This window comes from Salvelinus namaycush, chromosome 11 (assembly GCF_016432855.1).
Source record: "Salvelinus namaycush isolate Seneca chromosome 11, SaNama_1.0, whole genome shotgun sequence".
NCBI lineage: Eukaryota > Metazoa > Chordata > Actinopteri > Salmoniformes > Salmonidae > Salvelinus > Salvelinus namaycush.
This window is the reverse complement of record NC_052317.1, coordinates 10,445,925-10,506,872: the sequence shown is the minus strand read 5'-3', so window position 1 is coordinate 10,506,872 and position 60,948 is coordinate 10,445,925. Positions and strand designations below refer to the sequence as shown.

General features: G+C 42.8%; 2 protein-coding genes across 5 annotated transcripts; one reads left to right on the top strand and one right to left on the bottom strand.

The window, feature by feature from the left end:
- Window positions 1-1,717: 1,717 nt before the first annotated feature.
- LOC120055795 (dipeptidyl peptidase 9-like) lies at window positions 1,718-29,611 on the top strand. Of its 4 annotated transcripts, none has more exons than XM_039003766.1 (21): window positions 1,718-1,845; window positions 4,400-4,490; window positions 4,883-5,121; window positions 5,279-5,391; window positions 8,896-9,069; window positions 13,981-14,149; window positions 14,282-14,392; window positions 14,631-14,759; window positions 14,922-14,983; window positions 15,140-15,240; window positions 16,996-17,173; window positions 18,295-18,454; window positions 18,777-18,856; window positions 19,118-19,270; window positions 20,248-20,383; window positions 24,566-24,711; window positions 25,143-25,289; window positions 25,780-25,932; window positions 27,029-27,171; window positions 27,846-27,957; window positions 28,594-29,611. In XM_039003766.1, exons 2-21 carry the CDS (start codon window positions 4,435-4,437, stop codon window positions 28,684-28,686), a joined length of 2,655 nt encoding a protein of 884 aa, XP_038859694.1. In that variant the 5' UTR covers window positions 1,718-1,845; window positions 4,400-4,434; the 3' UTR covers window positions 28,687-29,611. The 4 variants fall into 4 exon arrangements, with proteins under 4 accessions (XP_038859694.1, XP_038859692.1, XP_038859693.1 ...); XM_039003764.1 differs by having other exon boundaries at window positions 14,610-14,759; XM_039003765.1 differs by having other exon boundaries at window positions 13,978-14,149.
- A 3,728-nt stretch (window positions 29,612-33,339) lies between these two features.
- On the bottom strand, window positions 33,340-41,101 carry LOC120055794 (angiopoietin-related protein 4-like). Its single transcript, XM_039003762.1, has 7 exons — window positions 40,465-41,101; window positions 39,248-39,358; window positions 39,070-39,160; window positions 35,840-35,953; window positions 35,488-35,583; window positions 34,737-35,015; window positions 33,340-34,596 (listed from the first exon to the last, which is right to left on the bottom strand). The coding sequence occupies exons 1-7, from the start codon at window positions 40,975-40,977 to the stop codon at window positions 34,412-34,414; spliced, it is 1,389 nt and encodes a 462-aa protein (XP_038859690.1). The 5' UTR covers window positions 40,978-41,101; the 3' UTR covers window positions 33,340-34,411.
- Between the last annotated feature and the right edge of the window lie 19,847 nt (window positions 41,102-60,948).

Genomic DNA, 60,948 nt, shown 5'->3' with positions numbered 1-60,948 from the left:
TCTATGGCAAGACTTGAAAATGGCTGTCTAGCAATTATCAACAACCGACTTGACAGAGCTTGAATAATTTTAAAAAGAATAATGTGCAAATATTGTTCAATACAGGTGTGCAAAGCTCTTAGAGACTTTCCCAGACAGACTCACAGCTGTAATCGATGCCAATGGTGATTCTAACATGTATTGACTCAGGGGTGTGAATACTTATGTTAATGAGATATTTCTGTATTTCATTTCCAATCAATTCTGCAAAAATGTCTTAAAAACATGTTTTCACTTTGTGATTATGGATTATTGTGTTTAGATGGGTGTGAAGACAGCATTTCCATTTTCAATTCAGGCTGTAACACTACAAAATGTGGAATAAGTCAAGGAGTATGAATATTTTCTGAAGGCACTGTATATGCTTAATAATTTAACTATATTTAAATATAAATATGTTATTTATTTTATATAGTGGTTGGCACCAATATCGATAATTTGATATGATATCGATACCGTTTGATATCAATATGAGCAAGGCATGTCGTGATATTGGTTTATTCTTCCTGTTAACCTACACTATTCTGTAAAAAAGCATACACAACTGTTCCTGCATGCGCAAAGCCCTCTCACAGACCCTCTCACAGACCCTCTCACAGACCTTCTAACAGGCTGCTAATGTACTTAATTGTCTGCTGATGGGCCATCAATTGTGGATGGGGCTTCCCATTCTATTAAACTGGTTAAGTAGGTTTATACCACCAGAACACAGCTGGCCCAACTGGCAATCCACAAGCAGTTGTCTGGACGCCACTGAAACAAATGAATGTATCCTAGATACTTTTAAATGGACACATTTTATTAAATTGGTGACTGAAGTGACTGTGTACCTATAGCCTGATTGATATTCATTATGTTAAAATTGTTAATAAATTCTTTTTTTGTTTTGACTGAAAACGTTATCTTATTGTGCTTGTTTTTTGAGTGTTGATAGTTTAGTATGTATATAGGCAATTACTTCAGGAACATGAATACCACCAGGTCATTGGAAGGTGCTTTTCTGCAGACCGTACTGAGTACTCCCAACCACACTTTTACCTCTGCACATAGAATAGTTTATTTCTCTATAAGCCAATATGTAATTTATAGGCTTATAGTGTATTGCATTGGGACCAATAGAATGGGTGGAGTAGAAGGTGTTGCTGGGCATAAAGACCTCAGTCCCCCATGAAATAACACCACATACAGATTCTACAGACGCTACTAAGTACTCCCCACCCCACTTTTACATCTGCACAAATAATTATTTTCCTGTAGTGTTATATTTGTACCGTATGGTATCCAGACACCCATTTTAATCTGTTTGACCACAGTAAAAGGCCAGCAACACTCCGTATTATTCAGAGCCCTATGAAATGACACCATATATACATTCCACAGACCCTACTGAGTATTCCTTACAATAATTTTACTGCTGCCCCAGAATAGTGTTTGCTCTATAAGCCAATATGTATACAGTGATTCTCATTGGGGGCATTTAAAACCCAAATTTAATGCAAATGTCTTAAATATGAACAAATCTGAATCATTGTTAATGTTGAGACAATTATTTTTCATATATCATGAAAAAATACAATTTATTGACACTTATTCAGGTTATTCTACTTTTACATGGGGACTTTTATTTTTAACATTTTCGAATTTCCGTAACCCGGAAGTACTTCTTTAGTGTTGCTGACGAGACGCTATTCACTTTATTACACATTCTGGGCCATGGACGCAACCTTTAGCACTAGTAATATTTGTTTTTTAATAGCTAGCTAATAAAGCCAAGGATAGTTGGGGAAATAAGTAGTAGCCGGATTGGTAAGTATTCGCTTCTAAACTCGTTTCCGACAGGAGGATGTAGCTAGAGTGACAGGCTTGCTATGGAACCAGCTAACTCATAGCTGGTAAACCCGAGAACTGTCATGAGAGAGCTGTCATGTTACAATGTTTCCTGCCTAGCTAGGAAACGTTGCGGTATTATGTAGCTAGCTAGCTTGCGGTTTTGCTGTAACACGTACGTTCTATTAGATATACAATGTAACTAATCACGAGATTGTTGCCAACTTGTACTATAGCTAGCAACAGTAAACAGTTAGTTTTTGTGTGACCTCGGCCCTTGATGAGAACAAAGATAGCTTCTAACTAGGCTATGTCGTGCTGGTCATTAAATTATTTCCCCCTCCCTGTTTTCCTTTCCCCATTTTAGCTACCAAACCTATCTGATATTTAGAATGGTAGACATTTGAGTTCAAATCTTGAATCTCCTTTAACAAAGGGTTATGAACGGGAGAGGAAATTACAGTGACTCAGATTTTTGTAGTCATCACTCCATTTATATACAAATGAGTATACAAAAGAACACCTGCTCTTTCCATCACAGACAGTGTAGATGAAGGGGAAGAGACAGGTTCATGAAGGATTTTTAAGTCTTGAGACATGGATTTTGTATGTGTGCCATTCAGAGGGTGAATGGGCAAGAAAATATATAAGTGCCTTTGGACATGGTATGGTAGTAGTTGCCGGGTGCACCAGTTTGTGTCAAGTTCTGCAACGCTGCTGGGTTTTTCACTCAACAGTTTCCTGTGTATCAAGAATGGTCCACTGCCCAAAGGACATAAAGACAACTTGACACAACTGTGGGAAGCATTGGAGTCAATATGGGCCAGCATCCCTGTGGAATGCTTTCAACACCTTGTAGAGTCCAGGCCCTGCAGGTGTTCCTAATGTTTGGCATACTCAGTGTACATGGTCTATGCTCCAAATATGAGGCTCCAAGACAGGCGATGTGTGGATGACAACAGCTTGTCAGCTATCACTTCCTGCTTTCCAAATGCAAAAGTGATACTTCTTTGTACCTCTTCTGTAAGGTGCAGTTTAGGTCTACCCATTCCTAATCCAACTCCACAAGCCTGCCCATATTTTCCTTTCCCCTTGATTTTCCCTTGCGGATCTAGGACCAATTTGCATCTATACCCTAATTTACCCGATGGCTATTTTGAGCAATTGTCATATTGTTTACACCCCCATCAGCTCCTTCTGGACCTCGGTTTGTGTCATTGACACTGAGCATTCTATAGCAATTGGTGTTCAGATTCCCTTCACATCCAGTACTTGAATGTTTTCTCTTTTACATCATCTGAAAGGGAATGATAGATGAATAGCAAGTACTCTGAAATCCCATCAATACAACCCACTAGGAAAAGCCTTCAATTCAACATCTATTCCACGTTGGTTCAACGTAATTTCATTAAAATGACGTGGAAACAACGTTGATTCAATCAGTTTGTACCCAGTGGGAAATGGAGTCAAATGTCAAGGCCCATGTCAATTCTGATAGCCCCTATGCACACATTGGGGCCACACTTGCTAACATTTGTCTCAAAATGGGTCATGTGCAGTTTGCGAACAATTCGTTCTTTTTGAACCACTCTTTTTACTGACTCAAGAGTCATGGTGAGTTTTTCCTGAGTGACTCGTTCATTTTAGCGGTTCGTTTGAGCTGCTGGACGCAATGAATTCTATATCAGGATTAATAAGCGCTCCTCCGGTGACCCAAGATACGTGCTCCGACCAACCATTTTCATATGTAGGCCTATGCGCATAGGCAAAATAGATCATGCCGCAGGCATCATAGAGTAGAAAAATAAATGTTAAGAAGTGATAAATGATCGCATGGTGCAAGAATGAATGCAATTAATTGATTATCGAATACTATGATGGACACAGCTTTGTAGAACCAAAACATACACAGCGTCTGCTCAACAAACTTTACTCGAGAACGAATCGCTGGAGTGCTGAAATTCGTGAACGATGTTGCGCTTATCATTCTCACGGCAGTATAGCCGAGGAGCGCTCATCTTTGTTCTCTTATATCGAGGAGGAGTTGAGTATTGATAACTGGTTTCTGGCACAACATTGAGTCACAATCAGTCGATACTTGTAAAAAATTGAAATTCTGGAAAACATACCTGTGTGCTTGTCCCTGTAGAAATGCAGTCCTTCCGCGGGGTGCTGAAATTCATACTTTAAAAAAAAATATATATAATTTTACCCCCTTTTGGCGATGAGCCAAGTAAAGCTATTTTTGTTAACTTTCTGATTGACTTTGTTTTTACTTTCACTATACAGTATGTTAGCTAAAGTGTGATGTATTCCTGTAACATCCAACTATACGAGCAATGGAATGTGGGACATTCCTTATGCCGCTGCTACCTTCTACCACTCCCGAGATACCAAACCTTTACTGCATGCCGGATTGTCACATTGATTATGACACATGGCTTTAGAATGAGGGAGAGCTATTCTATAGGTAGGTGTTGCTCAATGTCTATAAGACTGATTTCCCCCTTTTAATTTGAATGTTTAACTTTAGGTTGCAGAGTCTGGTTGAGGCTGGTTGGCCGGTGAATGCACAGAGTGAAGAAAGTGAAACGTGGGAACAAAACAGAAGGTTACTGGAAAAGGTATGGTGTCCTTGTGTGTTCAAATGACCTGTGCGAATAGGAGTGCTAGATCAGTATTTTTTCCAAACCCTGGTCCTCCAGTACCCCCCCCCCCCCAACCGTACACATTCTATTGTTACCCTGGACAAGCACACCAGATTCATCTTGTCAACTAATCATCAAGCCCTCAATGAGTTGAATGAGGTGTTTGTCAAGGGCTACAACGAAACTGTTGGGGGTACTGGAGGACCAGGGTTGAGAAACGCTGTGCTAGGTAACCCATTGTGTAGGCCGATACATTTGTGAGTCTCTGTCTGTGTGCGTTTCCATACCAGATGCAAGTGCCATTTGTTCGTGAGCATGTAAATAACCAGTGGGTTGTCTCTGGGTTGTTTCTTCCCCCCCCCTCTCAGTTCTTTAGAAGTGAATATGACGGCGGTGGACGGGCTAACAGACAGCACAGAGGTGGTGGAGATGGAGGACATCCCGTCTCAGTTCTACGTGGAGAAGCACTCGTGGGATGGCCTGCGTGACATCATCCACAGCAGCAGGAAGTACTCGGGAATGATCGCCAACAAAGCGCCCCATGACTTCCAGTTTGTGCAGAAAAACGATGAGTCAGGCCCCCACTCCCATCGACTGTACTACCTCGGTGAGGCTTAAACCACCCGCCACTGAAGATCGTCACGCTATTGCTCAATCAGTGGTTCATTGAGTTACGCTTATGTTTTTACAATTAACTGCACCGTGTTGCAAGTTGTACCTTGGTCACCTAACTCGTTTTCAATTCCAATGCATCTCTCTACCAGGGATGTCTTACGGAAGTAGAGAGAACTCACTGCTCTACTCAGAAATCCCCAAGAAGATCCGGAAAGAGGCCCTCTTGGTGTTGTCGTGGAAACAGATGCTGGATCACTTCCAGGTGAATATCACTTATCTAATTTGTTCCACTGAAACCTAATGACATCCAAACTAGGGCTGAATATTATCCCAAAATCAACACTTTTTCCATCCAGAGAAAATGTAAAGCCCTCCCGTGCATCCCGGTATTTCCGTTCAAACCGGAAATGCTATAAAGCGTATAATACCACCCCCCAAAAAATCTGACATGATTATACCACTGTAAATTGGTAAATATACAGAGGAACACAGGTTTCTTGTGGTATTTGCTGCAATTGAATCAACTCAAAGTTCTCTGTCACCACACTAGGCTATTTCGTTGATGTAGCCTAGTTTTAATGTAGGCCTATGAAGCACTGTTTGCCAACTGGTAATGATGAGGTTATTACAGCCTACTGAAAATGACGTTTGTTTTAGCCTACCTACTTATTGTGGCATATCCGATTCTGCGCTAAATAAACAGATACGCAATAGCAGCAAAAAGCGGAGATTCAGCACCATGGATAGCGCCGCGGTTGATCAATTAAATGCGCAAATCTAACTAGTCAATCCCGTGCCGTATAGTCTGTGGCCCGTGCTCTCTTGCATGCGTCTCATTAGGAGGATTTCAAAAAGTCACTTGTTGGTAAGAATAAGCATTTGCTCCATTCCCTGCTTCTGTGTCAATGAGCCTACAAACGCTGCACTGTTCGTTAGTCTCGTCATTCACAATTTGACATTTCATATTGTCACCTATCAGACTATTGTCAATTTAATATTGGTTTTAGGGTACATCTATTATGTGGTCATTTCGGTATAGTTTAGGTGCAGTGAGGGCCGCAGTTTACATTTTAGAGCCTCTGCTAGTACCACACAGCTACATTTATCAAATTGTATTTGTCACCTGCGCCGAATAAAGCGGGTGTAGGCCTTAACGTGAAATACTTACAAGCCCTTAACCAACAATGCAGTTTAAGAAAAAGAGTTAAGAAAAATATTTACCAAATAAACTAAAGTAAAAAAGAACAACAATAAAAGAACAATAACGAGGCTATATACAGGGCCAATGTGCGGGGGTATGAGGTAGTTGAGGTATTATGTACATGTAGGTAGGGGTAAAGTGACTATGCATAGATAATAAACAGCGAGTAGCAGTCTTATGGCTTGGGGGTAGAAGGCATCCTACGGTCCCTGGGAGACAGGCGGTCTGCTATTTCGGACCGGAGAAAGTCTAAGGTCTCCTGTTGGGCGATGGCGCAGGCCGTTAGCTGACAGGCATAAGCAAAGAATTTCTACATCAGCGGGTGTAGTGGGCTTCTGGAAGAACAAAAAGTATATTATAAATCACAGCCACCGGAAAGGGGAACGGTTGTGGTCTTGCCTCAAAGTGCCTGTATTCTCCACCAGTTTTGAATGGATCGGCTTGTATGAAGCACCCTAACACAGGAGGGAGGCATAAAATGAACAGACGAGAGGCAGTGGTTGTGGTTCCTTTTTTTTGTATCGTTTACTAAACGGGTCTTCTTTCGCCCGACAAGATAACTCCAGTACAGGGAACTTCTAATGCTGAAACACCAGGGTAACAAAACAAATAAACATAAACTAAGCCGTTGACCAAAAGGCCGTGGCCAAAAAGAGAGAGAAAAACAACAATCGGCTACTCCTGTCTTAGACTATCGTCTAGACTATTAGACTATCGTCTACACATAACAGTTACAGGAGGAACACTTCTCTCTACCTAAAGCCTGCCTTGGTTAACAGAGAGACAAGGTGCCCAGTCACATAAGCTTTCTCTGAGGTAGGAAAAACCGACGTCCTCCCAGGTCCCCGTCTCTATTCCCAATCCTCTCCAACTCCTCTCCTGGCACACCTATATAGAGGAAGACACAAAGCAATTAGGGGGCCCAGCTGTGTAATAATTGGCTTTACACTGAGTACCTATCCCCTGAGAAGGGTGCTGTTGTGTCGTCTTCCTCCAGCTGGTGACTGAAGTATGTGTATATATATATATATATATATATATATATATAAATACTGCTCAAACACTTATACTGCTCGAACACTTAAACAACACAATGTAACTCCAAGTCAATCACACTTCTGTGAAATCAAACTGTCCACTTAGGAAGCAACACTGATTGACAATACATTTCACATGCTGTTGTGCAAATGGAATAGACAAAAGGTGGAAATTATAGGCAATTAGCAAGACACCCCCAATAAAGGAGTGGTTCTGCAGGTGGTGACCACAGACCACTTCTCAGTTCCTATGCTTCCTGGCTGATGTTTTGGTCACTTTTGAATGCTGGCGGTGCTTTCACTCTAGTGGTAGCATGAGACGGAGTCTACAACCCACACAAGTGGCTCAGGTAGTGCAGCTCATCCAGGATGGCACATCAATGCGAGCTGTGGCAAGAAGGTTTGCTGTGTCTGTCAGCGTAGTGTCCAGAGCATGGAGGCGCTACCAGGAGACAGGCCAGTACATCAGGAGACGTGGAGGAGGCCGTAGGAGGGCAACAACCCAGCAGCAGGACCGCTACCTCCGCCTTTGTGCAAGGAGGAGCACTGCCAGAGCCCTGCAAAATGACCTCCAGCAGGCCACAAATGTGCATGTGTCTGCTCAAACGGTCAGAAACAGACTCCATGAGGGTGGTATGAGGGCCCGACGTCCACAGGTGGGGGAACATGCTTCCACCACCGTGCTTCACCGTAGGGATGGTGCCAGGTTTCCTCCAGACATGACACTTTGCATTCGGGCTAAAGTGTTCAATCTTGGTTTCATCAGAAATGTTTTGGTACCCTTCCCCACATCTGTGCCTTGACACAATCCTGTCTCGGAGCTCTAGGGACAATTCCTTCGACCTCATGTCTTGGTTTATGCTCTGACATGCACTGTCAACTGTGGAACCTTATATAGACAGACAGGTGTGTGCCTTTCCAAATCATGACCAATCAATTGAATTTACCACAGGTGGACTCCAATCAAGTTGTAGAAACATCTCAAGGATGATCAATGGAAACAGGATGCACCTGAGCTCAATTTTGATTCTCATAGCAAAGGTTCTGAATACTTATATAAATAAGGTATTTTTTAAATATTTGTTTTTTATACATTCGCAAAAATGTCTAAAAACCTGTTTTCACTTCGTCATTATCTGGTATTGTGTGTAGATTGATGAGAAACATATTTAATACATTTTAGAATAAAGCCGGAACGTAACAAAATGTGGAAAAAGTCAAGGGGTCTGAATACTTTCTGAATGCACTGTGTGTATGTGTGTGTATATATAAAACATCCTGCTTATCTTAGTTTCCATAATTAACAAATACTATTTGTAATAATGTAGGCAGTTCATGATTGTTTCCTCTTACCAGGATTGCCATTACGAACATGACATTTTTGGCAAGCAATTATTATTTTAGCAAACAATTATTGTGATCCATCCTATATTGTCCCTAACATCTTTACTCACTAGCAACAGTTGTGGGATACATACATACACAAACACAAACACAAATGACTTTTCCCTCTTTCCAACACTTCCAGGCCACCCCGCACCAGGGGGCCTATTCCCGAGAGGAGGAGCTGCTTAGGGAGCGTAAGCGTCTGGGAGCGTTTGGGATTACCTCCTACGACTACCACGCCCAGACCGGCCTGTTCCTCTTCCAGGCCAGCAACAGCCTCTTCTATTGTCAGGACGGTGGCAACAATGGCTTCATTGTGAGTTTTACCCCCCCTTCATCATCAATCAAGTGTATTTATAAAGCCCTTTCTACATCAGCGGTTCTAAATTCCTCTGTTTCAATTTAGACCATCCACTGCTTTCATTTCTTCACAGTCACAACAGTAAGTTAGCAGCTTGCCATAGCCATCATAGCCATTTTCCTGTATGGTGAATAAAAAGTTGGCAACTCAAAAGGTTGTCAGATATGTTCTGGTACTTACAGTTGAAGTCAGAAATGTACATACACCTTAGCCAAATACATTTAAACTCAGTTTTTCACAATTCCTGACATTTAATCTGAGTAAAAATTCCCTGTCTTAGGTCAGTTAGGATCACCACTTCATTTTAAGAATGTTAAATGTCAGAATAATAGTAGAGAGAATTATTTATTTCAGCTTTTGTTTCTTTCATCACATTCCCAGTGTGTCAGAAGTTTACAAACACTCAATTAGTATTTGGTAGCATTGCCTTTAAATTGTTTAACTTGGGTCAAACGTTTTGGGTATTCTTCCACAAGCTTCCCACAATAAGTTGGGTGAATTTTGGCCCATTCCTCCTGACAGAGCTTGTGTAACTGAGTCAGGTTTGTAGGCCTCCTTGCTCGCACACGCTTTTTCAGTTCTTCCCACAAATTTTCAATTGGATTGAGGCCAGGGCTTTGGGATGGCCATTCCAATACCTTGACTTTGTTGTCCTTAAGCCATTTTGCCACAACTTTGGAAGTATGCTTGGGGTCATTGTCCATTTGGAAGACCCATTTGCGACCAAGCTTTAACTTCCTGACTGATGTCTTGAGATGTTGCTTCAATATATCCACATAATTTTCCTGCCTCATGATGCCATCTATTTTGTGAAGTACACCAGTCCCTCCTGCAGCAAATCACCCCCACAACATGATGCTGCCACCCCCGTGCTTCACGGTTGGGATGGTGTTCTTCGGCTTGCAAGCCTCCCCCTTTTTCCTCCAAACCTAACAATGGTCATTATGGCCAAACGGTTCCAATTTTGTTTCATCAGACCAGAGGATATTTCTCCAAAAAGTACGATCTTTGTCCCCATGTGCAGTTGCAAACCGTAGTCTGGCTTTTTTATGGCGGTTTTAGAGCAGTGGCTTCTTCCTTGCTGAGCAGCCTTTCTGGTTTTGTCGATATAGGACTCATTTTACTGTGGATATAGATATTTTTGTACCTGTTTCCTCCAGCATCTTCACAAGGTCCTTTGCTGTTGTTCTGTGATTGATTTTCACTTTTCGCACCAAAGTACGTTCATCTCTAGGAGACAGAACGCTTCTCCTTCCTGAGCGGTATGATGGCTGTGTGGTCCCATGGTGTTTATACTTGCGTGCTATTGTTTGTACAGATGAACGTGGTACCTTCAGGCATTTGGAAATTGCTCCCAAGGATGAACCAGACTTGTGGAGGTCTACAATTTTTTCTCTGAGGTCTTGGCTGATTTCTTTTGATTTTCCCATGAAGGCCTTGAAATGCATCCACAGATACACCTCCAATTGACTCAAATTAAGTCAATTAGCCTATCAGAAGCTTTTAAAGCCAAGACATCATTTTCTGGAATTTTCCAAGCTGTTTAAAGCCACAGTCAACTTAGTGTATGTAAACTTCTGACCTACTGGAATTGTGATACAGTGAATTATTAGTGAAATAATCTGTCTGTAAACAATTGTTGGAAAGTAGATGTCCTAACCGACTTGTCAAAACTATAGTTTGTTAACAAGAAATTTGTGGAGTGGTTGAAAAATGAGTTTTAATGACTCCAACCTAAGTGTATGTAAACTGCTGACTTCAACTATATATGAGCTGGCTAGACAAAGAAATCCATTATTAATTTGGTTATGTAGGTCCTAAGAAACATACAACTAATACAATATATTTTCAAAAAATAGAATAGTATATTTTGAGTTTAATTATATTACTGGTCTGTGCAAATGTATTATTTAATTTTGTTCATTCAAGAGACATACTTAGCTTACATTCCCATGCCCTGATCAATCAACACACATATTTTATTGTAAGAATTAATATAATGGAATATAACAGAATAAATCATATTTTTCCCACACAACTTGAGTGTCACTAACGTGTGGAACCGCTGTCATATAACAAATGTTTAAAACATTCTGACTTCTGTAAGGTGATTTCAGAAAGTTGCTTTTTTGATCCACTTTGCATGTGATCATATCGTTGTGCGCCTTCTCTTATTTCAAACGCCCCAATGTTTATTTTGTCTGTAGACAAAGATAGCGATTTGTTGTTTAAGTTAGGTTAATATGCACACATTTCTATCATTTATTAACTAATTATAAGGGCCTTTAAATATTTACCTGTCAAAGTCAATAAAAAATATGAAATGGCAGTGTGCATTCCCCCGGGCTAAATGCCAAAGCATTACCGCTCAAGGACAGAACGAATGAAGAATGCATTAAAATTATTTCTGTGAAGCTGTGATTTTAAATTTTATTTAAATTCTAATTTTTATTTAACTAGGCTAGGTTAAGAACAAATTCTTATTTTCAATGATGGCCTAGTGGGTTAACTACCTTGTTCAGGGGCAGAATGACAGTTTTTTTTTTTGTGTACCTTGTCAGTTCGGGGATTCGAACCTGCGACCTTTCAGTTACTAGTCCAACGCTCTAACCACTAAAGCGTTGGACTACCTGTCGCCCCAAACTTGACAAGGACAAGTTTAATGTTGGACAACAATATAATGTTAATGATTTAATGCGTGCGAAAGATGGTGAGTTGGGGGGACTTTTAAATACATTACAGAAATCCTGACTAGGTCGGTTGATGGAAATAAAAGTACAGGCTTTGTTGCCGGCAATACCTTTCAGATATAAAGAAAAGGTGGCAAAAAGTTGCCGGCTTGGTAAAGTTGGCAGAAAAACGTCTTGGTATGGAAGGTCTTTGCATAAGTATTCAAACCCCCTTGAGGATTCAAATTGATTGAATTGATTTGTCATTTTTTTGTAAACAATCTATCACAAAATACTCTGTCAAAGTGGAAGTAAAATTCAAACTTTAAGAAAACACATTTGGGATTGATTACACCTGGATTGTGCAATATTTGCCCATTTTTTATTATTTAAAAACTTCTTCAAGCTCTGTCAAGATGTTGGGGATCATGGCTCGACATCCATTTTCAAGTCTTGCCATAGATTTTCAAGCAGATTTAAGTCAAAACGGCAGGAACATTCACTGTCTTTCTTGGTAAGCAACTCCAGTGTAGATTTGGCCTTGTGTTGTAGGTTATTGTCCTGCTGAAAGGTGAATTCCTCTCCCAGTATATGGTGTAAAGCAGACTAAAACAGGTTTTCCTCTAGGATTTTGCCTGCGCTTAGCTCCATCTCGTTTATTTTATCCTGAAAAACTCCCCAGTATTTGCCAATATCAAGCATACCCATACCATGATGCAGCCACCACCATGCTTGAAATTAAGGAGACAGTTACTCAGTGATGTGTTGTGTTGGATTTTCCCCAAACATAAGGCTTTGCATTTAGGCCAAAAAGTGTATTCCTTTGCTGTGTTTTTGTTGCAGTATTACTTTAGTGGGTTGATGCATGTTTTTGGAATATTTTTATTCTGCATAATTGTATTCATCTTTTCACTCTCATTTAGGTAATTATTTTGGAGTCACTACAATGGTGTTGATCCATCCTCAGTTTTCTCCCATCACAGCTATTGAACTTGGTAGCTATTTTAAAGTCACCTGTGGCTTCATGGTAACATCCCTGAGTAGTTTCATTCTGGTCCTGCAGCTCAGTCCAGAAGGATGACTGTATCTTTGATGTTTCTGGGTGGTTTAATACATAATCCACAGCATAATTATTATCTTGACCATGCTTAAGGAGATATTCAATATCTGATTTGTTATTGTTACCCATCTACCAACCACTGTCCTTCTTTATGAAGGAAAGCTCCCTGGTCTTTGTTGTTTTTTGTAGTTCTTTGCTTGGTATTGAGTACTTGACTGTGGGACCTTACAGATAGATAGTTCTATGTATGGGGGACAGAGGAAGGTGTAGTCAACCCCTAATATTATTATTATGTGATTTATTATGCCAAATGTTACCCCTGAACTAATTTAGGCTTGCCTAAGCAAAGGTTAAGCAACAACTATATTTTAGTTATTCCTTTATTAAATATATCTTTCAAAAGAAATCTTCCACTTTGACATTAGAGTGTTTTGTGTAGATTGTCGGCAAAAAAAAAAGACAATTACATTTTCACCCCACTTTGTAACACAATGTAATGTGTAGAAATCCAAGGGGTCTGATTACTTTTACCAGGCACTGTAAGTGTGCCAGTATAACTGTTTTAAGTGTTTTCTAGAGCTTTACACTCACTTCTTCCCTTAGTTCTCTCAGGTTGTGGTTAGTTTATACATTCTAGAGAATACGTTGGCTATATGGGCTCGATTTGACACCATGCCTACCGTTATGTTGTTTTCTATACATGGCCTGCCTCGGTGTTCACACTTGTCAAAATATCTGTCGAAGACCGAATCTATCATAGCAAGCAGTCTTTGATTATTCCCTGTTGTGGTTCAATTATGACCATCCTGGGATTTGATATCTGCGTCATTAAGTGGAATTAAAAAATCCTGTAGTTGAGATAAGCGTTAGTGGATGAGATAATCATTAGTGTTACGAACTGCACAGCACCCAACGCCACTGCAATGAATGACTGTTGCTGTATATATGGTTGTCTTCAGGGTTGTATTCATTAGTGCACATTGTAGAACAACGAAAAAAAGGTTTTCAATGGAAAACGAAAACAAGCCGTTGTGTTGGACAAGTCTAGGTCTTCCTGTTTCAGTCTGTTTTGTGCCGTTTGGTGCCTAATGAATACGACCCTGTACACTGACAGTGTGTTTCCTGGTTAAAAAGCAGTCTGCCCCCATGAAGCCGGTGGAGATTAAGACACAGTGCTCAGGGACCCGCATGGACCCCAAGATCTCCCCAGGAGAGCCCAACTTCATTGCATTCATCAACAACAATGACCTGTGGCTGGCTAACATCAAGTCTGGGGAGGAGAGGAGACTCACCTTCTGTCACAAAGGTCAGGGGGGGGTCAGCAACTTTTGGACGTTTGTTGTACTGTAGTCGTATGGAATTGTAAACGTTTTCTATGCCATGCTGCTGACACTGAATAGATTTAATCAAATGAATGAATCCCCTCTCCCTGGGTCAGGTCTGGATAATGTGAAGGAGGACCCCAAGTCTGCGGGCGTGGCCACGTTTGTGATCCAGGAGGAGTTTGATCGCTTCACTGGCTACTGGTGGAGTCCATCTGCCGTAGAGGGTGAGTAGGGTCACCATCTATCACTCTTTCCATACGAGTAGAGCACTACTCACTTTCATGCGAGAGAAATTGGGCTCTTCTGTAATCAAGTAGTCTTGTCAGTCAGTCAATCAGTGATGCTTTGATGAACATTGTACAGGCTTCAACCTTCCCCAGACACTGTCATCATGAAGATGTCTGTCATATAAACACCAGCTGTATCTGTATGCATTTCCAGCCTGCTTTTCCCTTCTGTTAGACTCAGATGGGGGGAAAACCCTGCATCTGCTGTATGAAGAGGTGGATGAGACGGAGGTAGAGATCATTCATGTTCCCTCTCCAGCCCTGGAGGAGCGGAAGGCCGATGCCTACAGATACCCCCGCACAGGTGAGCCCCCCCGGCGCAGGTTGAGGCCTACTGATGTAGGATTGTACATTATGTGTATGTAGTAACACACATTAGTAATGACCTAATCAAATCATTTCAAGAGTAGAGCTCCTGAGTTTTCTTTTCTCTCGATCTATAATCTGAATGTTTCTATTTTTCTAGGCAGTAAAAATCCACAAACCACCCTCAAACTGTCAGAGATAAAGACTAACAACCAAGGCAAAGTAAGTTGCCTACTTTCAATTTCTCTCTCTTTCATTCTCTTATTTCTCTCTCTGCTCCCTGCATTGTGTTTATGAGCAGACTAATTACGTCTCTCCGTCCGTCTCTCCGTATGTCTCTCCGTCCGTCTGTCCCTGTCTGTCCCTGTCTGTCTCCAGATCATGAGCATCCAAGACAAGGAGCTGGTTCTCCCCTTCACCACTCTATTCCCCGGGGCGGAGTACATCGCCCGGGCAGGATGGACGAGTGACGGCAAATAGTGAGTGTTACGGCAAAATGTTTCCCCAGGGAACGCATTAGTCTTGACCTCTCTCTGTTTCTTTGTTGGCTTATATTGGTTAGAGATGGGGGATGTACAACTGATTCCCAACTGGAGGAAAGCTGCTATGGTTGTGTATGTGTTAGTTGATTAGTTTAATCAGTTGTGTTAGTGTTGAGCTCAAACACATGCCTGTACACCAGGGATCATCAACCAGATCCAGCCGCGGGACGATATCTTCTTGAGCGGATGGTCAGGGGGCCGGAACATAATTACAAATAATTTGTAGACTGCAAATTTGACCGCAAGAAGCCCAAACAGATATAATGTTTGAGTGCGTCAAGAAATGCAACACTGCTGGGTTTTTCACGCTCAACAGTTTCCTGGGGTGTATCAAGAATGGTCCACCACCCAAAGGACATCCAGTCAACTTGACAAAACTGTGGGAAGCATTGGAGCCAGCATACTTGTGGAGCACTTTCGACACCTTGTAGAGTCCATGCCCTGACGAACTGAGGTTGTTCTGAGGGCAAAAGGGGGTGGACCTCAATATTAGGAAGGTGTTCCTAATGGTTTTTTTTCTCTATTATGCATGGGAATACTTTGGAACAGATTTCTAAAATTGAAATAACTTGGATCTTATTTGCTGGTGTTTTTAAAGTCTTTTATGTCCAACAATAAAACATTTAATAAAAATAAATAAATATACACTATATTTGTACATGATGTATCATGAAAGAAATTTGGCGATTGAAAGACATTTCATGTGAATATGTCATTATTTTCTCTTCATCAATCAGCTGTGCTAATGGAGGTGTCTACTACCGTTACTATTATGCAGGATATGACCGCATTGTTCCAGTAGACATATACACTATATAAGCTAAAGTATGTGGACACCCCTTCAAATTAGTGGATTTGGCTAGTTCAGCCACACCCGTTGCTGACAGGTGTATAAAATTGAGCACACAGCCATGCAATCTCCATAGACAAACATTGGGAGTAGAATGGCCTTAATGAAGAGCTCAGTGGCTTTCAACGTGGCACCGTCATAGGGTGCCACCTTTCCAACAAGACAGTTCGTCAAATTTCTGCCCTGCTAGAGCTGCCCCGGTCAACGTCTAGGAGCAACAACGGCTCAGCCGTAAGTGGTAGGCCACACAAGCTCACAGAATGAGACCGCCAAGTGCTGAAGCGCGTAGAGCATAAAAATCATCAGTCCTCGGTTACAACACTCACTACCGAGTTTCAAACTGCTTCTGGAAGCAACGTCAGCACAAGAACTGTTCGTCTGGAGCTTCATGAAATGGGTTTCCATGGCCAAGCAGCTGCACGCAAGCCTAAGATCACCATGCATAATGCCAAGCGTTGGCAGGAGTGGTGTAAAGCTTGCCGCCATTGGACTCTGGAGCAGTGGAAACGCGTTCTCTGGAGTGATGACTGATGCTTCACCATCTGTCAGTCCGACGGATGAGAACTCTAGCTTCCCCAATAGTGTAAAGTTTGATGGAGGAGGAATAATGATCTGGGGCTGATTTTCATGGTTTGGACTAGGCCCCTTAGACTAGGCCCCCCCCCCTTAGGGGGAGGGGGGGGGGGGGGGGCTCCCGAATGGCGCAGTGGTCTAAGTGCTAGAGGCGTCACTACAGACCCGGGTTCGATCCCGGAGGACGCATGGCTCAAATTTGCATTTGCCTGGTGTACTGTATAGGATCCAGTCAGTGAAGTAAAGTGTCTCTCTGTCTCCCTCTTCAGTGGTTGGGCCGTGCTGCTGGACCGCAGTCAGAAGAGGCTCCAGCTGGTCCTGCTTCCCCCGGCCCTCTTCATCCCCATCACAGACGACCCGGCCCAGAGACAGGAGAGCCTGGAGGCCGTGCCCGAGGATGTCCACCCTTACATTGTCTACGAGGAGACCACCGACATCTGGATCAATGTGAGAGAGAGTTTCTGGGGATGGCACTTCTTAAGAGGCTGGGCACATCTCAGTCATTGTTTTGAGCATGAACAGGGAAAATAAACATTTTGTTAAGATGGAACATGAATAAGGTTTGGTAATGGAGGGGCCCCTCAATTTAACCCGTTTGTACTATATGAGAGAATTGTAGCTACCAGATTATGAGGTTAGTATTATGTGTACAATGAATCATAAGACTCTAGATTTGGTTATCTGTGCTCTTTCAAAAATAAAGGTTTGATGCTTGTTGGGAACTACTCTTGGAACATTTGCCTATTGAGTTTGATTATTGAATTGACAGTTGGCAGGTAGCCTAGTGGTTAAAAGCCTTGGGCCAGTAACCGAAAGGTCGATGGTTCGAATCCTGAGCAGACTTGGTGAAAAATCTGTCAGTGTGCCCTTGAGCAAAGCACTTAACTCTAATTGCTCCTGTAAGTCGCTCTGGATAAGAGTGTCTGTTAAAATGACTTAAACATTACATGTAAAACAGTCACTATATATTGAGAGTGTATATTGACAAATCATTAGGAACACCCCCTTTTGCCCTCAGAACAGTCTCAATTCGTCATGGCATGGACTCTACAAGGTGTCGAAAGCGTTCCACAGGGATGCTGGCCCATGTTGACTCCAATGCTTCCCACAGTTGTGTCAAGTTGGCTGGATGTCCTTCAGGTGGTGGACCATTTTTCATAAACACAGGAAACTGTTGAGCGTGAAAAACCCAGCAGCGTTGCAGTTCTCGACACACTCAAACCGGTGCGCCTGGTAGCTACTACCATACCACGTTCAAAGGCACTTAAATCTTTTGTCTTGCCCATTCACCCTCTGAATGTCACACAAACACAATCCATTTCTCAATTGTCTCGAGGCTTAAAAATCCTTCTTTAACCTTTAACCTCCTCCCCTTCATCTACACTGATTGAAGTGGATTTAACAAGTGACATCAATAAGGGATCATAGCTTTCACCTGGATTCACCTGGTCAGTCTGTGTCATGGAATGAGTGGGTGTTCTTAATGTTTTGTCCACTCAGTGTATATTTGCATGGAAGAATTGGGCCACGACAAACGAATAACAACCATGATTTTCTGTTGCCTCCAGGTTCATGATATTTTCTATCCGTTCGTTCAAACGTCAGAGGACGACTTCTCTTTCATATGGGTGAATGAATCCAAAACGGGCTTCAGCCATCTGTACAAAATCACATCAACTTTGCGACCAGGCTGCTTCCAATGGTCAGGAAACTACACACATACAGAGGGTGAGTCATTAGAATGAAGAACCTTTAACAACGTCAAATTGCCTTGAGTCTCAGATCCGTTTGTGCCGTCTTGCCAATGTCATTGCTGTCATCGTCATGTCACAGCACAAACAGATCCAGGACTCGGGCTTTGTCCTTCCTTCCTCGGGCTAATCCCTGATCTGTATGTGTCGCGGTTTAAGTGAATGGCGAGATCTTGAAGGCAATAGGATGTAACCTCGAAATATCTGCGGTCGCCACCCGGGCGTCAGATTGCCGCACTGTCAGTCAAGTAATGCTAGTGAAAGATCTCAAATCTCGATGGTCTCTTCCTCCTCTGCAGGAGACTTTAAATGTGCAATCAAGGAGGAGGTGACTCTGACCAGTGGAGAGTGGGAGGTGTTGGCCAGGCATGGCTCCAAGGTAGTAACTTCACTTCATCAGATTAAAGCCCTTCCTGTCGCTGTGTTTTTATAATCTGATGTGTTGGATATGTTTATAATGGATTTGTGTGTGTGTGTGTGTGTGTGCCCACGCTATTGTACGGTTATAATGCACTTTCTGCCGTCAAAATAAATCTCTGGACCCCGTTCTCTCTGTCTCTGTCTCTGTCTCTGTCTCTGTCTCTGTCTCTGTCTCTGTCTCTGTCTCTCGTCTCTCTCTCGTTTCACTCTGTCCCTCTAGATCTGGGTGAATGAAGCCTCTAAGCTGGTGTACTTCCAGGGCACTAGAGACACTCCCCTGGAGCACCACCTCTATGTGGTCAGCTATCAGTCCCCGGGCGACGTGGTCAGACTCACCAAGCCTGGCTTCTCCCACAGCTGCTCCATAAGTAAGGTACGGACGCGACAAATATGATTTAGCTAACGTTAGCATTACCCTTAGCCCTATCCCTTATAATGCAGGGTAGGGAGTATACGTTTACTCTTTGGGAGTGACCTAACAGTAGTAGGCTAGCTCAGCATTTGATTTTTGTAACGCTTATGGGCTGCCTGGCATGCAGTGCTATTTGGAAACGTTTGTGTGCCAAGCCCCCCTCTGGCACCCCTGTAATTACAACTCTTACCGCAAAATGCATTCTTGAAACCGGGCTACAGGTTTTGGTGGACTAGAGCCCTCTGTCGCCTGTCATTGCATTCACTAGCCACCTTGCCAAGCAACACCGCTGCAGTAGGTAGTACCGACAAACACTGTACCAACCCTGACCTCTGGCACACTGCACTTAATCAACCTCTACCCACGCTTCATCAGATCATACCACACAGGAACCTTAGGGAGGGACAGCTGATCCTTTCCCTATGAGAAGCCTGGTTACATCAGGGAGCGTTGTGGAACTGCCCATGTCATACGGTGTAACCATCTGGTCTTTCTGTGTCTGTGTGTGTGTCTGTGTGTGTCATAGAGAGACATAGAGAGGATATTGATGGATGTTGCTATAATGTAAGGGATTTGCCCTGGCCGTGAACAGATTGGGCCGAGTAGACAATGCTGTGTAGTGGGGTTGTGGCCTGTCGTGTGGGCATCTGGACCCATGTTGAAATACACAGGGAGTTGGTTCTGAAGCTGCTGGTCTCAGATCAGTTGTGTGATTTGTTTCAGGTGTGCCTCTAACTTTATAAGATAAGCAGCAAAGCTGGCTTGAAATCAGGGCCCAGTGACGTTCTGTCTCCGATGTGAAGATTCATTCACTGCTACTCATCTCTTTTGTCTCCTTCTCTCACTCCTTCTGTCTTTCACTGTATCCCCCCTCTCCGCATGCTCTGTCGCTATTCTTAACTCTCTCTCCCATCCCGCTTTCACTCTTCTCTCGGCAGAACTTTGACATGTTTGTCAGCCACTACAGTAACGTAAGCACTCCCCCCTGCGTCCATGTCTACAAGCTGACCGCCTCAGAGGGAGACCCTCTCCACATGGTGCCTGAGTTCTGGGCCAGCATGATGGAAGCCCCAGGTAAGGGTGACCGGATGAGAGGGGTTTAGGCCTCGTTCCAATACTTTTTAATCAACATCCTTCCTTTCTGAGTTCTGGGCCAGCATGATGGAAGCCCCAGGTTAGGAAGAGAGGGGTTAGGCCCCATTCCAATACCTCATCATGCATTTATGTTACAGTGCATTCGGGAAGTATTCAGACCTCTTTACTTTTTCCACGTTATGTTACAGCCCTATTCTAAAATGGATTAAATCATTTCCCCCCCTTCATCAATCTACACCCTACCCCATAATGACAAAGAAAAAACAGGTTTAAAAATTTGTTTGCAAATGTATAAAATAAAAAACAGATTTTTTTTTCCCATTTTTTTTTTCACATTTACATAAGTATTCAGATCCTTTACTCAGTACTTTGTTGAAGCACCTTTTGCAGCGATTACAGCCTCGAGTCTTCTTGTGTTTAACGCTACAAGCTTGGCACACCTGTATTTAGGGAGTTGATCTCATTCTCCTCTGCAGATCTTCTCAAGCTCTGTCAGGTTGAATGGGGAGCATTGCTGCACAGCTATTTTCAGGTCTCTCCAGAGATGTTCGATCGGGTTCAAGTCTGGGCTCTGGCTGGGCCACTCAAGGACTTTGAGACTTGTCCCAAAGCCGCTCCTGCGTTGTCTTGGCTGTGTGCTTAGGGTCGTTGTCCTGTTGGAGGTGATCCTTCGCCCCAGTCTGAGGTCCTGAGCGCTCTGGGGCAGGTTTTCAGCAAGGATCTCTCTGTACTTTGCTCTGTTCATCTTTACCTCGACCCTGACTGGTCTCCCAGTCCCAGTCCCTGCCACTGAAAAACATCCCCACAGCATGATGCTGCCACCACCATGCTTCACCGTAGGGATGGTGCCAGGTTTCTTCCAGACGTGACGCTTGGCATTCAGGCCAAAGAGTTCAATCTTGGTTTCATCAGACCAGAGAATCTTGTTTCTCATGGTCAGAGTCCTTTAAGTGCCTTTTGGCAAACTCCAAGCGGGCTGTCATGTGCCTTTTACTGAGGAGTGGCTTCCGTCTAGCCACTCTATCATAAAGGCCTGATTGGTGGAGTGCTGCAGAGATGGTTGCCCTTCTGGAAGGTTATCCAATCTCCACAGAGGAGCTCTGTCAGATTGCTCAGTTTAGACAGGCGGCCAGCTCTAGGAAGAATCTTGGTGGTTCCTAACTTCTTCCATTTAAGAATGATGGAGACCACTGTGTTTTGGTGGACCTTCAATGCTGCAGAATATTTTTGGTACCCTTCCCCAGATCTGTGCCTTGACACAATCCTGTCTCGGAGCTCTACGGACAATTCCTTTGACCTCATGGCTTGGTTTTTGCTCTGACATGCACTGTCAACTGTGGGACCTTATGTAGACAGGTGTGTGCCATTCCAAATCATGTCCATTCAATTGAATTTACCACAGGTGGACTTCAATCAAGTTGTAGAAACATCTCAAAGATGATCAATGGAAACAGGATGCACCTGAGCTCAATTTTGATGTCTCATAGCAAAGGGTCTGAATACTTATGTCAATAAAGTACACTGCTCAAAAAAATAAAGGGAACACTTAAACAACACAATGTAACTCCAAGTCAATCACACTTCTGTGAAATCAAACTGTCCACTTAGGAAGCAACACTGATTGACAATAAATTTCACATGCTGTTGTGCAAATGGAATAGACAAAAGGTGGAAATTATAGGCAATTAGCAAGACACCCCCAATAAAGGAGTGATTCTGCAGGTGGTGACCACAGACCCCTTCTCAGTTCCTATGCTTCCTGGCTGATGTTTTGGTCACTTTTGAATGCTGGCGGTGCTCTCACTCTAGTGGTAGCATGAGACGGAGTCTACAACCCACACAAGTGGCTCAGGTAGTGCAGCTCATCCAGGATGGCACATCAATGCGAGCTGTGGCAAGAAGGTTTGCTGTGTCTGTCAGCGTAGTGTCCAGAGCATGGAGGCGCTACCAGGAGACTGGCCAGTACATCAGGAGACATGGAGGAGGCCGTAGGAGGGCAACAACCCAGCAGCAGGACCGCTACCTCCGCCTTTGTGCAAGGAGGAGCACTGCCAGAGCCCTGCAAAATGACCTCCAGCAGGCCACAAATGTGCATGTGTCAGCATATGGTCTCACAAGGGCTCTGAGGATCTCATCTCGGTACCTAATGACAGTCAGGCTACCTCTGGCGAGCACATGGAGGGCTGTGCGGCCCCACAAAGAAATGCCACCCCACACCATGACTGACCCACCGCCAAACCGGTCATGCTGGAGGATGTTGCAGGCAGCAGAACGTTCTCCACGGCGTCTCCAGACTCTGTCACGTCTGTCACATGTGCTCTTGTGCTCAGTGTGAACCTGCTTTCATCTGTGAAGAGCACAGGGCGCCAGTGGCGAATTTGCCAATCTTGGTGTTCTCTGGCAAATGCCAAACGTCCTGCACGGTGTTGGGCTGTAAGCTCAACCCCCACCTGTGGACGTCGGGCCCTCATACCACCCTCATGGAGTCTGTTTCTGACCGTTTGAGCAGACATATGCACATTTGTGGCCTGCTGGAGGTCATTTTGCAGGACTCTGGCAGTGCTCCTCCTTGCACAAAAGCGGAGGTAGCGGTCCTGCTGCTGGGTTGTTGCCCTCCTACGGCCTCCTCCATGTCTCCTAATGTACTGGCCTGTCTCCTGGTAGCGCCTCCATGCTCTGGACACTACGCTGACAGACACAGCAAACCTTCTTGCCACAGCTCGCATTGATGTGCCATCCTGGATGAGCTGCACTACCTGAGCCACTTGTGTGGGTTGTAGACTCCGTCTCATGCTACCACTAGAGTGAGAGCACCGCCAGCATTCAAAAGTGGCCAAAACATCAGCCATGAAGCATAGGAACTGAGAAGTGGTCTGTGGTCACCACCTGCAAAATCACTCCTTTATTGGGGGTGTCTTGCTAATTGCCTATAATTTCCACCTTTTGTCTATTCCATTTGCACAACAGCATGTGAAATTTATTGTCAATCAGTGTTGCTTCCTAAGTGGACAGTTTGATTTCACAGAAGTGTGATTGACTTGGAGTTACATTGTGTTGTTTAAGTGTTCCCTTTATTTTTTTGAGCAGTGTATTTCCGTTTTTATTTTCAATACATTTGCAAAAATGTCTGAACCTGTTTTCACCTTGTCATTATGAGGTATTGTGTAGATTGATGAGGAACAAATATGGCTGTAATGTAACAAAATGTGAAAAAAGTCAAGGGGTCTGAATCAGAATGCACTGTATATTCTTCAAGAATCAATGGGTATATGTCATTCCTTTAAAAGTCCAAAAATGTATGTAGCAATCGCAGACTACCCCTTTTAAAGACTTATCGTTCCTTGAGGCAATCACTGATCTTACTGGATAGGGGTAAAATCTGCCAAGGGATTCTGAGTTGCTCCTATCCAGTTGTGTTAGATCTGTGATTACTTCAATGAAGTGCTTTTTTTTTTTAGTATGCTTTGAATTTAGACTGCCCTTTTACTTAGTCACTTCTGAGTGGCCCAACCCATATGACTCACTAATAGTCCACTATTTCATTGCTTTAAAGCAACATATCTTACTACGTCATTACAATGAGGTCATGGGTGTTTCATAGTGACCTTTGCACCATAGGTAAACCAAGCTAAATCCAGATCTTATTAAATAATCCCATTGGTCTATTTTGGAGTAATACTTTGTGCGTAGTACATGTTGCATAATTAAGAGGAAATGTGAAGGTCAGCTATCTTTGTATTTTAGGAACAAAACAATCAATATATAAATATTTAGAGTAGAGTTGAGGCCGAGCGGTGATTATTTCAAGGCAGTGGCATCACCAGGAATCTTTCACTAGGGTAGCTAAGGGGTAGTAGCTTGGTCATTGTGTCAGGGGAGTGGTGATGCCATAAGTCCACAGATTTATTAAAGCTACAATCTGAGATCTGTTTGATGTTCAATTCAGTTATTTATATATATATTCATGAATTTAAGAGTGGATACATTTCCCCATCTCTGTTACATAACTCTCTTTCTCTTTTAGTATATACTAAAACAAGTAGCAGGGCTGGCGTTTTGAGGCAAAACTAATCCCAGATTGTAGTTTTTAAGCTAGGTGGGCAATTTTATGTCAGTCAATTATTGATGTCATCAGTACTTATTTCGCTGTGTGTATTTCAGGTTGCCCAGGAGACTACAAATCTCCGGAGATCTTTGACTTCCCAGGAAAGTCGGGCTTCCAGCTCTATGGAATGGTGTACAAGCCTCACAACCTCCAGCCTGGCAAGAAGCATCCCACAGTCCTCTTTGTCTATGGCGGCCCGCAGGTTTGTGGCTTCTCTCAGACATACCATTTTTCTTGTATGTCTGATTCCTTATAGAAATCCAGTCAGATCTGTGTGAGCACCGACGAGGTAGGAACTAGGGAAGGAGCCAGGGACTAAAATGGAACTGGTCCTTTATGACCTGCTTGTAACTAGCAATAATAGTGAATGCTTTCCTGTTTAACCCAGGAAATAGCCATTCCAAGCTCTGTCACCTTGCTTTTCACATACAGTAGCAAGATGTGTACAGGGCTTCTCGATAGGGCTGACCCAAACCTCACTGCGCTTGCTAAGATATATTTTCTTTTCGAGTGATCTTTTCCAGCATGGTTCCAGCATCTACGATGGATGCGGAATCAGGCCGGCCTTAGTGCGGCTCGGCTCTGCTAGGTTTGTCTCAGTGGCGTGAAAATGGTATCTGTTTGTATCCACAGGTCCAATTGGTGAATAACTCCTTCAAGGGGATGAAATACCTGCGTCTCAACACCCTGGCCTCCCTGGGATACGCTGTGGTGGTCATCGACGGGAGGGGCTCCTGTCAGAGGGGCCTGGAGTTTGAAGGGGCTCTGAAAAACAAAATGGTAGGATTGGTTTTCGAAAGCAACTATTTCCCTTCCAACCCATATCTTGCTTTTTGTTTATAAATGGTTTTAATACAAATGGTTCCGTCTTTTTGTAGTTAAGCGTGAAGGCGCCTGTGTTCAACTTTAGACACAGCAATGGCAAATTTGCACCTTGCCAACCAAGGCTGTTCCGGCTGTGCATGTTCATTAAAGCACATACCTTGTGCTGGCTTACTTTATTTATTAATAATACTTCATACTATTTATTCATTGGGCAGCGCCGGTGTGATTATTTGGGATGTGCACTTCATATCTCTCACACATCTTTCATCCAGACTATGAATCGTTTTTTGGGAATTTTAGAACCATGTTCATTCTACCCAAGTCATCTGGGCATGTGGATGTATCGGTGTGACTAACGCCCTTCTCTCTCTGTCTCTCCGTCTCTCTCTTTCTCTCTCTGTATCTCTCTGTATCTCTCTCTCTGTATCTCTGTGTGTGTTACCAGGGCCAGGTGGAGATCGAGGACCAGGTGGAGGGGCTGCAGTACGTGTCGGAGAGGTTCAACTTTGTGGACCTGAGTCGCGTGGCCATCCACGGCTGGTCCTACGGCGGCTTCCTCTCCCTCATGGGCCTCATCCAGAGGCCCAACATCTTCAAGGTGAGACGCGCCACAGTAAAAGGCACCACTCCTGAGACAACAGAATACTAGAATCTCTAGATCTCGACTGGGCCGAGGTTCATTCCACAGAGTTGCATTACCTTCCCTCTACTATTTCCTTCTCCTTAAAATCCGAGTGGGCTGGATTGATTATGGATAGATTGAACCATAGATGGGATAGGTTTGATTTAAGTGTGGTATTCTGGATAGATGTAGTTTTCCCGTTTGTCCTCATGGTGTCGCTGTGGGTTACACGTCATTCCACACTGCAGTTCTCACAGTAGTCTTAGCTCACGGTGCCTGTCCTTAGTGGTACTGCTCTACACATCACGGTGGCGAAGATCAACAAGAGTATATCTCTCTCACCACCACTTCAGGGGTAATAGGGGGCCTCTTCAGGCTCTTGTCAATATGTACATTACTGCTTGACAGAAATCGGGCTTCATTGAACCATGAAACGGCAATGAAGAGAAGTTTAGACATGCGACTACTCACAGGCATCCCATCTTCTCAAACGCTGCTCGACCTGTCGTGTTGCGTTAACCGCTAATGCTGGAAATTAGCGCAAACTGAAGTGTGACATTTTGTTGTTTCAATGTGTCAATGTCTTAATTGTGTCTTTCCCAATGGAGGCTGTGGAGGGAGAAATAGCAGGACAGGCTATTCTAAAAAAAAAACTAAAAAACAATCCCCTTCATCAATCTACACACTACCCTTTTAATGACAAAGAAAACCCTTGACTTTTTCCACATGTTGTTACGTTACAGCCCCATTCTAAAATGGATGAAATAATATTTTCCCCTTCATCAATCTACACAATACCCCATAACGACACATAAAAAAACGGGTTTTAAAATTTGTTTGCAAATGTGTAAAAGGAAAGAAACTGAAATATGACATTTACATAAGTATTCAGACCCTTTACTCTGTACTTTGTTGGAGCACCTTTGGCAGCGATTACAGCCTCAAGTCTTCTTGGGTATGACACTACAAGCTTGACACCTGTATTAGGGGAGTTTTTGTGATGACCCTACTGAAAATAAATAAACAAGTAAAATAAATTAGAAAAAAATGGCAATGTTGTTGTTCCTTTCAGGTGGCCATAGCGGGTGCCCCGGTGACCGTGTGGATGGCGTACGACACGGGCTACACGGAGCGCTACATGGATACTCCTGAGAACAATCCGCAGGGCTACGAGGAGGGCTCCGTGGCTCTGCACGTGGACAAGCTGCCGAGCGAGTCAGTCCCGGTTTACTGCACTCTACAATTGAACGAATCTAAGAAATAAGAATAGCCTACTTATCTATCTATATATATATACTGTAGATAACACTTTTGTAGTCTGGGTATAATGGTAGGCCCTCGGTCAGATGTTGGTATTGTAACATTTATCGCACAATTCTGTTTTACTTTCCATTTTGTTAATCATTGTTGGTTAAAAACGGGCATGGGTTTTGAGCAAAAAATGTCTTGGCTCAAATTTCAAGGACAGATGGGATGTTATTGAGTTTCACCATAGACATTTCTACAGGGGCGCAACTTTGGTTTTAGAAGTGGGGGACTCATTAATTTTTTTATCCGGTCGGATAAACACTCCAAACAGCCTCTCCGACTGCTCGGAGGCGTCCGCATGGTCCTAAAGCAAACCATTGCCTCATTGTTTTTTAAAATCACATTCCAATGATAAAACTGCCGGGGACAAAAATGCAATTTCAGAATGTGGTGGGGGGGACATGTCCCCCTCGTCCCCAGTGAAAGTTGCACACCCTGTACATCTGTATACATTTTTAAAACCCAGGATATACTTACTATTGTATAGTATAATTTTTTTTTTTAAAGGGGGCAACATGATAATTTAACCTTTTTTTATGTCCATTTCCATCCCTTTTGAAACCCTCTCCTTGTCCTCCCAGGCCAAACCGCTTGCTGATTTTACACGGATTCCTCGACGAGAATGTGCACTTTTTCCACACCAACTTCCTGGTGTCACAAATAATCCGTGCTGGGAAGCCATATCAGCTACAGGCTAGTATTTAACTTTTTCTACAATTTATTGATGCGTTTTTTCACATTTCTAGAATCAGCGTTTAAAGGCAGGTTATGGATAACGTATAGTCACTGTGGGCCATAGGCATAGCAGCTTCTGCTGGATATAATCTTAATCACTTGGGTTGACGTAATGACAGTGCAATAACACAGTGCAGCTGTCAAATTAGACAGCTTTGCTTAAAACAGTGTAGGGCCTCGATGTTGGAATGCAACAGTTGGGTAACTACTGTACACTCTGCATCAACTATCTCTACGCTACCCATATTATTTCCTCCCTAACATTGTTGCACAATTAGAGAAAATACTGCTACAGTCTCTTCCATGTGCTGTCAAAGTGGGGCCCAGAAGCATATACTGGTATGCGCCTATATAGCATGAAGCCAACGTCTTAATTTATGACTAAACTGTCACTTAAAAATGAAAGCCAGCAGACCAGAAAGTTGGGCCTCTTTATTACTATACAGCTTCTTGGTATGAATGGGTTTCAGGGAATATTGCGTTTTCAGAACATTGCAGATTGTATGTAGCTGGAGTCACATGTGCTGTACAGTATGTACTGAAGCAGTATGTACTGAAGCAGGAATTGGTGGTTGATTTTCCTCTGTTTTGCAGGTCTACCCCAACGAGCGACACAGTATTCGCTGCCCAGAGTCAGGAGAACACTATGAGATCATGCTGCTGCACTTTCTACAACAATACCTCTGAAACCGGGGTGAACGTCCCCCCCCCCGATAACCCCTCAACCTTGGCATAGAGACCTCGCACTCTGCAGCCACACCCATCCACCCCACATTTACCGTGAACTGGAGATCTCACTCAATTATACCTCCGCCTCTTTCCCTCTCTCTTTCTCTGTTGCTTGCTCTCTCCCTCTCTATTTCTCTGTTGCTTTCTCTCTCTCTCTCTCTCTCTCTCTCTCTCTCTCTCTCTCTCTCTCTCTCTCTCTCTCTCTCCCATTCTTCCTTTCTCTCGCCCCTACATTAGGGTGGGGGGTGTGGTTAGGTTACCTAAGGTGATCCAAGGCAGTGTTATCAAGTTTCACCGTGGAATGAAAGGAGGACAACATTATCTGGAGGCTGGGCCGCAATCACTCTCCCTTGTTTTCCTCTTCTCTGGAACCATGATTGTTTTGCCAAATGTTTTTCTTTTTCCTACATTTTATTCACTCAAATCCGTAGTAGGAGTGGGGTTCCTCAAACATGAAATGGAATCTATACAGACAGACAGAATATAGCTATAATACTTACTGTGAGTTTAAGCCTTGGAGGTGGTGTGTAATGGCTAGAGGAAGAAACCCTGCCTCTACTTGCATTCATTAACTATTTTAAGTGTGTATTGTTCAAATAAAATATTTGTATGGATTCTTATTTTATAATGAGTGTCAAACGAAGTCACTCATTGATATAGTCATTTTTGCACCCTTTCTCTAATCTCGCCTCGTTGCTCAAGGTGTCGGCTTGCCTTCTGAAGATACAATATTTGCCAAAGTACTTCTGACTTCTGATCATGCTGTTATTTTCTTTTTTTACTGCAATAACGATGCAAGTGTGAGCAGCCGAGTCTTAAACAGCTTTTTACCACCTGAATAAAATTTATACATGACGATGAATAAATGTATAATGAAATCTCCGCTCTTTGTTGTTATTTCATTTATCACAGGAGAACATGAACAAAGATGGATGGATGGATGGATAGATAGATAGATATATAGACATGCTTCAATGTCTCATATTGTACATGATAACAAGCTGAGTGTCATGGTCAACTACAATGTGATAGATATCTTAAACACAGTGAAACTACACTCCATCTCAGGGCTATTCATCTTTCCATGTGAACAGGTATTTTCCTCTTTGACCCTCCTAGTTTGTTGCAGAGCGGGAAAGACATCTCTTCTCCCTTTGGAACAGTAAGCACCTTTGTAATCATTGAGTACTCATGCATCCACCTTCCCTTTGGGAGGGGGACAGTTGCCATGGCCACCAGGGATCGACGCTTGTGTTTTATAGATGAGCTTGCTGGGAGCAAGAGTGCTTGAAAGTGATTGACGTTGCAGATGCCTTGATGTTACTGAGTAGACTCTGCTGTCCATGTGGACCACCGCATGAAGCTTTGGTAGCCATTTTGAGCACCTGTTTCAGAGGGTGAGACGTTCAACTGCAGCTAGAAATAGGACCTCACCCTTTATGAATGAAGTTGAATTCTATTTTTTTTTTATTGCAAATGGATAATCAAAGTAACGGTTTACCCGTTGGCTATTATTATTGATGAAAACGACAACATATTTGATTTGCCATCCTCTATGAAAAATGCATCTCAAGAGTTTATTTTCCATGTATGCATGATCCCTACCGGAAAGTGAATTTTGACCCTTGAAAGTCAGAATAATAGCCTGATTGTCACAGCAAGAAAATGCCCAATTGGCTAGAATCACATCGGCACCCAGGCAGAATGCCATTTGTTCTGCCCTCGAGGCAGAACTGTCCTCAGAACAAGATTGAGTAAGGAAATCTCCACTGAGCTAGAATTTGATAGAGGTCAATCACAAACAGCGGGACATTGGGCATTGGATGTCCCTTCCTGTCACTCACTCTCTCTCTGAAGGTGTTAGAAAGCACATTAGCAGTAAGCCTGACACCTGACCAGATTTATCAGAGGTGTGAGACATTGAAGTTGACGGAAGGAAGCCACTGGACCTAGCTTGTTTTAAGATGACTTAGCTGTTAATTCTGGGGAATACAAGAGGTCCACGTGCATGGTGCTACTTTACACATTTTGTCCCTAAGACACTATGCACTGATATTGTTAAAACGTGTCTCTGTCTCAACCCTAGCCTGCCTAGGGAAAGTTGTTTGCTTTCCCTCAGGTATTCCATCCAGATTTTATGAGTGGCTGCAATGTAAGGCAAATTGGGGAAATATTATGTTTCCTCACTGTGGTGGAAAAATGTGAATTGCAAGCCAAGAGCCAGGGCGTGTGCTCTCACTACTTTTACGATGATGGAATGGCTTCAGGACTGCAGTCTTGATAAAATGCAATATTATCAAGCCCGGTAACATGCAAATAAATAATTGAAATTGAGGCAAAAAATACCACATTGATTTGATAATAAGCACGTTTGAACTCAGCTCTGTATCAGCTCAATTTCAATCAATACCGCTAATTGGAAGAACCCTTACTCAGCCTTACTTTGTAAAAGCAAACATACCTTGACACAGCAGCCCGTCCCTGTTCAGCACTATGACACGTTTATCTCTGTAGTTTGTTTGTGGGGAATCTTCACATTGGGAACCATTGCTAGTAGAGATGGGGGACGCAGCGAGTAGAGTTAGGGCCTGTCTCTTGGCTGTGGGGCGCAGTGCAAGGCAAGCTTAAGCACAGCCAGGACATTCCTCTATCACCTGCTAGCCAGGCAGTATGCCAAGATCTGATTAACCCTCTGTGTGTGAATGGGATGGATTAGTTAGCTAGTCTGCTTATCCATTTTCCAATCAAGTATCTCATGCTGACCTACCATCTGTGTTGGATGGAAGTTTAAGACTATGTTCATTTGATTGTTTTCGAGTTGGCTACCCTAGTCTGCGGAGGTACTGCAGCAGGTCCGCGATCTTACTTATTTCTTTGGGGGAAATATTTTGGGGAATTTATGTGAAAAAATGATCATTTTTATGAATTTCGCTAGCTACAGCAGAATACCATTGTGGATGCCATTTAGGACGGAAGTTAGAGTTTGTTTAACTAGCATTGGCACAATTGGAAGTCTAAAGGAACAGTTTAGCACGCTAGCTGTTCCTGTTCATCCGACTAGATTTTTTATTTATTTAACCTTTATTTACGTCAGGACTACCGGGCATGATGACTCCTTGCTGTCCCCAGTCCACCTGGCCTTGCTGCTGTTCCAGTTTCAACTGTTCTGCCTGCGGTTATGGAACCCCTACCTGTCCCAGACCTGCTGTTTTCAACTCTTAATGATCGGCTATGAAAAGCCAACTGACATTTATTCCTGATTATTATTTGACCATGCTTGTCATTTATGAACATTTTGAACATCTTGGCCATGTTCTGTTATAATCTCCACCCGGCACAGCCAGAAGAGGACTGGCCACCCCTCATAGCCTGGTTCCTCTCTAGGTTTCTTCCTAGGTTTTGGCCTTTCTAGGGAGTTTTTCCTAGCCACCGTGCTTCTACACCTGCATTGCTTGCTGTTTGGGGTTTTAGGCTGGGTTTCTGTACAGCACTTCGAGATATTAGCTGATGTACGAAGGGCTATATAAAATTAAAATAAACTTGACTGATTGATTATTTAACTAGGCAAGTCAGATAAGAACACATTCTTATTGACGGCCTACCCCGGCCAAACCCTCCCCTAACCTGGACGACGATGGGCCAATTGTGCGGCGCCCTATGGGACTCCCGATCACGGCCAGTTGTGACACAGCCCTGGGATCAAACCAGGGTCTGTAGTGACACCTCTACCACTGCACCACTCGGGAGCCCATTTAAAGGGCGTCATTGCCAACATCTCGAAATCCCTTAATATGGAGGAACTTGCAATCATTGGAGCTGATTACTGGGTTTGTTCTTTATAGAAAAGTCTTAGGTGGGCAGTCTGTGGTAATTTTCAGGATGGAAAAACAATTTCAGTGTCAACTTAAACGACCAAAACCAGATAGAAAGCATGCAGAAAAGATATTGAACTATACATATTTAAAAAATAATACTTTGAGAACAATAAATTAAAAGGGAGAATCGAGCATTTAGGGCATATGCCCATTGATTTTGATATGTTTGAGCACAGGCGCACAGCGTTAGCCATGGCAAAATGCATAAATTGCAGGAAATCGGCTTTAGAACTGCAACATTTTCTCTCAGCTCAGTGGAAATGTGTAGAATTGCAGAAAATGTGCTTTACAACAGTAAAATCTCTCCCATGCCAGGATAGTTTTCATTTAAAAAATTTTACTAGAAAAGTGTCTATTCATTTCAAAATGTTTTACTTCTACTTGCCATTATCATTCACCTGATGATAAGCCAAGACGTTACTTTTTATTTTTTGCTAACATATGTTGAGGTCCCTGGGCAAGAAAAGTTTGAAAACCCCTGGGCTACAATGTTCATTTGACTAGTTGTCAAGTTGGCTCTCATATTCATTTGACTGTTTCTGTGTTGGCTACAGATGTTCATTTGAATGTTTTTGAGTTCTCTGACATGTTACTTCATTCTGACCATTGGCACACTTCTGGTTTTGTATTTACAGCTGCATCAGTGTGTTTGATCAAAGATCAGACAAAGTATTATTCTTTAAATCATTTTTATTGGCTGGTTGAAGCCAAAAATCAGTTTCTTTTCTCTTTAAACTTTTTTTTTTTTTTTTTTTTTTACAACTGAAAAACATAAAATAGACTATATAAATTACAAACAGACAATACCAGAAATATATAAAGATTCTTTAAAGCTTTTAAATAAAGGGAAAAAACTAAAAGTCATCGACAAGAACACTGGAGAATGTTACAACAGGTTGCAGTAAAGGTTCTGAAGAGACAGTCAATATTCATTCATCATACAGAAAGAAATGACTCTGGTCATTTTAAATGCAGTCAATATGACTGAGGAATAAAACATCCACGAGAACACAGTGGAGCAGGAGCTTACTTTGATTCAAAATAAAACTGCAGGAAAAAATTTAATAAAAAAAAGTTACTTTGTACAAAAGGCTGGAATTGTGTTTGCTCCATAGAGAAACAGGGAAATGTAGACAAAGAAACCACCATTGTTGAAAAATACTTTACACACTTTGTCTCATTACATACTGTAATTCTAGTTTACATTGATTATTTAATTTACATAATGCCTTTGAATAGCTAATGCCATTACGTTCATGTGGAAAACAACGAATTGTTTCAGTCACCATTTGGTCCATACAATCGGATTAATAAACTCCACAGTTGCCCCACTTGTACAACTGTAGTGGAGGGCAGTGTTCATGCTGACAATACTGTATTCTAGCTAGATGTCACTGCTCAACATCTGGGAGAGCTCTTGCATTTAAAGACATCTGTCAGATGGGTCTCCACATGTAGAAAATGCGTAGTTTCTTGGAACAGAGAACACATGTTGGAACTCACCTCATGCTGTTCCATTAATTTCTACTAAGGCTGATGCACATGTACTTCTTAAACAGACATTTCTGCATTGGTCGGTTGTGTCTCTGGCCGAGAGACTTGAAGACTTTCGAAAAACAAAGCTTAGGAAACATGGAGCCCATTCAACTATGAGTTCGTTTGGCTTTAATGATGGCCTTGGCTCCGTTGGAAGTCTCAGTGGGTGAGGCCTGGGATGAGCAGGTAGCTAACCTAACTCGTCGGCCAACCACCTCTGACGGTGTTTCAATTTAAGAAGAGAAAAGTCGGAAGACTGCTGTGTCTCTCCTCTACGACTTGTTCTCGATGGCGATGGGTGCGATCATCATGACGGTGGTCTTCAGGGGATAGTATCGGCCACGCCAGGTCTTCCAGAAGACCCCCTGCTTCCTCTGATGCCTCTGCTTGGGAGGAGGGCTCATGAAGTAGCGCCCGTTCAGGTTGGAGCGTCCGCAGTTGCTGAACCACCAGCCACCTGGAGAAAGAGAGCAAACATCTGGTTAGATTGGCATTGGTGCTACATTCCCAATTTGAGTTATTGAGAGATACATCTTAAGACCTCAAGATCAAATTCGGACAAAAGGTTACTTTGAACTTGGATAAAGAGGAGCGTACCAGAGAGGTGTTTGGCGCAGTTGGTGTCGCTCTTCTGGTCATTGTCTTGGTCGCGGGTGGAGAAGGGCAGGCCGGAGGCTTCGGTGGCCAGGGAGCTCTCTAGGTTGCCGATGGAGGTCTCCTGGATGTGGAGGGCGTAGTGGCTCTCCTCCCCGCCCAGACGGATGGGGTACTGGACCGTCTCAGAATCGTCCATCCAGTCGGAAAACTTGACCTTGAGGGTGTAGTCCGTGTCTTTGGCCACGGCGTGCATCTTCTCAAGACCAAGCCAGAACTCACCTAGTGAGAGAGAGATTAAAAAAAAGGGTTCAGACCTAATCAGTGGCTGTGGCAGCGTGTGCAAAGTCTGCATACATGTGTCCAGCTATCTCAGTGTCTTCGTTAATTTAAAAGATCTGATCGTAACGAGGCCGGTAATCACTTAATGGAATTTAAAAAGGAATAGAACATGTGATTTGGTCACTTCGGGCACCTAAAGCCACCAGTGTCATTAAAGCTGCAGATTAGATGGTTGTTTGTGCCAAACCTGCCATATCAAGATCCACCTGATCCCTCGATCTTGACATCTACAATCCTGTATAAGTGTTAGTATCAATACTTGTTAATCAAACTGAACTGGGAGGTTTTCGGGTCAAGAGCGCTGCACTGTTCTATGCTGTGGCTACAGGTGGTACTGTCCGAACCTCGGCGTGACCTCGCTAGCTAGCGCCAGTGGAATTTAGTGAGGGAGATGATAAGAGGATTTATTTACCACTCAGACTGCCAAAGCCGCTCTGGTAGGCCAGCCATAGCTGGTCAAAGTCAACTGAGCCATTCTGGCGCCTCTGGATCACAGTCCAGCCACCTTCTGTAGGAAAGAGGAAGAGTAGTTGGATTAGTCTTGACCATGAGCAATTTACTACAGCCAATTGTCATACATGTAGTCATACAATGTGTTTAAAAACTAAGCTATAGGGAAACCTTATACGGTGACTTGTCCCTATAGGGGCTTCTGAGCTATCCTTTTGCCTGAAGATAAAGATTGGTTGTTGGACTAGTTAACAATTGCTAGTTAAGCCCTGTAAATAGAACACAAGGGTATAACCCTGGCTAACTCCACTTACCGGCTGTCATTTCGCAGCAGACTTCAAAGGATTGGTAGTTTAATGGCTGAATGGTGTACACTCCGCTGGCCGTCTCACCTTTCAGGAACAGCTCATGGCAATCGGAGGCCATCTCTGAAAGAACAAAGACAAAAATACAACATGGTTCACAAACAGTTTGTCCACACCGTATCTCAAATAGTCAGTATCAGTGCACGTCGTCAATGTCTGTGTCCTAACAGTGCTTTGGCCTTTCCTCTACACTGGAACAAATATAAATAAACATAAAAATACATTCTTTATGATTAATTCAACTAGAAAATAAAAACTCTGGGCACTGTTTTCTACTGAGAGACTTGACACTTGTAGGGACATTATTGGAGAACATGTCTACCTTTCACTTAATAACTAGGTCAGATGTTCAGGAATCAGGACCCATCTGGTTTCCCTATCTGGGATCCAGTGGAGGAGCTTAAAGAGGACGGGCGCATTGTTATTGGCTGAAATGGAGTTAAAGGAACGGAATCAAACATTTTTTATTTTGGTAGGCAACTAGGCAAGTCAGTTAGGAACACATTCTTATTTACAATGACGGCCTACACTGGAATCAAACATGTAGTTTCCATACTGTTTCATTTACTCCATTTCGACCATTACAATGAGCCCCTACTCCTATAGGTCCTCCCACCAGCCTCCACTGCTGGGATCCCGATCATTGACTTCTCCGTTGTAGCTCTCTGGGTCTATGAATGCTTGCGAATAAGAAGGGGCCTTATCGTGAAGTGGGTTTATCAATAGTTGGATACCCTAACACAGAAAGCGTTAATGTGTTGTGCCCTAGTCCGAACTAGAAAGCTCCTTGCTTAGTAGTAAACATGACCTTTCTCCCAGTTCCCAAGCAAACTTCCACCTCAGCTGCCTGGCAACTCGCATTCCTCTACCCCCTTCTGTCCTCAGTCTCCCCCTCCGCTCCTGTTTGTCACACCTCCCTCACATGCACAGCAGCCAGTCAGTGACATAGAAATGCATGGCCACTGCATGCAAAGGGAATGCTCAGAGAGTGCTAGGAGCATGCTGTCACTATATGGGATAGAGACAGTCAACAAAAGGCCTGGGGGGCCCATTGGATGTAATGTGCCTGATAAGGCATGGGTTGGTGCACAGCACAACTTTAGTGTTTTCCAGAAAATAGTTCACGTTTATATGATGCTGACTTGAGAGATACTGCACATGTTTATCAGCTATGATGCTCTTTGTCTGCACCAATCGCCTAAACTATGATTCAAGATTTAATTGGGACCAATCAATCAATATTGGTTTGACTTGGTTGATATTTGTTTTCAAGTACAAACATGAGCGCCGACCACGGGACCGCAACACATCACTCTTCTGGAATGACCCTTCTAGGCGAGACATGAGCTCTATTGATTAGCGATGGGTAGTTGTGATTTGACTTGCGGTCAGGGGGTTCTCCTCAACTTTGGCACACTTCCATTCATCTACGCCTGAAGAGGCGGGGGTCTACGAGGATGGGGAGCTGGAGGAGCGATGGAGGGGAGAAGTTGGACAGCTGTCTTCTCTGACAGATCTGGGGGAACGGTTGGACATTCCTGAGGGATGTGCGATTATTTGTTTTATGGGAAGGAGTACAAAGTGGAGAGCTGGAAGGATGGAGCAAGGCAGTCAGTGTCATCAAAACAACAAAGGATGTGTGTGCAAAGTTCACCAGACGAAGTTAGACCACCTCCATTTTCTTTTATGATTTTTTTCTGGCTCTGGCCCAGAGAACCTAATCTGAAGAACATAGCATAATAGATTTGGAAATTCCCCACTTCCCCTCCCCGAGCTCCGTCAGATTTGTAATCCCTCGGTGATCGGGGTCTATTGTGACCCTGAGATAACACTGTCCGAGACTGCTGAACTCTCCCGCAATTGAAGTCCAGCCAGAGGACTTGTTTCTTTTATAACATTCCTAAAATCCTGCTGTCCGAACTTGCTGTGAGTGGACTCATTGTGTTCTGCTGAGCGACTGCATCTCCAGGATCACTTTTCAACTACTTCCTTTAGTGGCTATCAGACAGTGGGAAATATTTTTATATAACCACGAATGATGTTGCTTGTGATTGAGAGAGCGATACATTACTTGTTTTAACAGGCATTATGTTTAAATGGTATAACATTGGTACTTTCTTTTTCAATCAACTCTTGAGTCGGTCAATCACATATCTGACCAACACCCATAAAGTAACATGGTTTGCGTAGGTCACATTCAGAGGGATATATAACTAATCTAATGTCCTGTATAGTCATATTGATTCATTCATATCCCTTCATGCTGAATTTTTTGTGTGACCACCCCTCTGAGGACCACCCCTCTTAGCCCTAATCCTTGTTCCATTGCCAGAAACCATGATCCAACTCTATACCGCCCTGATGAAAGCCCACATGATGAGTAGGCCACTAGTACATTTCAGATGGGAACAGATGCCTGACGTAGGTGTACTGTAGGTAGAGGAGATCATGATCACCTTCACAATTACTGTACTGCAGTATTGAGTAAGACAGGGTGTAGCCTAATGTAATGTACACTTCCTGATGTGATATTTTTCTTTATACTGTGAATACATGCTATTTTCTGTGAACCCAATGAAAACACCCAATGGGCACAGATGTCAGTTAATTTGAGTTGTCAACTAACATGAATTCAACCAAATAATGTCACAATGTCATTGGATTTAGGTTAAGAGTTGGGTGACAAAAATACAAAATGTCCTTATGTTGATGACTTTTTGCAAATCCAATCAGTTTCCCACATTGTTTCAACGTTATCACATCACATTATTTGGTTGTATTTACTGGAAAAAAAGTCCCTAATGTCGCGTTCAAAACAACTGGGAAATCAGACATCTCCGAATTCTGTCTTCAGTGCGTTCAAGACAACTGGAAACTTGTGAAAAAACACGCTCCGACTGGGATTCATCAGATTGATTACTTGTCTGATGGAATCGCAATCACCTGTGCATAATTTATCGTGAGTTTTTGGCAGTAAAATGCGCGCATACAATAATCTGATGATTAAAGTTAATAGGCCTATACTTCACGTAATGTAGGGACAACTCCAGTTAAAATTGAAGGTTTAAGCATCTTACTGTCCCTAAGCAGATGGCATGGAACGGGAGGTCAGTCTTTGTCTGGGTGTCTTAAAAGTAAATTGAGTCAACGGATTCGACACGAAGCTTGGTTTTACTTACCGATGGGTGAGTCGCGCTGCTCAATGCTACCATTGTGAACGGCCTCCTCTGGTTTACGCCTGAATGCTGGTCTCTCTTTTGTCAGCTGAATCTGAGTGAGCAAGAAAACAAAGCTTTAAATAATTCATACAAAACAATAGCATAAATCATGATAATGTTAAAATTGACTGTTCCATACCTGGTTTTGCAGGGTTCTGATGCGCACGTTCTGCTTGTCAAGTTTATCTTGCTGGAGTCGGATTCTGTTGACCAGGTCATCAATACGTTTATTCTGAGCTTCCAGCATCCACTGAAAAAGGAAAAGGTACCATGTAAGTCTTTCTCCTGTGACTTAAAATTAAGTAGCCTAGGTTACTTATAACATGACTAGCCCACCACAAAGCCGACATTGAACTACTAGACTATATCCAGAAAACAGAACTCATATCCTTCCGAGCACATGTCCAAAATCAACGCTGGCATTTGTATTTTCCAACCGGGTGATTTGGTTACATAACGCGGGGTTTTCCATCCCACAAAAATGGTCAGAACAAGAAATTATCTTTCGAGTTCAGGTGCTATTGCAGCTGTAAACCATTTATAAAATCAAGCGTGACATTTTCCTAAATTGGACCATGTTCCAAATATCACGGTTTAAAAATTAGGCGTGCAGCTCCTTTGTCTGGCAAGATTTTGCGTTCTCTGCACGTAGTCCAAGCTCTTCAGCACAATAGTAACACCCGCTGGCGTGCCTTCTATACTGTCCCAGTGACTCAAGGGTTTGCTGCAAATCTTTCTTTACTGTAATCTGAATATCTTTGGGTCAATGGAAATAACCCCAGACCAACTGTTCTTGTCCATCAAAGTGAGTAAACAGTAAACAGCCTGGCCTATTCATTCACTGTGCTACCATGACAAAACACCACAGCAAATAGATGAATTGATTAACATCAAGTCATGCTTAATACAGTAGGTTACGGTAGGTACACGGCCCCTCCACTTGTTTTTCTGAAGATGGGTAGTGGTAGCGAATAGGCAATTTGTCAAATTATTATGCAGGACTGATGTATAGTACTAGTAACCTACTGTATTAAGCATGACTTGATGTTAATCAATTCATCTATTTGCTGTGGTGTTTTGTCATGGTAGCACAGTGAATGAATAGGCCAGGCTGTTTACTGTAAAAATAAATTGGTAATGCCTTCATACAATTGAAGTGATTGGATACAATGGCAACTGCAGAGAAGTAAGCTTACAAAAAGGGGAGATGTGCAGCAAATCAGCTTAGTCTGTCTTGTCAGTAAACTTTCTCTCAGGTCATTTGCATTTCTTTCCTATCAAATGCACAATTTGTATTATAGCTTTTTCAAATAGATAAACAAAGTATCACCAAATAGTCATGGATTCCCTCCTTACCTGAATGATGCGGGCATCGCTGTAGTTGCCTGCATTCATGTCGGGCAGCCCCTCTCCCTGTAGCATGCCGTCCACCTTCTCCTCCAGCTTGTTCATCCGCTCATCCACCCTCTTCCTCTCCTGCTGCATCTCCTCTGTCCTCTCCCTCAGCTCGGCCGTCACGTTGAGCACCTGGACTTCCCTGTCCTCCAGCCCCCGGGCCCGGGCATTCAGTGCATCGCCCTCCGCCTGCAGCCTCTGACCCTCCTTGCCCAGGTCGGCCATGGTACCGTTGAAGGCCTTCAGCTTGGCAGTGATATCCCTCATCTGGCCCTTGGTCTTGTCCACATGCTCCTTGAGCCCCTGACCCAGCTGGAGCAGGCCGTGGGCGATCACGTTCACATCGTCCCACGCCGCATATTGCACCCTCTTCTCCTTCCCGCCAGCGGCCGAGCCTCCTCTCCTGTCAAAGGGGTTGCCGGTGGCCATCAGAATGACCAGGCACAGAGTCACAGTTATTAGTGTTGTCTTCATTGTCGCTTGCTTTCCTTTGTTGACTCAATTTCTTTGGTTGGTTTTATCCTCCGGTGGTTTGCAAAGTGTGCACCCTTCCCTTTCCAGTTGGTTACTAGATCTCAAGATCCTACTTCACTGTGCAGAGCACTTCGGTTTTATACTTTCAGAGCCCTTCAACTCCAGCCAGCTGGCTGATCTGATTGGCTGGCCGAGCAGAGGGGGGAGATCTGCTCTCTGGTTTCTCCCCCACTCTTTATGTCTAGAGGAGGACTGGGAGGGGAGCACATGATGTAACAATGAAGCTGGTTTCCATCAGTACCCTTAGAATACAGTAAAGAAAGAGGTTTCTGGCAAACCCTTGCACATTGCCATGCACGGCTGTATGATAAAGACAGTTTTTTTCTGTGCAAACACATTAGGATGTATTGATTATCATAAGGATGTTAAACAGAAAGCTACTGTCACTATAATGTTTCTATCATTCAGTAGCCAGAAAGGGGTTCAGACTTGTCAGTGCACTTAAATTGACAATCAGACAGCTGAATGACAAAGGATAGATTGATGATGAATATCATGATGTAACAAAGAAAGTGGTTCACATCAAACAAGATAGGAAAGCCATATAGGCTGATTTAAAAATATATGTGTACTGAACAAAAATATAAATGTAACAATTTCAGATTTTACTGAGTTACAGTTCATATAAGGAAATCAGTGAATTTAAATAAATGTATTAGGCCCAGATCTATTGATTTCACATGACTGGGCACTGGTGCAGCCATGGGTGAGCCTTGGAGGGCATACGCCCACCCACTTGGCAGCCAGGCCCAGCTAATCACAATGAGTTTGTCCCCCACAAAAGGGCATTATTACAGACAGAAATACTCCTGGTCTTTTCTTGTCCCCAGCACAAGGTGCACCTGTGTAAGGATCATGCTGTTTAATCAGCTTCTTGATATGCCACACATGTCAGGTAGATGGATTATCTTGGCAAAGGAGAAATGCTCACTAACCGGGATGTAAACAAATTTGTGCACAACATTTAAGAGAGAAGCTATTTGTGCAAATGGAACGTATCTGGGATTTTTTTATTTCAGCTCATGGGACTAACACTTGTGTTTTTTTTAATTTTTGTTCAGTGTATATTCAGGGGAACCAATTGAGACAAACAACTTACAATATAAAACAGCAAAAAATGAACTACAGGACACAGCAGATACAGACACACCACATCTCAACAACACAAATAAAACACCACAATCAAAGCAAAACCTCAGGGAATTCATCCCTCATCAGTGTTCTAAACTGCCGCATCGGCACCAAGGATTCAAGATTGAATGGTTCGCTTTAACTGAAGGCTACTCTACCTAGGTTGATAGAGACACGAGGGACCTCGAGTTAACCAACCCTGTGAGCGGGTTTGGTGGCCAGTATTTTTCTACTTTAACAGAGAAGTGAGATATGTTGCAAGTTTGTGCACAAGAGCTTTTTCAACAAAAAGGGAGAAGTGACGTGAGCCACGGGAATTAAGAGGTCTAGCCGACCTTCTAATAAAAGATGCAGCAATGAGTATTTAACCTGTCACCTGTGATTGATACTGACATCGATTTCTTTGTTGTTGATCATGTGTTATCGGGTGACTTGACCGTAATATAACAATGACACAAGTTACCATTATTTCCCATAAGATAAGAAAAGGGTTTTAGGTAAATCAGTGGTTTTAAACAACTCAATGTTACATAGCATATTCATTTGCATAGTTAAGAATTTGGCAGAATATATGCAGTTTGGGAATAAACATTGTCTTGCTTCCTCCATAAAGAAAAATAACTGATTGTACTTCATTTACTGAAGCACTTGTTAACAAACTCCGTGTAGATATTAGCGCTTATTAGAAAACGCATCCATCAAAGTACAGCGAGGGCGTTTTTTCTACGCCCGTGTTACCTGAGTCAGCTTAATCATGTGGCTGGGATAGAATGATACCGATTGCGGTTGTGTGAATTCATTGGCAATATGTTGGACGTCAGGGGGAACGTGCTGTATAATTTTGCCTGGAGTGCTCCTCTTTAGGCCTGCTGTGAGGCAGGAGCAGTGTGAGAATTAGGGGAAAGTTCACCACAGAGAATGCCTACATTATATGGTAATTCCCAAGGCCCAGAATTAACTGCTGGGGAGCAAGTAGGCAATTCATGAGCTGGGGCCAGACCACAAAGAAAAGGAGTTAACCCTCTCATGTCCGTGGTGGAGGCTAAGTAGGTGAAAGGTAACTGGGAGACTTCCTACAGTGCTTGGCAGTGAAACTTGCTTCAACGGAACTGTACATCCTGGACCAAAAATCCATTCGTTTGATAAAGGCTCAGGGACTTTATGAAGACGGTCAAATAACTTTTTGTTTCAGCAAAACAAACAGGCTTTTGTTGTCCAATTTTAGGAAGGATATAGACTTACTGTAAACAAGAACAAGAATGTAAACCGTTTGCTTTGGTATCATTTGCTTACGAAAATTAGTGGCGTAGCCAGAAATTTGTTGGTGGGTGGGCCTGCAGAAATGTGGATGCACCCCCCCCCCCCACACACACACACAATTTGTTGGACAAAGAGAAACATGTTTTATATTTCAATTATAGGTGGGTTGTTGACTGTGATAAAGGCACTGGATTATGAGCGGTCTTGTTTGCTAAATGAAGTATGCAGTGACATGCAGTGAGCTTGGTTCTATCTGCATAAAAAAAAAGATTTCTTGACAGCCTTATGTTCAATGTCCTTTAGTGTGTGTATATATAGTACTCTAAATATATCCCTATTCAAGTTCAAAATAATGCATATAGAACCTTATAGTCCCAAGCTCTCGTTTTGGTGCATATAGCTTTAGAAGCACAGTGACATATGCCGAAATGCAGTCACATTCGTGACTTATTGGGGGTGTGGCTTTCAGCTAGTTTTTCTTAGTGAATTCCTGGCAAGTTCACGTGTCATGTTATATTTAATCAAATCTGACTAACCCAGTGCACTGGTTGCTATGAATTCTATCTGATGGTGTTTGCATGTTTAAGTAAAAACACAAATAACGTCCTATTTGGAACATAACTTCTCTATTTCATTGGGTGGGCCTGGTTCCCCAGTGGGTTGTGCCTACGCCCATGCGCTAAAAGTTATCTAATATGATTTATAAGGTCAGAGTTGCTGACAGAGACTATTTGAAAGGAAACAGATGTGTTGCTGAAAGCTTTTGAAAAGCTAACACCCCCCCCCCCCCAAAAAAATGGAAAAGCTGAGAACTGTTTTGTTTCTGGCAGGAACATGCAATAACAATGTAGCCTAACCACAAACGTGTGGTCGTATCTCAAGACCAGAAATATCAAAATAATGTTGCGAACACATTGAACAAAAATACTCACTGGTTACTGATTTGTATATGGAAAGAATATGCATGTGTTTCATTACAGATGGAGGGAAGGGAATTGACGCGTGTAAAGGGCTAGAACAGAGTTCTGCATTTGGGGACTGGAAGGTTCCCCTAGCCTTCTACTGCCTTTTTGCTGGTGCACGCACCGCACGTCGTGCCTGGGCCTGCTGACGTCTGAGACACAGCAGGTTTTTTTTTTAGAAGCCAGAGGAAGTGACCCACTGCATACTGTACTAATGTGGTTCTGCAAGTCAACAGGTTATTTCATAAGTAGTTGTTTCACCGGTAATGTGACTGATGGACTGTGTCACGAACCACAGACTGTTCTAACCACAGAAGCGTCATTCAGTCAGTGTTAGAAGTTGGCTTTAAATATGTTTATACAGTTGAAGTTGGAAGTTTACATACACATAGGTTGAAGTCATTAAAACTAATTTTTCAACCACTCCACAAATTTCTTGTTAACAAACTATAGTTTTGGCAAATCGGTTAGGACATCTACTTTGTGCATGACACAAGTAATTTTAATAACAATTGTTTACAGACAGATTATTTCACTTACAATTCACTGTATCACAATTCCAGTGGGTCAGAAGTTTACATGCAGTAAGTTAACTGTGCCTTTAAACAGCTTGGAAAATTCCAGAAAATGATGTCATGGCTTTAGAAGCTTCTGATAGGATAATTGACATAATTTGAGTCAATTGGAGGTGTACCTGTGGATGCATTTCAAGGCCTACCTTCAAAGTCAGTGTCTCTTTGCTTGATATCATGGAAAAATCAAAAGAAATCAGCCAAGACCTCAGAGAAATATTGTAGACCTCCACAGGTCTGGGTCATCCTTGGGAGCAATTTCCAAACGCCTGAAGGTACCACGTTCATCTGTACAAACAATAGTACGCAAGTATAAACACCATGGGACCAACCAGCCGTCATTGGGGTGGCAGGTAGCCTAGTGGTTAGAGCGTTGGACTAGTAACCGAAAGGTTGCCAGATCAAATTCCAGAGCTGAAAAGGTAAAAATCTGTCGTTCTGCCCCTGAACAAGGCAGTTAACTGTTCCTAGGTCTAGACTGTTCCTATGCCGCCATTGAAAATAAGAATTTGCTCTAAACTGACTTGCCTAGTTAAATAAAGGTAAAATAAATACCGCTCAGGAAGGAGATGCGTTCTGTCAAAGTGCAAATCAATCCCAGAACAACAGCAAAGGACCTTGTGAAGATGCTGGAGGAAACGGGTACAAATATATCTATATCCACAGTAAAACAAGTCTTATATCGACATAACCTGAAAGGCCGCTCAGCAAGGAAGAAGCCACTGCTCCAAAACCGCCATCAAAAAGCCAGACTACGGTTTGCAACTGCACATGGGGACAAAGATCGTACTTTTTAGAGAAATGTCCTCTGGTCTGATGAAACAAAAACAGAACTGTTTGGCCATCGTGACCATCGTTATGTTTGGAGGAAAAAGGTGGAGGCTTGCAATCCGAAGAACACCATCCCAACCGTGAAGCACAGGGGTGGCAGCATCATGTTGTGGGGGTGCTTTGCTGCTGGAGGGACTGGTGCACTTCACAAAATAGATGGCATCATGAGGCAGGAAAATGATGTGGATATATTGAAGCAACATCTCAAGACATAAGTCAGGAAGTTAAAGCTTGGTCGCAAATGGGTCTTTCAAATGGACAATGACCCCAAGCATACTTCCAAAGTTGTGGCAAAATGGCTTAAGGACAACAAAGTCAAGGTATTGGAGTGGCCATCACAAAGCCCCGACCTCAATCCTATAGAAATTTTATGGGCAGAACTGAAAAAGCGTGTGCGAGCAAGGAGGCCTACAAACCTGACTAAGTTACACCAGCTCTGTCAGGAGGAATGGACCAAAATTCACCCAACTTATTGTGGGAAGCTTGTGGAAGGCTACCCAAAACATTTGACCCAAGTTAAACAATTTAAAGGCAATACACTCAATTACTATTTGGTTCATGTAAACTTCTGACCCACTGGGAATGTGATGAAGGAAATAAAAGCTGAAATAAATCATTCTCTTTACTATTATTCTGACATTTCACATTCTTAAAATAAAGTCGTGATCCTAACTGACCGAATATGGAATTTTTACTAGGATTAAATGCCAGGAATTGTGAAACTGAGTTGAAATGTATTTGGCTAAGGTGTATGTAAACTTCCGACTTCAACTGTATAGATGTTTTCCCGTGTTGCTGGTGATTGTCGATATTTAGTTGGTTTCTTATTTGGGGATGTTTATCCCCCATGGGTCCAATATATTTTGGGCAGTGATTGAGAGAGGAATGATACCTCAGGGGATGTAATTACCATTCCACAAATAAACATGTACAGTAGATTAATACCTCAAGCCTTATCTTTATCATGCTTAAGTTGTTTCCAGGAAGAATCACCATACTCTTTAACATGGTCCTGCATAACAAAACAAGATTCTCTTGATTTGAGTCTTAATTACATTATGGAAGAGAACCAGCATACAAAATACAAAACCAGTGAAGGAAGCAATCAATAGTCTCCGTCAATAGTTATAAGCAGGACATTCCTAGGACAGACTAAACAGGAGTTTAACTAAGCAAAGTCAAGGATGCTGGAGGCTACGGGAATATGACGCATTCCAGCCGTCTGTGACTGATCACCGGAACCACAACTACAGCTGCTTATTCAATTTCAAAATGGACGTTCCCCCAGCATGACAACCTTTAACCTAGATTCCAAATGCAGAACATTTGCACAGCCAACTGAAGGAGAAGCATCCAGCTGCAGATTATGCGTGCTTCTCAGATGTTATTTTAGCATCTCACAGCAGAGATCCTTTTAAAGTGTAAATTCAGCCATGCTTGCTTCCCCCTCAGGACTTAGTGGTTTGGCGGCCCCAGGCAGAGGCCAGCTTTTAATGGGTTAAAAGGTATTATTGTAAAACTGTAAAAACATATTACCTTTTAATGTGCCATGAACACAACCAGTCATGATATTTTCATCTGATTTGTCAAACGAAACCTGCTTTTTCAAGTGATATCTTCTCACCTTCATCAAAAATTATTCCAGCATCTGAACAGTGTACTGTGCACCCGCCAACGTTCCTTCAATTTGCAAGTGTCTGAAACTTTTTAAAATGTTTTATTTTTTTTAATTTCACCTTTTATTTAACCAGGTAGGCCGGTTGAGAACAAGTTCTCATTTACTACTGCGACTTGGCCAAGATAAAGCAAAGCAGCGCGACAAAAACAACACAGTTACACATGGGATAAACAAACGTACAGTCAATAACACAATAGAAACATCTGTATACAGTGTGTGTAAAGGAGGTAAGGCAATAAAATAGGCCATAGTGGCGAAGTAATTACAATTTAGCAGTTAACACTGGAGTGATAGATGTGCAAGTGGAAATACTGGTGTGCAAAAGAGCAGAAAAACAAATATGGGATGAGGTAGGTAGTTGGTTGGATGGGCTGTGTAGAGCTGCAGCAGGGCCAGTTGCTGCGGGGAGTGCAGAGCTGTTGGCCCGGGTTAGGGGTAGCCAGGTGGAAAGGATGGCCAGCCGTAGAGAAATGCTTATTGAAATTCTCGATTATTGTGGTGACAGTGTTTCCTAGCCTCAGTGCAGTGGGCAGCTGGGAGGAGGTGCTCTCATTCTCCATGGACTTTACAGTGTCCCAAAACTTTTTGGAATTAGTGCTGCAGGATGCAAATTTCTGTTTGAAAAACTATTTCACCGGAGAAAGCATCTTAGCGAGCGAAACAGCGCCCCTCTGTCTTACTATATGTAACTCATGTATCTGGTGCTGTCTGGCCAAAAAGTGACATGTCATACTCTTTCTGGCCAAACAGCATCAGATACATGGGCTACACATACATGTCCTCTGCCTTGACAGCGATGGCAGTATTAACAGCACCACCTGTCTTTTTATGGAAGAAATGCGTTGGGGGGGGCCTCAAGCGGGGAAATTGAGGCATGAGGCAATTTCCTCTTCTGCCTAATGGTAAGTCTGCAACTGCCTTCATGTTAGCAAGCAGGCTAGATAGTGCTTGGTATCAACAGCTTATCCAGTAGGGGCTGGAAACTACAGTGAGCTTCGATTGGTCAATAGCGACACGATGTCGCAGAGTATTTGCATGAAGTTCAGCTTTCCCCAGCTTTGGTCCCGTCCTGTTCACGTCCTTCACTCATGCTCGAATTTGCCCAACGGTCGCCCGCCCACTTTGCTTCCTTCATTGAAAATGATCATCGCCCTGAACGTGCTATGCCATGTGGATCTCTTGTGTTAGTTGGTATGTTCGGTGTGTGTGTGCGCAACCTGAACTCGCAACGTCTTCCAGGGCGGCCGTGTGCTATGCACGTACCAGTTGTGCGCACTAGCTCTGCTACAGGATGTTATATTAGTGCGTTTAGTATTGTGGTGGTCCAAGTTGGGAGAACAATGACTGTATATATGAAGTGGGAGAGCTATCTAGCTATGTGTTCAGGATGAATTTAGTTTGGATAATGTTTGGACACAATGTTAACACCAAAAATCACTACAACCAAGCAATCACTGTTGTGCTTTAGCTGTCACCTTGATAAATTGGCTAAACTGACTAGCTAGCTAGTAGCTTAGCGGCTAGCGAGCAGCTAGCAGCGCCAGCTAGTACTACCACAGATAGAACAATGAGCCAGATGTTTTACTGGATGTATAAATCTGAAGCATCCGGTTGGCATTTCCACTCACTACCAACTGACGGGCCGCCCCCAGGTGGTAAGGGTAGGTAACAACACATCCGCCACCCTGATCCTCAACACGGGGGCCCCTCAGGGGTGCGTACTCAGCCCCCTCCTATACTCCCTGTTCACTCATGACTGCATGGCCAGGCACGACTCCAACACCATCATTAAGTTTGCCGATGACACAACAGTGGTAGGCCGGATCACCGACAACAACGAGACAGCCTATAGGGAGGAGGTCAGAGACCTGGCCGTGTGGTGCCAGGACAACAACCTCTCCCTCAATGTGATCAAGACAAAGGAGATGATTGTGGACAACAGGAAAAGGAGGACTGAGCACGCCACCATTCTCATTGACGGGCTGTAGTGGAACAGGTTAAGAGTTTCAAGTTCCTTGGTGTCCGCATCACCAACAAACTAACATGGTCCAAGCACACCAAGACAGTCGTGAAGAGGGCACGACAAAGCCTATTCCCCCTCAGGAGACTGTAAAGATTTGGCATGGGTCCTCAGGTCCTCAAAAGGTTACAGGTACAGCTGCACCATCGAGAGCATCCTGACTGGTTGCGTCACTGCCTGGTATGGCAACTGCTCGGCCTCCGACCGCAAGGCACTACAGAAGGTAGTGGGTACGGCCCGGTACATCACTGGTGCCAAGCTTCCTGCCATCCAGGACCTCTATAACAGGCAGTGTCAGAGGAAGGACCATGGTCAAAGACTCCAGCCACCGTAGACATAGACTGTTCTCTCTGCTACCTTATGGCAAGCGATACCAGAGCGCCAAGTCTAGGTCCAAGAGGCTTCTAAACAGCTTCTACCCCCAAGCCATAAGACTCCTGAACATCTAATCAAATGGCTACCCAGACTATTTGCAATGCCCCCCCCCCCCCCCCTATTTTACGCTGCTGCTACTCTTTGTTTATTATCTATGCATACTCACTTTAATAAATCTACCTACGTGTACATATTACCTCAATTACCTGACTAACCGGTGACCCCGCACATTTGACTCTGTACCGGTACCCTCTGTATAGAGCCTCGCTATTGTTATTTTACTGCTGCTCTTTAATTATTTGTGACATTTATTTCTTTAGGTATTTTTCTTACAAGCCCTTAACCAACAATGCTGTTAAGCATTTCACTGTACGGTCTACTACACCTGTTGTATTCAGCATTTCACTGTAAGGTCTACTACACCTGTTGTATTCGGCGCATGTGACAAATAACATTTAATTTGACCCGCCACACACACACACACACACACGTATACTTTGACACTCGCCACATATGCTGATGCTTCTGTCTCTTCTATCCTGTTGCCTAGTCATTTTACCCCTACATAGCTACCTCAATTACCTCTACCCTGCACAGCGACTCAGTACTGGTACTCCCTGTATATAGCCATGTTATTGTTATTTGGTATTCAAGATGTATTTATTCCACCTGTCACTATTTCTATATAGTATTAAACAAGTTATCTCTAACTCTGCGTTGTTGGATAATGGCCTGTAAGTAAGCCTTTCACTGTTTGTCTACACCTGTTGTTAACGAAACACGTGACACAAAAATTGGATTTCATGACGACCTTCCATCTCTTTGTGGTGCGGGGAACACAAGAAAACACCACTTAATCATCACTGTTATAAAAGAAAATCTCTCACACACTCTCTCAAACGTGCAGATGTGAAGGTGTATGAAAATGTGCAGAGATTCACGTGGATATGCGACTACCGGTAATTTGACGATTTGTGTTATGCTTAGTGTAAGCCAAGTTGGAGAGTCCTACATGGAAAAACTCACTCCTGCCCTCTTGTGGTGCAATTGCATGACAACTTATGCTCAAATTCGGAAAAGGCAGAGGAGCCCCATCAGCGATTGCCCTATTTCACCGCTGCATATTCAGCACCTCCCAAGCAGAAGTGGTGAGAGAGAGGATTCCTGTGAGGGCTTAGCAGATGCTGTCTATCTTGGAGGGGAACGGTCCCCAGTGTGTAGGAACCCACCTCAGATGCTCGCTCTTCAATGTTTGACCGCTGCTTCTTTGAGTCCATTGTGCCAAACTTCTTCTCGTATTTGTTTTTGTATACATTTGTGCACTTCCTACTCTTAAAATTCATATGTGAGGCATATAACGTTCTTTAAAGATAAAGCCTAGGAGTGGGCGATGTAACAGAATAATTCTAACATAAGATTATAGAATAGGACAGAATATCCAGACCATATCGGATTTTTGAGGAGTATAGTTAATTTATGCTTGCAATACTTGACAAAACTAGGGATGATTGAATTACAGAACCTTCAGAAAGTATTCATACCCCTTGACTTTTTCCATATTTTAATGTGTTACAAAGTGGGATTAAAATGGATTTCATTGTCATTTTTTTTGTCAACGATCTACACAAAATACTCTGTCAAAGTGGAAGAAAAATTCTAACATCTGTAAAAAAAAAAAAAGAATGACAAATAAAACACTATCTTGTTTAGATAACTATTCAACCCCCTGAGTCAATGCATGTTATAATCACCTTTTGTGAGCAATTGCAGCTGTGAGTCTTTCTGGGTCTCTAACTTTCCACACCTGGATTGTGCAACATTTGACCATAATTCTTCAAGCTCTGTCAAATTGGTTGTTGATCATTGCTAGACAACCATTTTCAGGTCTTGCCATATATTTTCAAGCAGATTTATGTCAACACTGCAATTAGGCCACTCAGGAGCATTCACTGTCTTCTTGGTAAGCAACTGCAGTGTAGATTTGTGTTTTCACGTTATTGACCTGCTGGAAGGTGAATTCATCTCCCAGTGTCTGGTGGAAAGCAGACTGAACCAAGTTTTCCTCTAGGATTTTGCCTGTGCTTAGCTCCATTCCGTTTCCTTTTTATCCTGAAAAACTCCCCAGTCCTTAACGATTACAAGCATAACCATAACATGATGCAGCCACACACTATGCATGAAAATATGGAGAGTGGTTCTCAGTAATGTGTTCTATTGGATTTGTCCCAAACATAACACTTAATATTCAGGACATTTTTTGCAGTATTACTTTAGTGTCTTGTTGCAAACAGGATGCATGTTTTGGAATATTTCTATTATGTACAGGCTTCCTTCTTTTCCCTCCGTCAATTAGGTTAGTATTGTGGAGTAACTACAATGTTGTGGATCCATCCTCAGTTCTCATATCACAATTATTGAACTCTGTAACTGTTTTAAAGTCACCATTGGCCTCATGGTGAAATAGCCGATCGTTTTCCTTTCTTTCCGGCGACTGAGGAAGGATGCCTAAGTCTTTGTAGTGACTGGGTGTATTGATACACATCCAAAGTTTAATTATTAACTTCACCATGCTCAAAGGGATATTCAGTGTCTGCTTTTTAAATGTAATATATATTTTCTTTACCCATCTACCAATAGGTGCCTTTCTTTGTGAGGCATTGGAAAACCTCCCTGGTCTTTGTGGTTGAATCTGTGTTTGAAATTCACTGCTCAACTGAGGGACCTAACAGATAATTGTATGTGTGAGGTACAGAGATGAGGTAGTCATTCAAAAATCCATGCGTGACTTATGTGAATTATGTGACTTTTACTCCTGAACTTATTTAGGGTTGCCATAACAAAGGGGTTGAATAGATTGAAAATACATTACAGCATTCATTTCTTCGTCGTTTTTAAAAAAGAATTCTAAAAACATAATTCCACTTTGACATGATGGTATTGTGTAGGCCAGTGATAACAAATCTAAATGAAATTGTTAGGTTAGATTACTCGTTGGTTATTACTGCATTGTCGGAACTAGAAGCACAAGCATTTCGCTACACTCGCGGTAACATCTGCTAACCATGTGTATTTAATTTCAGACTGTAACACAACAACATGTGGAAAAAGTCAAGGAGTGTGAATACTTTCTGAAGGCACTGTATGTCAAAAGAGACGCAACGATTCTTATAACATTGCAAATACCAAAACCGTGCAACATTCACACAGCTTACTATGCCATGTGCCTCATCAGAAAAGGTTCCTGTCAGCCTGCCCTCATTAGTCCACATACCTTCCACTCACACACCTTAGCTGAGAATAATGATTATTCATAATAATGATTACAACTCTTTGTATAAAAGTTGAAATCCTTCCAAAAAGTGCATGAGTCACCTCTGACTCCTGAATGTTGACTCACAAACTATCAACAGTAGTAGCACCAAAGACAGCTAACCCCAAATTTAGCTTTTTGATTCTCAAAGGTCAAAGAATTTAAGGAATGCATTTTCTGGTATCAAGTAATTATTATGTAAAATGTTTTTAACCACGTAATTTCTAAGTGTATATACCAGCTAAATAGCAGTCTATAAAAGAAAGAATTTCTGAAAATAAGCTGCCACCCCTTTTCGACCTCACGTCACTTCACCTCAAATGTGCCCACCAGGATGGATGTCCGCCCTGTGACCCTCTGTGTTATTTGCTCAGGTCATGTTTAGCTGCCAAATGGTTTGCATTGCTGTGTGCACAGCAGCAGCACACTGTCCCAGGATCACCTCTAATGTCACTGGCTGATTCATGAAGGGAGGACACGGCTTGAGCATGCCTGAACTTGGCACAGGGGCCAACGCATCATGTACTCTGCATGCTCCGAGGTACCCCCAGTAAGCATGGGCGACAGCTGTTCTTCAGCTCGGTTGTGTCAGGATGGCCGGAGTTTACTGGCATGCTTACTGGAAAACATGCCCACTGGATAAAGTAAGGGTAGACAGCGTGTGTGTGTGTGTTTTTAACAGAAGTACTGCAAATACAGTAGGCATCTTTTCATGTTTGTCAGCTTCTTGGTAAGAGGAGAGGAGGAAAGGGCCTGATACTGTAGTCTGGCTAACACCTAACTCTCGTAGTCCTCCTGACTTCAGAATGGCTCCTTTGATGTGGTTGGCACAATGCGTGGATAACGAAGGGGGTTGTGCTTTTACTGGTATGCTCTCCTCTGTCTTTCTCATTCAAACACCCACATGTACAGCCACACACAGCCCACAAGCGCCGCCCCCTTCCATTTACAACGGTTGAATTTTCAAATCCAAACAAGGAGAGGGCTCAACCCTCGAGGGGGAAAACATCAACAACAACAAAACTTTAGCGAACCAATCAAACCCATCACACAATTTCTAAGCGAATATTGCATTAACAAACAGCCTCCTTTCCAGACCAGTGTGGTCACCGCTCTCCTTGCGCTGTGAGTCACTTGAGTCGCGTCAGCCAGGCTACTGCTGGCCGCCAGGCCTGCCATTAAGATTAAGATATTCAAAATATTCTGCTACTAGTCTCTCTCGCTCTCTCGCTCTCTCTCTTATATTTATATATATATATATATATATATATATATATGTGTGTACACATACTGTACAACATACATAGACACGAGTATGCTGAGAAGTGCTATACCGTAGGGTTCGAACCTCTGTCATACAAGGTTACAGAGAAGACCAATAGATATCTCAACTTACACAGATGCTGCCTCTGGAGTTCAGTTAGTTCTCACAGCTTTTCCAAATGAGAGTCCCAGCTTGCAGGAAATGTTAAAAGAATGGAAAAGTACAGAATGTACACACAACCCAATTTGGGAAATATTTCCACGTTAATTTGACCTCAGAAGCTGTGGACTTTGTGCATTCTTTTCAAGACATCTTAATGGAGTCCATACGTCGATTTAACCGTTGCAAAGCTGACAAAAACAAATTCCTTTAACTAAATGATGTGATTCATTCATCCTTCTAGGATTCATGTGTATGATCAGTATGGAGAATGCACTACAATGACGACTGTAATGTAGATACTCTGTTTATTTGATAGCTTGTAGTTACTCTTATTGGCACGGTGTATTGTAAATAGCCAACAAGGTTTTGGTTCATTCATCTTTTGACAACATCATATCCCTTTTGTCCTATTTAGTGTTGACTGGCCTGGCCCTCTTTTCAGCAAATAGATAAAGCAAAGAATTTACCACGGTGTACTACCGATTAAAAAAAATAAAAAATAGTTTGTACTAGACAAAGATATCTGTGGTCAGCAAAATGTGTAAACATACAGTATAGGGTTTAGATGTGAATTTATCTCATGAAACATTCCAGAGATAATACCCTACAATATCAAAATATGTAAAATCGGGGGGGCCATGATACACCACATAAATGCACTGAAGACTCAAGTATCATCAACATTATGTACGGGCTACTCTATGAACGGCTCCCCAACTACAGTAAGTCTTTTGTTTACTTCAGATCCAGGGTCAAGGATGGAGTTCAACTGGTCTCCTACTAAATCCATTAGCTAACTGTAAATAAAGAGCATGTGTTCTAATTGTCTGGGAATTCAGTTCATTTGGGACAGCACTTAGGCCTAACTGAAGTCCAGGCCCAATTTATTTTTTTACATTTCTGTGGTCTGAAACATGTTATGGAAGGGTTGTTTTGTCTAGCTTGGGCGTAAACTACAAAGCCGAGCCTGTGGAAACAGCATCTGGAATGCTATGTATATTAAACTCTTTCCCATTATATGTTCATGCAGCTCCATTTTCCAGCATCTACAGTATATTTATAATTGTATGCCGGTGTGGAGATGCAATCTCATAATGGCGACAAATGTCTACCCTTTGAAACATAATCGCAACAGTTCTAAGCAGGCAGCCTAGCTGTCAGTGGCTAACTGTTAAGTGCTAGCAGTGAGACACTGGGAAAATAATATTGGTTACACAGTGTTCCTCCTCATTTGCCGGAGACCTGACCCCACCACAGCAGCTGTGCTCTCTCCTCAAGCACTGAGAATTCCCCATGAGTGGTTAACGTTGAGGAGTTGTCCCGCTCAAGACCTATTTAGGATGATATGAAAGCCCTCGTCTGAGGTCTCTATTTGGATGCCTTCAGTCCTACTGTGAGACCCGTGACCATATTTGCAAAGGGTTTGCACTAGTTAAAAGTCGGCACCTGGAATACTTGCCAGACAGAAGAAAACATAACAAGCAAAAATGGAAAGTGAAAGAAAGATGACTTTTTTTGTGTGTAAATAACAGGTGCAACCTTTTGCACTGCCAGATATGACCCTTAATCTCTAATGGAAAGAAAATGACCATCTCAAACAGGAAAACGGCAACGTTATGCCTACAGATGTCAGATCTTAACATGATCACTCTTTTGTAGCAGAACATTTTCCTGTTGCATCAGGCAATTCAAATGAGCCTTGTGATTACTTGAAAATGAGCAGTTCTCTTTCTCTCCATGTAGAGGCAGTCGAGTCACTGGGATCAGGACTTGCTATCAAAATCATCCTCTCTCTCACTCAAACGCTAAGCCTAGGTCCTATTACTGCAACATTCAAATGTACAAAAATCTATCTGGAATGCAGCCATACAGATCAACAACCGTCGTTTTATATAGTTTAATAATACAAGATATTGTTCTCCACTATCCTACTACATACCAGTGTGGATTGTATCCTAAGATGACAAATTAACTGTCAAAATGTTGTTCAATTTGGGGTGGGGTGGTCTGGGGTGGTTTAGCGTTTATGGCTGCTACCCTCAGTGCGCACATAAAGGCCTACTGTGTTGCCGTGGGTTAGATTCTGGCCCACTCCCTTCTGGCACAAATAAATCAATCCCCCCCTGTTTTGACTTGATTTTAGTTACACATTTCAAATATAGACATTCCAAAGATATTTTACCTCCAATCTTGATAAGAAATGACCATACCAGACACTTTTGGATAGCATAAATAGGAAATGAATAAAATGATAACATTAGGCCAACATTAGTTTCTATTCATACAGTGTCGGGTAAATTGCCACAGTAGATTTGCCGTGGTAAACAAGGAAATACTTTTTCTATTGTGTGGAATGCTTGTCAAATAGATAGATAAATCGCCCTTAGTCCATTAAAAAAGGACTAAGATGTTCCGATGACAATACCAACCAGAGGGCAAACATATATCTCAAAAGTCTTTGGTTGCAAGCAGGAAATGTCAGATCATGAAATGTGAGGGCAAGCAAAAGAATGTAAGAAAAAATGTAACACACTGAAAAAAATGTGTGCAGACCAGAATGAGGCTCTCTCCTCACTAGATTGTTCCTGCACTGAGCAATTACCATCTTCAGAGAGCGTTTTTTTAAATAATTGATCTGCAGATAATCTATGTCTGGAGCTCCAAAAAGCAATATTAAAAGTATGCAAATCAGGGAGCCAAATGAACGGCTCATTCACATACAGTGGGGAGAACAAGTATTTGATACACTGCCGATTTTGCAGGTTTTCCTACTTACAAAGCATGTAGAGGTCTGTAATTTTTTATCATAGGTACACTTCAACTGTGAGAGACGGAATCTAAAACAACAATCCAGAAAATCACATTGTATGATTTTTAAGTAATTCATTTGCATTTTATTGCATGACATAAGTATTTGATACATCAGAAAAGCAGAACTTAATATTTGGTACAGAAACCTTTGTTTGCAATTACAGAGATCATACGTTTCCTGTAGTTCTTGACCAGGTTTACACACACTGCAGCAGGGATTTTGGCCCACTCCTCCATACAGACCTTCTCCAGATCCTTCAGGTTTCTGGGCTGTCGCTGGGCAATACGGACTTTCAGCTCCCTCCAAAGATGTTCTATTGGGTTCAGATCTGGAGACTGGCTAGGCCACTCCAGGACCTTGAGATGCTTCTTACGGAGCCACTCCTTAGTTGCCCTGGCTGTGTGTTTCGGGTCGTTGCCATGCTGGAAGACCCAGCCACGACCCATCTTCAATGCTCTTACTGAGGGAAGGAGGTTGTTGGCCAAGATCTCACGATACATGGCCCCATCCATCCTCCCCTCAATACGGTGCAGTCTTCCTGTCCCCTTTGCAGAAATGCATCCCCAAAGAATGATGTTTCCACCTCCATGCTTCACGGTTGGGATGGTGTTCTTGGGGTTGTACTCATCCTTCTTCTTCCTCCAAACACGGCGAGTGGAGTTTAGACCATCAGACCACATGACCTTCTCCCATTCCTCCTCTGGATCATCCAGATGGTCATTGGCAAACTTCAGACGGGCCTGGACATGCGCTGGCTTGAGCAGGGGGACCTTGCGTGCGCTGCAGGATTTTAATCCATGACGGCGTAGTGTGTTACTAATGGTTTTCTTTGAGACTGTGGTCCCAGCTCTCTTCAGGTCATTGACCAGGTCCTGCCGTGTAGTTCTGGGCTGATCCCTCACCTTCCTCATGATCATTGATGCCCCACGAGATGAGATCTTGCATGGAGCCCCAGATCGAGGGTGATTGACTTCTCACCAAGCTGCTTGCCTATTGTCTTGTAGCCCATCCCAGCCTTGTGCAGGTCTACAATTTTTATCCCTTATGTCCTTACACAGCTCTCTGGTCTTGGCCATTGTGGAGAGGTTGGAGTCTGTTTGATTGAGTGTGTGGACAGGTGTCTTTTATACAGGTAACGAGTTCAAACAGGTGCAGTTAATACAGGTAATGAGTGGAGAACAGGAGGGCTTCTTAAAGAAAAACTAACAGGTCTGTGAGAGCCGGAATTCTTACTGGTTGGTAGGTGATCAAATACTTATGTCATGCAATAAAATGCAAATTAATTACTTAAAAATCATACAATGTGATTTTCTGGATTTTTATTCCGTCTCTCACAGTTGAAGTGTACCTATGATAAAAATTACAGACCTCTACATGCTTTGTAAGTAGGAAACACTGCCGATTTTGCAGGTTATCAAATACTTGTTCTCCCCACTGTATGTGATTCGGTTCCCGATGTTCACCAAAAAGAGCCGTTCGTTTGTGAACAACGTGTCACTACTCGCAACACACGGAGTGATAGACAAAGCTAACTCGCCCTCAAAACACAATTTCAACAGCAGAATCATATCTGAGAAATACTTATCTTACTCCAGAAATATATAATATTACAAAAGCAGAAGGTAATGAAAGTGCAATTTACATGGGTGGATTGGCCGTCTGGCAATTCTGGCAAATTCCAGAAGGGCCGGACCATCTTTTATTAGGGTGGGCCGGTCAAAACATCTGGGCGCTATTTCTCTGTCATAATTGTCTATATTGAGCATTTGGCTGACCAGTGGGCAATGGCTGGCCTGGTTTTCTGATTGGCTGAGCCGAAGTGGCGCGAATTTACATTCAAAGTCAAACTCACATCATCAAAGAGAGTGAGACCCGCTCTGATTCTGAGTCACTCACTCAAAACACAAAAAACAGAAGGGTGGTGCCGAAAAAGTTAGAGACCAAAAAAGGGCTAGAGGCCGACACTGCTAAATGTGTGAGGTGAGTACAGTGGAGGAAGGAAGAAAATAGAGACACAGATGTACTGCCAATTTCTTAATATGTTGGCTCTATATGTAATAGCAAATAACACTTAGGAGTGACAGACAGACAGAGAGACAAGGTGAAGCAAAGACGGCGTGAGGGGGGGAGTTGATATAGGCTGGTGGCTGAAATGCCTAGGCTGAATTTTTGTCCCAGTCCACCCCTGGCAATTTACCTCTGATCACATCTGGCTACTAACCCACAAACAAAAATATCATCAGGAGTGAAGACATGCTTCACCTCAAGAGCCTTGGTGGAGATACAGGGTTTGACGGAGAGCTAATGGACTTAAGAGTTTTGATGACAAGCTATTTTGAATACATTTTATTGGTCAAGGGGTCGTGAAACTTTCAAACTGACGGGGGAACCAAAGGGGAACCAATAGTATCGATTTATGAACAAAAATGAAAATCACCAAATTTGGAGTTGAGGATTTCGCGATGATATAATAAACAGCTACCCTGAGTATACCAAACATTAGGAACATCTTTGTAATATTGAGTTGCACATGTTGTCATATTCTCTTTGTAGGTGTGTCAGTGGGCTGTTTTATTGTAGTATTTTGATATATTTTTTTTACGGTCATGAAATTACAGCATCGTTTGTCAATCCCTACATGAACTCTCTTGGCTATTTGACCAAACATACAATCATTCGATAATTTCATACCTAAGTCCAACATTGATTATGAACTTAATGCACCCAATATTTCATCCAGTAACCACTTTCTCTTGCTTTATTTTGCAGTGACCTATTTTGACTGCCAACACAACAACTGAAAAGCAAAACAAGCATTTTGGGAGTTCTGATAAACATGATCATTTCTTCTCAGACCAAGTACGACCGCAATGTGGCTGATAACGGGGTAAAGCGCTGCGCCCAGTTGCTGGAATGCCAAACAAAGTGAGTCCTTGTTGTTCAGCTCCCAACTCCCTGTTATGGCGATTGAGTGGCGTTGGCTTCGGCAGCACAGAGTACACAGTTAATCAGCTTCCTCACAGCAGTGTTTACTAAAGAAGGGAGGTCATAACTCTTTTTTTACACCCCCCCATCACTCAAAAACGGGCCTAACAGCAGCAACATGTCTGACCCTGCCTCGTGGCTCCAGCATGCAGTCGCTCTTTGCACCTGCTATTTGCACTGCCACTTTGCTGAGTAGTGGGAATATTGGTAAACTGATATACAACAACCGATATGCGACGTGGGGGACTGCACCTTTGAAAATAAATAGTTATAGATTTCATTGACCAATCCCCAGTGCTATTTGTATGAGCTGGTGAAATGCAAAAAGTCTGAAATTGTTTTTTCTAGTGCTGAAGTCCCCTAGCGCTCTTTCTCATTCCCACTGTGTCTTTCATGGTCACACACATGTTGAGGACATACACACTCAATTCCCCATTCTTCATGTCCTTCTCATGGTCACACACACTTGATCATCTACTGCACAGGATGGAAGTCGGCAGCTTTAGGCAGGTTGTTTACTGGTTATTGGGCTAGCACAAGTTCAGAACA

Coding starts and splice junctions, on each gene's coding strand:
- LOC120055795 (XM_039003763.1), top strand. CDS start 4,435: ATGCACAGAGTGAAGAAAGTGAAACGTGGGAACAAAACAGAAGGTTAC. Junction 18,455..18,776: donor AAACTACACACATACAGAGG/GTGAGTCATTAG, acceptor CCTCCTCTGCAG/GAGACTTTAAATGTGCAATC. Junction 20,384..24,565: donor CAGCATGATGGAAGCCCCAG/GTAAGGGTGACC, acceptor TGTGTATTTCAG/GTTGCCCAGGAGACTACAAA.
- LOC120055794 (XM_039003762.1), bottom strand. CDS start 40,977: ATGAAGACAACACTAATAACTGTGACTCTGTGCCTGGTCATTCTGATG. Junction 39,161..39,247: donor TCAGAACCCTGCAAAACCAG/GTATGGAACAGT, acceptor TTGCTCACTCAG/ATTCAGCTGACAAAAGAGAG. Junction 34,597..34,736: donor CTGCGCCAAACACCTCTCTG/GTACGCTCCTCT, acceptor CTCTTTCTCCAG/GTGGCTGGTGGTTCAGCAAC.